Source organism: Rhineura floridana, chromosome 3 (assembly GCF_030035675.1).
Source record: "Rhineura floridana isolate rRhiFlo1 chromosome 3, rRhiFlo1.hap2, whole genome shotgun sequence".
Classification (NCBI taxonomy): domain Eukaryota; kingdom Metazoa; phylum Chordata; class Lepidosauria; order Squamata; family Rhineuridae; genus Rhineura; species Rhineura floridana.
Genome location: NC_084482.1, coordinates 50,566,249 through 50,638,337, shown reverse-complemented (window position 1 = coordinate 50,638,337; position 72,089 = coordinate 50,566,249). Strand labels below are relative to the sequence as shown.

General features: G+C 42.8%; 1 pseudogene; it reads left to right on the top strand.

The window, feature by feature from the left end:
* Window positions 1–42,442: 42,442 nt before the first annotated feature.
* Window positions 42,443–44,043, top strand: LOC133378735 (neuromodulin-like; annotated as a pseudogene).
* Window positions 44,044–72,089: the final 28,046 nt, after the last annotated feature.

The window sequence follows — 72,089 nt, the reverse complement described above, 5'->3', positions numbered from 1 at the left end:
AGCCTACAATTTACCAACCATCAGATCACAAAATCAGTGTCTCCCACATCACTTGGCCACAGTGTTCTCCCTCCCTCTCCACCTATCCCCAGCCCAGGAACACACACAAACACAAGGTCACCCAGCAGATAGTGTCAGAACACCTCTGGCTAATGAATCCATTATGCCTGCAATTGGAACCAGAAGGCTTAACTTGACGTTAGGGGAGATACATAGCTGCCACTACTCTGTGTCCCTTTGCCCTCTCTTTAGAAAACAAAATTAATTATCATATCATGCTGGGTGTTGCTCCGCCCCTGTGGCTGGCAGCCAATGAGATGAAATGGGAATGTGGGCAATGCTCAGCATGGTCATGTATCACTTCTGTTTACCAAAAGTTGTGATGAAGGAAAGAGGCATGGAATATGGGGAACTCCATATTTCTTGTAACATTCAGTCAATCCCCCTAATGAGTGAACCCACGAACAAACTTCAAGCAACATATGCAGCCATGAGCATGGACAAAGACTCTGAGCTGGGATAGTAAATTCATGGACAACATGTATGTAAGGATTTTTTTTTTTGGTGTGTGGACTTTGCATGGTGAAACTGCAGAACACACACATGCCTAAGGCTACAAACCTAACTCCACTTACCTGTGAGCAGAGCTTGGAAAAGTTACTTTGTTGAACTACAACTCCCATCAGCCCATTCCAGTGGCCATGCTGGCTGGGGCTGATGGGAGTTGTAGTTCAAAAAAAGTAGAAGGTGGAAAAGTTACTTTTTTGAACTACAACTCCCATCAGCCCAATCCAGTGGCCATGCCAGGCCTCGCAACCAAGAGGTCTTCTGTATCTTTAAAAGTTGTGCAGGGAGAAGGGAGAATTCCACCTTGAGGTTTTTCTCATTACAGGGTTGCAAGAACACCTGCACTTGGCTGACTTTATCTTCTCCTAAAGATACAGGATCAGTCTCAGGCCAAGAACCTGGCAACCCTACTATCAGGCCAAGTTCAAGCTGTGCTTTCCATGTTATGGGTGTCACATAGTACTTGTTCTGCTCTTGCAAGAAATCAGTTCTTTAGTGTGGCAGCACCTATGCTTTGGAACTCCCTGCCTATTGACATTAGGCAGATGCCTTCATTGTACTCTTTTCAGCACCTGCTAAAAACATGTTTGGTTAGCCTAGCCTACCCAGTCATGCAGAAGCTATTATGTTTTTTATCTGTTTTTAACTCATTGTTGGTTTTATTATTTTGAATGTTTTTAAATACCTGTCTTTAACTGTTTTTGCCAGTAGTTTTATTGTTTTAATTCCTTCTGTAAACTACTTTGAGATTTTTTACAATAAAGCGGTATATAAATGTTGTAAATAAAATACATAAATAAATTTTGGAGTCACTGTGGCCCTTGAGTCTCTTCCCACTTTTAGGAACAAAGGAATCTACCTTATACTGACTCAGGCCATTTGGTACCACATAGCTCAGTACTGATGACATGGACTAGCATTGGCTCTCCAGGATTCCAGGCAATAGTCTTTTCCAGAAGTTGAATTTTGGACCTTTGCATGCAAAGCATATGCCCTACCGCTGAGCTACAACCCTTTCCCTGTTTAAAAAAGTATCTTTTAAAATTGTTCTTTTCAATTCACTCTTGAATGCACAGCATACCTAGGGCAGAGCCACACCATTCATTTAAAGCACATTCAACATACATTTGAAGGACATGAATCCCACCACAGAATCATGGGAACTGTAGTTAAGGGTGGTGATAGCTATAACTGTGAGGGGAAAACTACACTTCCCAGGGTTCTTTAGGGGAAGTCATGTGCTTTAAATGTGAGTTGGATGTGCTTTAAATGTATTGTATGGATCTACTTAATAAACTTTGCCTGCATGAAATTGTTTTAATTATTTTTTCAAAATGGAAATGAGCAGGAAGCTACAGGACATGCACCGTTTGGAAATGAAGCAGCTTTTGCAGCTGTAAACAGTATTGAGAGCGGGATCATGTATAACTGCTCCTATAATGTCAGGAGCACAATAAAAAGGTCATATGGGGGGGGGCTCATAGTCAGCAAGAAGTTATAAAGGCAAGAGTGTAGTGCATAGTTAAACTATGGAATTCACTCCCACAGGAGGCAATGATGGCCACCAACTTGGATGGCTTTGAAAGAGGATTAGATAAATTCACGGATAAGGCTATCATGGCTACTAGCCATGATGGCTATGCTCTGCCTCCATAGTCAGAGGTGGTATGCTTCTGAATGCCAGGTGCTGGAAACCACAGGAGGGGAGAGCACTCTTCCACTCTGGTCCTGCTTGCGGGCTTCCCACAGGCATCTGGTTGGCTACTGTGTGAACAGGACGTTGGAGAGGATGGGCCACTGGCCTTGATCCAGCAGCCTGTTCTTAGGTTCTTAACAGAGTTGGGAGGAAAGTTATTTGAAGTGATGGACTATCTAACTGACAGAAACAGTGTGGTGAACATGGATGCTGAAAGAAGGGGAAAAGAGGAACGAATACAACGATTGTGAAGATGTTTCGCATGTTCTTCAGAAAACACAGGAGCCACATTTTATAGAAACGCAACATGCCTTTCCCTCAGCGAACCACATGTGGGGAACACAGGAACATAGGAAGCTGCTTTATATAGAGTCAGACCATTGCTTCATTTGGCTTGGTATTTACACTGATTGGCTGTGACCCTCCAGGGTTTCAGGCGTTCTTAGCCCTGGAGATGCCAGATGCCAAATGAATCGGGAAGTCTGTTGTCTCCCTGGGGCATGCATCCGGGATGTCGCTGACAACCTGCTGAGGCTCATTGGGAACCAAGATAGGTACCCTTTTCTCCTCATCCATGTGGGCACAAACGACACGGCCAGAAACACCTTGGAACAGATCACCTCAGACTATGAGGCTCTGGGTAGGAAGGTCAAGGATTTTGGGGCACAGGTGGTCTTCTCATCAATTCTTCCCATGAAGCATAGAGGACTACAAAGGGAAAGGAAGATACTGCAGGTCAACGACTGGTTACGCAGATGGTGTTGACGGGAGAGGTTTGGATTCTGGGACCATGGTCTAAGCTTCTTGGAGGGGGGACTGTTGGCAAGAGATGGGCTGCACCTCACGAGGACTGGGAAGAATCTCTTTGGCAGAAGTATGGCAAAACTCATCAAGAGGGCTTTAAACTAAAGCCTCTGGGGGAAGGAGATGATAGCTTAAATACCGATGCAAAGATAGCGGGTTGTAAACGCAAGGATTTGAAGGGTACAGGAGACACTGGGAGAGAGAAAGGGATGCACAGCAAAGCTCACGGTATATTAATGGAGGAATCCAATCAGGACAAAAGAGACTTCTGGTGTCTATATACCAACACGCGGAGCTTGGGAAACAAGCAAGAGGAGCTTGAAGTCTTAGTGCATCAAGGCAAATATGACTTCATAGGGATAACAGAGACTTGGTGGGATGACTCCCATGATTGGAATATAGCCATTCAAGGATATAAACTCTACAGAAAGAATAGAAGCAACAGAAAAGGAGGGGGAGTAGCATTATACGTCAAAGACAAATACACCTCTATGGAAATCCAAGAGAACGAACAAAGTGGTCCGATAGAGACCATTTGGGTAAAAATAAATGGAGAAACAAATAAAACCGACATGGTAGTAGGTGTCTACTACAGACCCCCTGGCCAAGAAGAGGTGGTAGACGAGGCCTTTCTCAAACAAATCTCTGAAATCTCAAGGAGGCAAGAAGTAGTAGTGATGGGGGACTTCAACTACCCGGATATCTGCTGGGAGACAAACTCTGTGAAGCACAAAGCCTCCAACAAATTCCTGATGGGCCTTGCTGATAATTTCCTCTTTCAAAAAGTAGAAGAAGGAACAAGGGGATTGGCAATCCTGGACCTGATCTTAACTAACAGGGACGAATTGGTCACGGGAATTAAAGCGGTCGGTACCTTGGGGGAAAGTGACCACGTAATGCTGGAATTCGTGATTCTGGGGAAAGCCAAAGAAGAATATAGTCAAATATGGACCTTGGATTTCAGGAAAGCAGATTTTAGCAAGCTCAGGGAAATGATGGGTAGGATCCCGTGGCTAGATAGACTAAAAAAAAAAGGAGCCCAAGAAGCATGGGAGTTCATGAAGAACGTATTACAAAAAGCTCAATCGCAAACAATTCCAAAGAGGAAGAAAAACAGAAGACATCGGAAAAAGCCAATGTGGCTACACGGAAGACTGGTGGAGGAGGTAAAAATAAAAAAGAGCATGTATAAAGAATGGAAGGAAGGATGCATCACCAAGGAAGAGTACCGATGAGCGGCTCGGGCTTGCAGGAATAGCATAAGAAAGCTAAAACCCAGAATGAGCTGAGGCTGGCGAGGGACGCGAGGAACAACAAAAAGGGGTTTTTCAGATATGTTCAAAGCAAGAGAAAGACCAAGGAAACGGTGGGACTGCTGCTCAATGAGGATGGCAAAATGTTGACAGATAACAAGGAAAAAGCAGAACTGTTCAGCGCCTATTTTGCCTCCATTTTCTCCCAAAAAGGGAACAGTGTGCAACCTTGCATCGGTAGCAATCTCAGTAAGGGGTCGGGATTGCAGTTCAAGATTGATAAGGAGATAGTCAGGAAATACCTAGTTAACCTAAATGAGTTCAAATCTCCAGGGCCTGATGAACTGCATCCCAGAGTATTGAAGGAACTTGCTGATGTACTCTCAGAACCTCTTGCCATCATCTTTGAGAAATCATGGAGAATGAGAGAGGTGCCGGAGGATTGGAGACGGGCAAACGTCATCCTGCTCTTTAAAAAGGGTAAAAAAGAAGATCCGGGGAATTACAGGCCGGTCAGTCTGACTTCAATACCGGGAAAGATATTAGAACAGATAATAAAAGAGTCCATTGGCAACTATCTAGTTGACAATGCTGTGATTAGTAGGAGCCAGCATGGGTTTGTCAAGAAAAAATCCTGTCACACTAATCTCATCTCTTTTTTTGATCGGGTCACTAGCTTAGTAGATGGTGGAAATGCTGTAGATGTCATCTATCTAGATTTCAGCAAAGCGTTTGACAAAGTCCCCCACAACCTTTTGATTAGCAAACTGGTCAAATGCGGACTAGATGGAAATACTGTCAGGTGGATTCACAACTGGTTGGAAAACCGTACTCAAAAAGTGGTCGTCGGTGGCTCTGCTTCGGACTGGAAGGAGGTTTCGAGTGGAGTGCCGCAGGGTTCTGTCCTTGGGCTGATACTCTTCAACATTTTTATCAATGACTTAGATGATGGGGTGGAGGGAAACCTTATGAAGTTTGCAGATGATACGAAACTGGGAGGGATAGCTAACACAATGGAAGACAGGAATAAAATCCAAAGGGAACTGGATAGACTAGAAAATTGGGCTGAAATTAATAAAATGAAATTCAGTAAAGACAAATGCAAGATTCTGCATTTAGGCCACAAAAACAAAATGCACGGGTACAGGATGGGAAATACCCAGCTTAGCAGTAGTGCGTGTGAGAAGGACCTTGGAATTGTAGTGGATCGCAAGATGAACATGACCCAGCAGTGTGATGCTGTGGCAAAAAAGGCAAACGCGGTTTTGGGCTGCATAAACAGAGCTATAGTTTCCAGGTCGAGGGAAGTAATAGTCCCACTATATTCTGCATTAGTCAGGCCTCATCTGGAATACTGCGTTCAGTTCTGGGCACCTCATTTTAAGAAAGATATAGACAAGTTAGAGCGGGTTCAGAAGAGGGCAACGAGGATGATAGCCGGTATGGAGAACAAGTCTTATGAGGAAGGGTTGAAGGAACTTGGCATGTTCAGTCTGGTGAAGAGAAGGCTGAGGGGTGACATGATTGCACTCTTTAAGTACCTGAAGGGCTGTCACATAGAGGAGGGTACAGATTTGTTCTCTGCTGCCCCAGAGGGTAGGACTAGGTCTAATGGTTTTAAGTTGCAGGAGCGTAGATTCAGATTGGACATTAGAAGGAACTTCTTGACAGTAAGGGCAGTTCGGCAATGGAACCGACTGCCTAGGGAGGTGGTGGGATCCCCTTCGCTGGATGTCTTCAAGCAGAGGCTGGACAGCTATCTGCGGGAGATGCTCTAGCTGTGGATTTCCTGCTGTGAGCAGGGGGTTGGACTCGATGGCCTACAAGGCCCCTTCCAACTCTATGATTCTATGGGATTGAACCCAGGACCTTCTCCATGCAAAGTAGATGCTCTATCACTAAGCTACAACCATTCCTCACATGGAAGACACATTTGTGTTAGGATTTTCAAAATAACAAAAATAATATAGACATTTGCAGTTCTTGTTCAAATCTAAGTGGCTGCAATGTTCCGGAATGCTGGATACCTAGAACCTTTGCATAAGGGATATTCCTGAAAGTACAAGATACTGGCAATCTCAAGAGACACGGACACTCTTTCGGTGGACTCTTCCTACTCCAGCCGTGCTCACTTAGTGCTCCTGTATAGTTCCCTTGTTGTGTCACCAGCCTAGCCTGCAGTCTGTCTCTCTGGGTTTCTTTGCCACCTGTCAGCAGAATAATTGAGCTGCTTCTTCTATGTTAGTAGGCTGACAGTAGTCGAGTCCTTCAGGAATGGACTCTCTCTTTAGTTTGTTCAGAGCTCTGCCTTTGACATCAGGCCTTATAGGAATAAGTTAATGAAAGCCTTGTTAGAAGAGTGACTCCAAAAAAAAAAAAGAGGGGGGGAAACACAGAGAGGCTTGAGCAGTCATTCCCCAGACCTTCGTGCCTCTCAGAAGCATCACTCTTGATCCATCCTGAAGCACAATTTCTGCACTGATTTCATTTGGAGCAAAGAAGGCAGTGGCAGTCAGTCTCTGGTGCCTGTCTACCCATCTTCCCACACGCCTCTTGAGCCCCAGCCCTCTCTTGCTTATGAAATATTGGACTAGTTCTGATTTGAAACATATCCTTTTGAGTATCTAGACTGGCACATTTCAGTACAGCACTGGACTGCTGTGCCTGCCTGTAATAACTGGGTAGAAGAAGGAGGTACAACTTTCCTACCAACATGTTTTGTGGTCAACAAAAAATGCCAGCTATATACCAGAGAGCAGTAAGCTGACCTCCAGTAGAGAGATGGTATGATTCCACAGGAACTTGATTTTAAAGTGGTGGCTGAAAGTATATTGCAGTGTATTTCAGACATTCTCTCTCTGTGTCATGGAAGTCTTCTAAATACATGTACCTGTCTATACAGAATCAGATTATTGGTCTATTTCGTCCAGTGTTGTGTACTTGGAATGACAGCAGCTCTCCCGGATCTCAGGCAGAGGTTTTATGAAGTCCAACTAGCTTCCCTTGCCTGTCAAAGCTGGGAGGGACCACTGTACAGAGAAAGAGGGTGTGCTTTTTGCATGCAGAAGGTCTTACGTTTAGTCCCCGGCATCTCCAGTTAAAAGGATCGGATAGCGGATGCTTTTAATCAGAGATGCCAAGGAACAAATCCAGGATCTTCTGAATGCAAAGCATGTGCTACTGTTTGCCACTGAGCCATGGGTTTAGAGCTTCTCCAACATTTCCAGACTTACCTTGTTCTGCAGAGACAGCACAGTTGTCACCATTACCAAACCACCCAGATAATAGCTGTAAATACACTAGTTGCCAGATCAAAGCTTTTCCATTAGCCACACCTGAAGGGGGAATGGGTTGATCTGCTGATCAGTTGTGAAATCTCTTTGAAGCTGAATTTAAGAAAAACAAACACTGGAGCTGCTCCCACCAGGTTTTACAGGAAAAAGGGGCAGGGTTTGACTAGTGTTGTGGGCCCCCACTTTCAGGAGAGAGAGGTGGGGATGCACTGGAACCGGCAGAACAGTCAGTGTGTGTCTACCCCTATATTGCCTCAACTAGAGCTTCCAATGTGGGAGAGATTGCAATTCTCCAATAATCCAGACACTAAATCTGGTTGCCATACTTATGTTTTCATGCTGTGTGGACTGTGTTTTGTTCATCTGGCATAAGCTCCTACTGGATGTTGCTGATGACACCTCTATAAGGCATACCAGATGTTGCTGTGCCTGCTCCCTACCTACACCAATTTGAATGCCTCCTCATCTCATAACACTTCTTTTTCCTTCAGAAGATGAGCCCATCCCCTCTCTCTGATGCTGGCATGCACATCTCCAGGTGGGGGTGGTAAGGAGGAAAACCGGCAATATTCACCGGAGGCAGCAAAGCAGGTCTTGCTCTCTAGTGGTACATGGGAATGGGAATATAGCGCTACTGGTGTTGATTTGAGGTGTTACCTAGCAGGACCACCCACCCCACCCTGGATCCATCCCTGAAGCCATTCGGGGGTGGGGTTATGGATTTTGAAAGTTAAAAATAGGGTTTAAAATATGGTTGGGAGGAGAGCAGGGAAAGAAGCAAGTCTGTGCCTCCCCCCCCCTTGAAAGTAGGTGGGTGACACGGGGCTGGTTGCTGCTGCTTTGTGAGGGGCTTCTCTGCATGCAGGGAAGCTGACCGTGAAGGTACAGCGCCTGGCACTGCCAAGATGAATCCTCCTGCTTACCAGCTGAAAAGTGGGAGGATTCCATCTTGCTGGGTCCTGCTCCTTTTAGAGCAGCTTCTCTGCATACAGGGAAGCCACTTGCAAAGGGAACTTGAACATCATGTACAGGTTGGTCAGAAAAGGCACCTACTTTCTCCCACAAAGAGGTGCCTTTCCCGCTTGACCTCCGTCTTCCTGTGCATGCCTGCTTTTCCCTTCTGCCTGATGCCCCCTCATAGCCCCAGAGCACTCTGGGCCGCCAAACCTGACCCTTAGAGGTCTGGGGCTATCTTAATCTTACTCAGCCGAGGCCCAAATGCTTCCAAATAGGCCTGATTTGGCTCAGGTCTTGGCCGAATCTGGTGCACAGCCTTAGGAACAGATAATGCTTTGCAAAGTGATCTGGGAAGGCCCAGAGAGACACACTGCTGGATTCTCAACAAGTGTCATTGGCTCAGTTCTAGACATACCATTAGCCTCCTGCAAAGTTCTTGCTCAGCTGGAGATAGATGGGTTTGCACTTGGAAATGTGGGAACTAAAGCAGAAACGAGAGGAAGCCATTTGTAAACTAAAGATTTCCAGCTGCTCTTTCTAGCATTCTGCCAAGATGAGAACCAAAGAAACTATCTGGTTCATTCCTTTCTTTCCATTGTCTTACTCAATAGCTCTCTCAGCCATTTCAAGTGTGCTGTGGTCGTACCATTGCTCAATGTGGGGGTCATCTTTTATAAATATAAAATACAGTCTTTCAGTTAAAATCAGGCCAAGGTTAGCAAATACAGGCACAGACATTTTCTCTCCTGAGGTTTTTTTTTTATGATAGTCAACAATGGAGATGGACTGGCTTAATCTTATTTAGCATGCCCGTAAATATCTCTATGCATTACTCAAGAGCTCCAGCAATTCCAGTCTAACCTGAAGCCCAATTCTAACCTTGGCTTCTCACACAAACACCTACGTTATTTCCAGCTTGCAGCATCATGTTATTCTTGTCTTATAGTTTTCTTATATTGCTGTCTATGGTTGCTTTCAAACTAGCCAGTTACACTGTAATTGCCATCTCTTTATTTTTTATGGAGAATGTTCACTTTTTTTGTCAACCTGTTGCATTCTTCTGCTTTCTTTGTCATCCTTCTGTCTTTTTTCAGACCTGTTTGTGAAGAATTCACCTCCCTACTTAAAATGCAATGCCAGCTGGTCTAGTGGTTACTGGCAAAGTACTATTGAGGATTTGTCAGGGCTCTTACGCCTTTAATTCGAAGCTTCCTATTTGCAGCTTGTGCCTCTGATTGCTTCCTGATCAGTGTAGCATGGCATTAGTGTGAATTGCTTTCTGCTCCTTATTTTTCTTTTGCATTGTTTATTGTGAAACAGCACTATATTTTACAATTAAAAAGAACATAAAAAGTGAGAGGAAGTTAGTAAGAGGAAGAGGGATTTTTTAATGGTTTCCTGTAATTTCTTTTCTTTTTCTTGTGAAACAGTGCTATTTTACAAAAAATAGTACAAAAGAAAAATAAAGAGCAGAAACTTACACACACACACACACACACACAGTGAGCGAGTGAGCGAGCAGGAACTGACTAATTAAGGGGCAATTTGTTCCTAAGGGCATGCTGCCCTGGATAGGATGCAATTAGAGGCAAAAGCTGCAAGGAAGAAGCTTGCAGAGGATCTTTGTTGAATGAGACTTATTTCTAAGCAAACATTATAGAGAGTTCTTAGCCATGGGGATGATAGTATAATGTTGTGTGGAACCAGAGCTTGGAAAAGTTACTTTTTTGAACTTTCCAAGCTCTGTGTGGAACCACAGTTTTAATACTATGTCCAGCTGACTGAGAAAAAGCAATGCCTCAGCCCTGCTAAACACCTCTAATATAGTAGCAAACTACCTGTACAACAGGGGTAGCCAATGTGGTGCCTCCAGATGTTGACAGGTTACAATTCCCATCATCCCTGACCATTGTCAGTGCTGGCTTGGGCTGATGGAAGTTGTAGGAAAAAGGCCATCTAGTCTAGGACTCTCCCTTCAGCAGCAACTACTGGTCAATGCCACTGTAAATCACACATCTGACAAGTAGGTCATGGATTGAGATAGCCCTTCATTGTGTCCTGGCCAAAGCATCTAGTACTCAGGGTTATACTGTCCCTGAAAATGGAGGTTCTATTTTTTTCTTTTTAGCTGTAAAGATTAATAAAAATTGATAGACCTCTCTCCCATTAATTTGTCTAAAACCTCTTTTACATGATAATGTTGGATCATGTTTTGCTTGTACTGTATTTTGTAGCTGTGATTAATATCGTACCCCAGTCTGGAATCTATCTGGATGAAGGGCAATCCAGATTCTTTATAAACAAACAAACAAACAAATATTTGATAAATAATATTCAATTATGGGTTGAACCCAAGGAGCTTCACCTTTTAGGGCCAAACTAGACATGCACATAAAGATGTAGTGGGCAGGCAGGCAGCTGGCTGCATATGCTGTTTTTTCTTACTGAATCAGAGGCTTTTCTCTTCATTCTCCCACCACCACACCTAGAAGCTTTAGTAAAAAAAAAAAATCCCCATTGGTACCAATAGGATTGTCCTCCCATGGCTCTTAGGCCATGGGGAGAGCAGGGAGTGCTGATATCCATTCCTGAATGGGATTCTCTAGTTTGCCCCTTAGACACTAAAGATGCTTAGTGATCCACCATTTGACTATCAAACATCAACCCACCACCATTGCACAGATTCAGCACATTTTCATGTAAAATGTTGAAAGGCTTGTTTGAGCCTCTTTTCTGGCATTAGTATCATGTGTGGTTGTTGTTCATCTGGAAGAGAATGCAAAGACTGAGAATGCAAAGGAAATGCAATTGTCCATTCCAGTCAATTTAGGTGTGGCAACCATACTCCAGGAAGCACTGGAAAGTCTTGTTAAGAAAAAAAAACAAAACACTTTTTGCCAAGTAAAATCATATGGCCCAATCCAGACCTCTCTCTTGGGCCCTCTTTTGATCAAAAGGGACTCTTATGCCACCAGGGTTCCCTACTGACTTTAAAAGGAAGGGTCAACTCCATATGCAAAAAGAGATTTAGGTCACATCCACTCCATACATTTAAAGCACACGACTTCCCCTAAAAAATCCTGGGAACAGCAGTTTGTTAAGGATGCTGGGAACTGTAGCTCTGTGATGGGTAAACTTCCCAGGATTCTTTGGGGTGAAGCCATGTGCTTCAAATGTATGGTTTGGATGTGAAATTAGAAGACCACCACCAAATGCTGCCCCTAACCGGGGACCATTGTTTTTTATTGTCTATACCTTTTTACCAGTACAAACGTTTGGCATATCTGAATCTGTCAATCAAAATATTTTGATAGGTCTCTCCTGGTCCCTAGTGTGTCAGTCCCATGAAAAGTGGCATGGGGCTGCATGACTCTTTACACGCAGGTTTGATAGCTATGACAGCTGTATTGATCAATCAGAAAGTGTGCCAGGTTTTTCTAGTCCTTCGACATGTCATTCATATGAAAAATGTGACATAGCAATTCCAGGAGTGTGGGCAGCAGTCACCGATCACAGAAATACCTGCCACACAGAGTGTGATCTCTGTTCCTCTGTATTCACATTCACAAGCGTTCTTCTTCCACAAAATTTGCAAGATCCTCTGGCTTGAGTTTTTTTTGAACCATTTATGTTTTTTTAGTGCAATTATGCTTTTCCAGAGAAGTTGTTAGGTTAAAAAGATGGCTTTTAGCTAACCTAACACACACACTTTTATATAAAGAAAATAGCAATCAATTAACAATACTGTTTAACCAAAGAGGTCATAACAATAACATTACCATAAAGTACAAAATAATATTACCAAAAATACAAAAATTGACTGCATAAAATATTTTGTTAAAAGCAGCATCAAAACATAATAAAAATAACTTTCTAAAAGGGAGATGTAGTACCCAAAAGCTGAAGAGTAAGATAATTTATAGTCTATGGCATATGTTTCTATAAATTGTCTCTTTCTTTCTGTAGATGCTGCGACTAAAAATCTAGCTACCCTGAAGCTAACATATTCGTCTAAATCACATAGAAGGAATTTCAACGTTATTGATTATCTTCATTTTGAATATGTTTCAACAATCCAAACAAATATTTTTTTCTTAGAGCTTCTCCAGACTTATATTGCAGATGTATTCTACAACTACAAGCAATGGTAGTTCATTCGTGGCAGGTTTATATTGGACTGCCCACACATTCTCCTTAATTAGTTGTTCTGCTATGCTTCCCCAATGTTACCGCTAGGGGTGGGGTTCGCTATTTGATTCTGTTCTGTTTTTCAATTAGTGAAATGGGAGGTATGTTCCTATTCACTACAAATTGTGTTCTCCCAGTTATCATGATTCCCGGTTCTGCCTTTTTTTTTGTTATTTCCCCCCAAATTACGTAATTTTCTTAATTATTCCTTACGCTGCTCTATATTTATATAATGTATACAGCAGCAGCAGATTACAAAAATAATTATGTAAATAATTATGTAATCCTCACAGCAGATTTGTTTTTAAAAAAGGTGTTGCTAAGAGCTGCAAATGCACGCACAGAGTGGGAGCCTGTTCAGTGATGAGACAAACTTGTGGATTATCCCAAAATGCAATACCAAATCTGATTTTGTGAATATTCTGTACCATCCCTAGTTACCACATTATTGCCATCTGGAGGGACACTCTTGCGCTATTGTGCAACAAAAGCGGGAGAAAAAATAAACAGGAACAGCTGAGGTATAAAAAGCTATAGGATTTCAGCAGGAAGTTACAGGATGCACACTGATTGGAAATGAAGCAATATATCTGCCCCAAAACTTTTGCAGGCGCAAACAGTATTTAAAGCCCTTACTTTTTGGGGAGCAGGGTCCCAGCCAGGTCCTATGTTTGAGCCAATCGTCATGAAAGAGAAGCGTGTTAGGTCACTGAAAAGAGTCCTTGTCCTTTTATGTTGATTGGAACCAGTCACAGTGAAAGGAGGTGAGTCAAGCACAGCGAAGACTCTTCTCAGTAGCTAACCCACAGTCTCCCCTTTCATGCTGATTGGCTCTTAGGGATGTCTGTTGTAGTGGAGTGTGGACTTGGAGACAACATGGAGAGCAAGGGAGACAAGGGAAAGTGGAAAGGGTGTGTGGCTGTGAGGGGGGGCAGCTGTGGGTATCATGAAGGACCCTGCACTTCTGAATTTGCCACTACACTACTGCTCACACACATGTACCACATACATCTCTCCCTCTCTCACAGACCACATATCCACCCCTCCCCATCACACACCCATATCACATCCACATTTCTCCCTCCCCTTCTGTTTAAGTGCATCTCTCTCAGTCACAAATACCCCTGTAGACAGCATACTTGAGCACCCCCCAACATCCAGAAAAGTTCCTCTATGGGTGAAAGAAATGCTGCCATTTCCAGATCCCCACCCCCAATGTATATAGATGTTAAAATTCCCTTAAAACAAAAAAATACACAAGAGCCACCACCTCACATCCATGTGTGCTGGGTGTAATCATATGCATCAGCACCCCCAAATCTGGTACCCTCCGGATGTTGCTGGATGATGGGAGTTCTAGTCCAAAACGTCTGGAGGGACCCAGGTTGAAGAAAGGCTGCTGTACATGTATATTTTGAAATAAGCCCCATTAAGTTCAAAGGCTATAACTCCTAGGTAGGTATGCATAGGATTGCCGCCTTAGTAACTCTCCAGAACATGCGTTTTTATAAAAAGGATAAAATGTGGGGAACGCTAAGGAGTGGATTGCATAATGTTTTCACAAAGCTTTTTTTTTAATATAACTCTGAATATGGGCAGAACAGTCACCAATCCTAAAATCTGAGGATCTATGGCATGATCACGCATCTTACATGGACAAAAAAACAACCATGAGCTTCAGTTCCCAGCTCTTACCTGCTCTGGAAGACATTTTGGGTAATCTACTTTTCTCAAAAAAGGCCCTCCGTGGCACAGAATGGTAAGCGGCGGTAATGCAGCCAAAGCTCTGCTCATGGCCAGAGTTCGATTCCGACGGAAGGAGGAAGTCGAATCTCCGGTAAAAGGGGTCGAGGTCCACTCAGCCTTCCATCCACCCGTGGTCGGTAAAATGAGTACCCGGCATATGCTGGGGGGTAAAGAAAGGCCGGGGAAGGAACTGGCAATCCCACCCCATATATACGGTCTGCCTAGTAAACATCGCAAGACGTCACCCTAAGAGTCGGAAACGACTCATATTTTAAGTGCGGGGACACCTTTACCTTAACTGTACTTTTCTCAAAACATCCAAGCTCAAACAGTATGTCATTGAAGCTGTAACAATCCTCAGTTTAACAGGCATGTCTTACTTCTGTTCTGCCCCAGCTCCTGGGAATACTCTATCCCAACCAAGGCTGAAACAATTTGTTTGGGAGAATTTAATACTTCAGTCCCTGCCATTCCCAGTACTTCAGCACCATATGTGGCTTATGGAAGGGCTTTTTAAAAAGGAAAACCTTAAGTGATGGTGGAATTAGGCTTAGTACAAGAAAAAAAATTCAGCCCTGCCTGCGCTGATGTAACAGCTTTCAGTTTGGTTACAACAAGCAGATGGTACTTGCATAAGCATTTCTCCCTGCACCACCCCTGAAAATCAAACCCTAGATAATTACAATTTTTGACTTGTTCTAATTCGTATTCTTTATGAATTCATATTCATATTATTTAAAGAACCATTTGTAGTGAAAAGGGCAGGTTTCAACTAATAACATTTTAGTATTTTTTAATAAAAAAATAACTCCCTTGTAAATCTTTTTGCCAATACGTTCCATATGGCTTGCATCAATGCCTCAGTGCAATTTGCGAAGTAGAAAATGCAGGTTGATATCATCAGCAACAAATAACAAGACAGACAATTTGTGTGATCATTAAAATGGAGAAAAATGCTTGTGGCTGGAGATTGGAAACCAAATTGTTAACATAAAAGTTGAAGCTAAACCTGTTTATTTCGATTTCGTAAGGCTTATGAAACCCAGAGTCAACAGGTTTGGCTTCAGCTTATGACATAAGCCCTCAGAGGTAGTAAAACTGCCTGGATAATGGACACAAAGTCAATTTGAGCAAATTAATTTACTCCCCATTTCTAATTCAGAATTTGTGGTTACACATGCATATGGTTTCTGCATAATTACTGGCCAACCTTCCAGTTTGTTTATGCATAATACCTTGCTGCAGCTTTAGATCTCAATTATGTGTCTAAGTGTTATGTTCGGGGGGAGGAAATAGAAGAAGCAGATGCAAAAATCTGTAGCTGCCACTACATTGGAGAACAGGAGCTACTGTATACTTCTTCACACACACACCCCAAATTGGAAGATGGCAGAATGGTTGCAGCATAAACCCTGTTCGTAATCCTGCCCGACCGAAATTGTAGGTGTTTGAGCTCTTAACATTGCTTTTAGCTTATTGGTCAGCACGACTTGCTTAACTTATCAGAGAATGGAAGAAAGAGGCTGCTCCCTTGCCTTGTAGCTGTAATGAAACCTTCTTGACTTGTCACTCATATCATTAATCATGGAAACCATGATTAGGAATTGAGGGTTTGGGTCTGGTGGCCTGTGAGGGTATCTGTTCTTTGCTGCAGTTGTTAAAGGCAACTTTTAACTGAAAATGTTTCCCCACTCTCCCGGTTAAAAAATGTGGTGTTCTAATCACTCAAGAACAAGACACTCTTGAATCAGGCTCTGTAAATACTATGATTATTTTTCAGTGGCTCAGAGCAGGGATGCTGCATGGTCTGACTTTCTTCCGCTGTAAAATGGTTATCTAGCTTGTCAGTTACAGCCATGGGCATTGTGTTCATGTCTCTGGAGGAGGGGCTCCAGCACATCGGGTGGTTGACAAGCTGCCATTGGCCATTAATTAACTAATGTTATTCTGTTCTGGAAGTTACAAACTATTGACTGAGCTTCAAATTTATGACCTGAAAATCCTCTCTCTGTGTGTGCATTTGTGTGTGAATATAAAAGAATTATTATCCAGCCATAATGAAGATAAACTTTTTTTTAGCAGAGAATACTGACCCTGTGCCATAGTCAATCTGCTAATTACATTCTGATCAATGAATTTACTTTTGATATTGGTGAGTTCCGGGAATTTTTACCCCCTTCATATTTGTCACTTGCTCCTGCTTGCCCATGGGATTTTACACTGTGCTATAAATTAAACTTGATATTCTCCTCATTTGTTTGTCCCCTCTCAACATTCCTAGCTATGGATGTTACTGAATTTAGGACACATTGCCTTCAAATACATCAACAAGATTTAGGTTCTTTATTTTTTTAAAAAAATATTCTTTACAGTCAAATTTCAAATACAAAATTTTAATATTTTTGAAATTCAAAATTTTGCATTGGTATTTTTCTACATCTTTAATTTTTGGTAACCCCCTAAATACCTAAACATTTCGGCTATATTACAGACTCACAGTGTACCAGTTTGGTGTAGTAGTTAGAGTGTTGGATTAGGACTGGGGAGTCCTGGGTTCAGGTTCCCACTCAGGCATGAAGCTCACTAGGGGACCTATGGTCAGTCACTCTCTTTCTCCGGGTTTATCCACATGGGAGCATAACTTTGTGCTAAAGAATCTGTTTTTACCTCCGTTTTCTGTCTGCACCATCTACAGCAAGAGATCAATGCCAGCTGCAAACATGGTGCTTTCTAGTCACACTTGAGGGGAAGCATCAATCACATGGTTTCCTAAAGACCACACCCTCTAATTTAACATTTCCACTCTTTCTGTTTACCTGGCAAATGAGCATGCTCAGTTTGTTCTACCAGTAAGTTTCATTTTAAAAAACAACGCAGATGTGTGATTATTTGTATTTTCACTGGTACAATACAGATGAAATACAAATCTTTGTTTAAGTAGTGTTATGATTTTGTACACAAGTGGGGGGGGGAGAAATAAAGGCACTGTTTGCCGCAACATAAAAAAGCTTGCAGAACAGGAGAGATAAGCAGAAGTTTCTCTTCAGTCCACAGGAAATGAAATGAATGAAGGGCAGAGGTGGGAGTGGGCATGGAGAGGGGAATGATTGACACACCCACTGAAAAGCATCAGAGCAAAGCGTCTGCAAGCCCTAGAGATATGGAGTGAAGACATTTTTTCCTTCCCTTTTCAGATTATCAGAGGATTGGATTAGTATGGATGTACCAGGGGTAAACTGTGTGATAGCTTCTGTTTGCCAGTAACGTCATGTGAACCATGCAAATTAAAAGGGGATGCAAGTAGCACCAGACACACAGTAAAACACTGTGTAGATGAGCCTCCAGCCTCATATTTAACATACCTTGTATGGTTGATGTGAAGATAAAATGGTGAAACTATATATGCTACCTTGAGTTCCATGAAGAAGGGTGGCGCCAGCACACTACAAACCTTTGGAATGCCTTTGAAATGGGTTCAGCCATGACTTCTCCCAAAGAAACGTGGGAACTGTAATTAGGTAACAGAGTAAGTTAGAGATCTCTGTCTCTCTCACACAGAACTACAGTCTAGGCTGGGTTTCCTGGGATGGAATGAGATTATATGCAGCTTTTATATTACTATTCCAGCATAAAAACACCTCACAAAAATCCAGAAGACACCAATCTAATCATAACTCAGGAGTTTTATGAGGTGCAGTTTGCCACACACAAAGCAAAAGGAGTCTTCACCCAAACTGAAATTAGCGATGAAGAAGCCTTTACAAACTTCCTCTCTCTCTTTGTCTCCTATGCACAACAATCTTGCCAAAGTTAAGCTCTTGTAAACCCATTTGCTTTCAATGCAAGTTATATAAGTATATGCTTAATCCTCCCATGGACTTAATGACTCCCTACTTTTTATTTTACACATTCTTTTGAAAAACTATTATTAATCAGGATAGTCAGAGGAAGGTAGTCAGAGAAGGGTACATTTCTGTTAGGGCAAGGAAAAGCCAATAATCCAAGATCATTTTCACATGAAACGTTACAACCCCTTATGCATTTCTTGTTTCTCTGAACTTTCAAGGAACTGTCCAAGCTTCAGCACCTTGGAAGCTCCTTGAAAGTTCGGATTAACACCTAGAGTGGATTCCACTGCCCCACTGACATGGAGACACCAGCTGCCACTGCTGTTTGGTTTTTAGCATTAGTTGGCAATATTAGTTGATGATAATAACCTGAGTTGTGGTCTTCCTTTTATGCTGCTGTTTCCAGCAACATTTGCCTGATATTTATAACATATACATTTGGACTCAGTAGTCTTAGGGTGCTTTGAGATTGGGGCTTAATTTGCACATGGTTTGTTGAGATAGTGTAAATACGTTGTTAGTAAGAGCTTTGTTGTTGTTGTTGTTTATTTACCAGATTTTCTCAGGAAAGGGTAAATTTGAATTAAATGGGAAACTATGGGCTGGCATTTTGATGCCAACATTGTTGTGTGAGTGCTGCAAGCCACAGTAGCAGCAGCAGCAACAACAACAAACCCTTACATGCATGAGGAACACCAATCCCACAATTAGAGATAGGGGAGAAATTCAATTCAGTTTACATTTAAACCTGAATCTATTAAATTTGCATTTTGTTTTAACAATGCTGAACAATTTAGTATCATCAGCAAACTTGGCTACCTCACTACTCACCCTAACTCTAGATTGTTTATGAAGTTAAAAAGCACAGGTCCCAATACCGATCCTTGGGGGACTCCACTTTCTATATCCCTCCATTGGCAGAACTGTCCATTTATTCCTACTCTCTGTTTCCTGCTGCTTAACCAGTTCCTGATCCACAAGAGGACCTCTCTGCTCATTCCATGACTGCTAAGCTTACTCATCAGTCTTTGATGAGGTACCTTATTGAAAGGTTTTTGAAAGTCCAAGTACTCTGTGTCAACCAGATCAACTCTATTTATATGCAGAGCTTGGAAAAGTTACTTTTTTGAACTACAACTCCCATCAGCCCTAGGCAACATGGCCACTGGATTAGGCTGATGGGAGCTGTAGTTCAAAAAAGTAACTTTTCCAAGCTCTGTTTATATGCTTGTTGACACTCTCAGAGAACTCCAATAGGTTGGTGAGACAAGACTTATCTCTGCAGAAGCCATGCTTGGTTATATAACATAATGTAGATAACATATGAAAATGCATTATAGTAGGAGAAACTGCTTGCAAAAATGTGTATATTAGGAAAAATTCTCAATGGTGAAGAATTTTCATGAGATTTTTTAAAATAAAAAAAGCTGATTGCTGGAGAATTGTTGAGAACTGAGTTTAACATTGCAAAAATATTAGAAACTGAGAGAACTTAAATGGGCAGATTCTTCCATCCCTACTCACAATAAAGATCTGTGTGGAACCACCCTTAGGCTTGTTACTGCAGCACATCAGAGCTGCATGGATGTAGCTGACTTTGGGGCAGTCTAAAAGTATCTAGGTTGCTGCAGAGGGGAATCTAATCTTGGCTTCAAAGAATGATGCAGATCTGCTACATGGGTGTGTGTGTGAGAGAGAACATTTGGTCCTCCAGATATTTCTGGACTATGACTCCCAGAGTTGGAGACCAACAATCCAAGGAAGGCTACAGGTTCCCCACCTCTGTGCTACACAGCATTTCACAGTGGCAGATGCTTCCATCAAAGGAGCATCAATACAAGCTGTTGTGTTGACACATGTTCTTACAGCATGTTCTTGTGGCCAACAATCCTTGCTCCTCCATGGTTATTTCCCCTCAGCAGTCATGGTGTGGGAGGTGTGCACTTTTTCTCATTACATTTCATGGCCTTTTCCAAAGCAGGGCTGTTGAGACAAATCCATCAGTAGGGTGAAAGAGCGGAAAGGTAGAATGGGTAATACCACATTGGGCGGATTGTTGTCGTAAGTATTCCCCCCCCATTTTATTACCCCCAATTCAAAACAGCAACAATAAACATGAAATAGCATGTGTTTTGCATGCTGCATCCCGTCCATGTCTTTCCAACAGTAAACAGTACAGCTGGAAAAATGAACTTTTAGGCACCAAATGAAGTATCAGTGTAACTAATTTATTTTCCTGACCATAGGGGTCAGAAAATGGAGACCACCTGTAGTCAAAATCAATGTTGTTCATTGTAAGCCGCAAAAGGTTTTGTAACTGTATGATTCTGTGGGTAATAATTTGTCACTGTGATATCTGAATAATGAATGTTTTCTGCTGCAAGCACATTAGGAGTTAACCAAACATCAACACTAAGAAGGAGAAAAAAGCCACATGGTACAATTGAATTATGGAGAAGTGTATTAACAAATGTACGTAAAAGTTCTTCAAAGTTCTTAAAGGGTATGAATTGAAAGTCAGACATTTATTAAAGAAATTCATTGAAGGATTTGTTCATTATACTTTGCTGCTAGTGACACACAGGCATGCATAGCTGCGGAGCTATACTTGGGACATGTAGTTAATCTGGCTTAGAAAAAGAATCAGCTTTGTGATAGATCCACTTGGAGTTGGTCTTAAGTATTTAGGTTCCGATTGCAAAACATTAAATTTGTTTATTGGTTAGGTGGAATGCTAGTTTGGAATTCTCTGCCTATACACAACAGAATAATCTCCCTTGAATGCTGAGGTCAGAATAAAATTTGCTATATATACCCAGTCAGGACATAATTCTGTGTTCATACCTCTGCTTGAATCCTGCATTGGTCTTGTCAAAAAGGTGAAATGCACACAGTAATGAGATCTCCTTTGGGCACGGAGAAATTCCAGTGAAACTTGATATGTTATGTATGTGGGTTTATGATTAAGTTCTCCATTTCAAATTCATAACCAAGAGAACTTGGTGGCAGGGTCTACAAATGCAAGTACGAGCCTTCCCACACTTATTATTGATTTTTTAATGGCACCCTGCTTCAAACTCCATCATAGATGGGCCTTTAAAAAAAAAAATAGCCCTACTTCTATAAAATTCCCTCCCCAGAAAAATGTAATAAACCATCAAGCTATGTATAAAAGTCCATATTGTATCAATAGGGGAAAAAACCATATAAGAACTTCCTTAATTATCTTTGTGGCCATGTAGTACATGGATTTCCAGAGAAGACTGATGTCACAAAAGGAAATAGAGTAATGTGTAATTTGTTAGCTGTCCAACCTAGGCACTCCTGTTAGCCTTTATAGCAGGCATCAAAAGTTCTTGTAGTAGAGTTTGAGGATGAGCACGAACGATTCTGTATTGAAGAAAACTACATTTTTGCACTACGAACAGGCAGGTGTATAAGCAGCTAGTGTTGCCTCTTGTAGAACTCAGGATGGAGAGAAAGCTAGAAAGAGCAAAGAGACCCAACTATTTTTAGCTTTGTCTCCATCCTTCTCCCTGCTGGGTCTGGCTCTGCTTGAGCCACTATGTACCATGTTGTAAAGGCCCTCTGTCAGGAGATCAGAAGCAGTCTGGTCAATTACTTCGCAGATGTCCAGTCATGGGATTTTTGCATGATTTCCCCATGATCCCTGCTGCATTGCCTTTTAAATACTGTCTTGATAGACAGAATATGCCATTATCTATTGCCTTCCAGGCCTTAAAGAGCCTCACGGTGATCAGAGAGATAGGATTGAGTCACCATTGCCATTAGTGGCTAGCCCCCCCCCTTCAGAGAAGGGTGAAATTTTGCATTTTGGTCTTAGGCCCAGTTTTTAAAATAGTAGGTAATTCACTTTGAATTCTGCATACACTCTGAGACACTCAGCTTGTAGCGCTCAAATTTTTGAACACAAAAGTTGGCAATGTTTATTGCTTGGATAGGATTGAAAAATCCCGTCACTTCCCTTCTCAGTTAAAACCACAAAGCCAGAAGGGCCTTGAGCTCAGCACTTTCCTCTTGTCGTAGACTTCACTAGTCTGAAACCATCCCAGCCAGAAATTTTTATCTGAGCTGTAGCCTTCCTCCATATTACACCAATGACACGAGAAACAAAGGGGGGGGGAGAGAATCTACAGCAAGTAAATACTCCTAGGTTCTAAATAAAACAACAGCTTCCCTCTTTATTACTAGGACATGGAAGCTCCAGCGTATATTTGAAAATTAAAAATTTCACAACGAGAGACTTTGCACTCCAGAGAGCATCTGTTGCCACCATTCCCCTGGTACTTGAAGGCTCCTTCCTTCTTGCCACGTAATCTCTCTCTCCTACACATGCTCAGTATATATAATAAAACATATACACCTCTCAGCTATGCATCTGTGCCCGGTTACAATACTTGTTTCATCAAATTTAGATTAAAAGGTGCAGTTTTCCTAAGGAAGCCTACTGCTCCTAGGACGAGATGCAACTTTCTGCTTTGCTCCCTCTCCCCCACCCCAGAGCTGACTTTACCCCCTGCCGTTGTGTCAGCAGAGTGATCCCCTCCCCCAATTCAGCATCATATGCCATTGAGAGGATCACTTGTGAAATTATATGCTATTGATTTTAATTCAGCCTCTGTGATCTTCCGGCTTTACATGTGAAACTAGGAAAAGGCATGGGGTTTCATTTGCAACAATAGGAAGGGTGTTTTTTCTTTTTTCAATTGCCTGAGGTTAGATGTGTTTATACCTAAATTAAATGTCACACTACTGGGAAATCAGGGATATAAAAAAAGAAGCTTGTGAAGTGCCACAGAAAAATCAGGGGGATCCCTGTCAGTGCTAGAAGAAAGGCAGTTGGAGCAATAGTCTTTCAAAGGAGCATTGTGTAGAATTGCAAGCATTTAGGACAAGGGCATTTAAAGGTCCTCTTGAAGCGTTGCCTACATGTCATGTGGTGTATGGTAGTGGTGACGTGTGTGTCTCTCTGTTCGTGTACTCTTAGGAAGATTAAATACTCCTGTATACAATCAGGATCAACTTGCAAAAACATTCAGGGCATATTAAAAGAATTACTGATACTCCTTTAACTTTTTTTTCCTGGTTCCTGTGGATATTGTTGCATTCTTGTTTGAATGCTGTTTTTATTGAATTGTTTAATATCACTGTTGTGAACTGCCTTAGAATTCTCAATGAAAGGTGGCATAAACATGCCTTAGAATAAATAAAAATGATGAATAATGCTTCACAGTAAACTGCTGAGAGACTAATAAAATATTTAGCATTGTTTCTGATATAGTTCTTTGCGGTGCTCAACATGCTTCTACGTTATGTCAAAACTCATTATTTCATGAAAAGCTGTCAATGAGAGCAAAGGGATAATGTCTTTGGCACACATGTCTAGTGCACAGGTCCATTGAACTGTTTTTTCTAATAGTAACCACTCAAGCTCAAAGTAGATCTGATGGCAGCAGACACGTGTTTCACAAGCAGTTTGTGACCACATCTGTGCATAGTGGGTGTTGGGGTTGGGGGGCGAATTAAATCAGGGCAGGGTTGGAGGGGGGTGCTGAGACCTTCGCCCACCTGTGCTTTCCCTGCCCAACTGCCTCCCACCAGCTGGTTACTGTACAAGCTGTCGGGCATGTGGGCCTTCTCCTTTCTTTGTCTGTTGGAAGGGGTGATTTATTAGGGCTGTACACTTGATTGGGCCAAGGCCTGAGCAAAATTGGGTCCATTGGGATCTTTTTGGACCTCGGCAGAGTCAGGTTCTGGCAACCACAGATTACTATGGGTATTAAGACCCAGAGCAACCCACAACTGTCGGGGAGCGGGGCATCAGACGGGAAGAAGAGGTAGCCACGGCTCTCCTTCCTGCTTGATGAGCAGAGGCAGGGATCCTCTGGGGTGCGGGTGCTGTTTTGCCAGGGGATTTCCTGCACGAAAATTCTTTGCAAAACATTGTTGCAAAGGGTTGCTCCCTCTGCTGAAGAGTCAGGGAATGACCCTGGGGGATACTGTTTTGCAAATCAGCATTGCGAAGGATAAATTGACTCCACTTTCAGTCGAGGGGGGGGGGAAAGGAGATGCAACTTCCCTCATTCTTCCTTTCCATTTATTTAATTAGGGTTTAGGGGCCCCACTGAGAAGAGCCTCCCTGGACCTCCTCCTCCTCTTCACTATTGCAATGTCCCTGTTTACCTGCCTCTCACCCTGGTCCAGACAATGGTGCTGGTGAGAAACAAGGAGCAGCAGATGATGCCACCTGCTTGATCATTGACAATGAGGCTGGAAAGCAAGCAGGAGGTAAGAACAATGAGGGAGATGAACAGCAGCAACCACTTGTGATAGTGGTGCTGAGAAGGTAGAGTCACGGATCCATCATCCGGCCTCTGTAATACTTTTACCAGATTCTCCAATGAGTAGGGTTGCCATATTGCCCGGATAGCCGGGTTTTACCTGGATTCTATGCATGCCACCCAGCGCCCGGCTAGTCCCTTACGTGGCCCGGATTCTCAGCTTTAATTTTTTAAAAAATTAAGTTTCTAGGTGGTCTGGTTCTCGAGATATACATAAAAACGTCAGCCACCCCCCTCGACTGTTAAATCTTTCTTTAAACAGTACTGTACTATAGCACTTTGTAGCTTTAACCCCGCCCGTTCAGCATTGCAACCAATCAGGGATTGTGTTTCAGTTTCATTGACCTCAGGCAGTTTCTAGAAAACAAAATGGTGGTTTCACCCCCCCCCCTCCGTTTATCTGAAAATCTCATAAATTGGGTAAGTATATACATTTCAGTTTTTTTTCCTCTTGTGTGCAGGAGTCAGAGCTTGGGCAGTGTTTTGAAAACCTTCCCAATACTTGCTTTTTGTAAAAGCAATGCTAATCCCATATGCCCAAAGTAAATCCCATTTAATTCAATAGGACTTACTTTGAGTAGACATGTTATGAATGTGCTGAAAATCAATGGGACTTTGGAGTGAATGTAAAAAAGAATTATGTTTCTGTTCTAACTCTTTCTGTCTCCAGTCCAATTTTAAAGCAAGTAGGCAGGGCTTACTTAGGTATTACAGTTTTTATTCTGTAGGAAAGTAATACTGATTTTTTTAAAAACTAATACTGATTTTTCTGCAATGACCAACTGGTTTGACAATAAACTATTATATGGGCTGTATGTATTTATACATCTGCTGTGTGTGCGTGTGCATGTATGGAGTCTTTCCAACACCCCTGTGAGGTAGGGTTGGAAACCAATGCAGCTCACAACAAGAAATAAAGCCATTTAAAATCCAATGACCATAAAACAAGTATAAACAGTTGCAAAACAGCGTAAAGTGGCATGATTCGGAATTTTGGGTTGTGTGAATGAAGTTGCTTATCACTTGAGGTTGCAGTTCTGTCCCTGTTTGAGTAAGCCCCACTGAATACGCTGGGACTTGCTTCTGAATAAATAAACTTAGGATTGCACTATAAATATCTTTACAGTTTGTGTAAATAATAAATATATTTGATAGTCATGCTTATATACATATTTCTTCATTTATCATATTTTTGGTTTTTGGTTAGGAATCCTGACTGGTTGTGAGATGCTTAGTTTTTTGCCTTACTCATAGGAATCTTGTTGTGGTTGGTATGGTATTACATTTAGGAAAGTGTTACTGCCTTCTGTGTTTTTTTCCCCTATTTGCATTTCACTTATCTTTAACCTCACTCGGTTACAGCCATAGAAGCAACAGCAGCATATGCAAGATAATTAACTCCCATTAGTGATAAGAACAAGAATTTATAATTATTATTTCAATTAAAACAAGAGGCTTATCAATACTTTGAAGAGGACCAGATATTTATTTTCTTTCTGAGCCCAGGACTGGGTCTTTCATGATGCCCGGTGGGGGGGGGAGCAGGAGAGTAGTCAATAAGACAGACATCCTGGCATTGGTAATCTAATTAGCAAGGTATGTGTGGGGTTGTTGCACACTTCCAGGCCCAGTTTCATTTTGAGTATGGAGGTGGAACCTATGTAGATGTGGTTGAGAAATTTTGAGTTAAGCAAAGCTCTGCTTTTATAAAACCTAAGAAACATACAGATACTTTGAATGTCTGAGTGCCTGCACCAGTGGAATACTGGAGGAACTTGTAAAACTTGCTGCAACAGTATTTAGAACTGAGCCTGTGGTGTGAAAGACTCGTTTTCCTAACATTTTGTCTTGTTTTTCTCCACTCACCACATCTCTGAAATATATTGTATATGTTATGGTTAACCATGCTGCTGCCCTGACTTACTTTATGTTTGTTGCTATTTTGTGTTTTTATTATGTTTTTATATTGATTGTGTATTTTTATTGTTTTTATTATATTTGTAAGCTGTGCTGAGCTCTGTTTTTAACAGCAAAAGGGCAGGATATAAATTCTCTTAATCAATCAATAAATACTCCATAGTGTTGGAAACTAGGCATTTAAGGCTGAAAATGTTGCTTAAAAAAAAAAGATATCTCACATCTTTCCCCAGTTTTTGGTGGTAATTCCTAGGCACAAAAACAAAACAACTGGACAATCGAAATATTAATATGCAAATATTTGCATAATATGCAAATAATTTGCAAATAATTTGCATATGCAAATTAACCTACCCAGATTTGTGGGACTGGAATATGGCAACCCTACCAATGAGGCTGAGGAGACAGTTTCTAATCTTCCAAGAGATTATTAGAGCTGTGGATAGAGGGAGAGCTAACGGCCTTAGGGAAAGGTAATCAGTGTCTGTTTTGTGTCTCAGTGACTGATTACAACAATGTTTTTCTGAGCCATGATTTCTAGGATTTGCATTCACACACAAACCTAATTCAATTTGAAATGAATTGAAAATGTTTACGATCTCCAATGTAATTAGATTTGATCAGTTTGATTCATAATGAAGTCAAGCCTTATGGGTGATTTATTCAACTTGTTTGAAGAGCCTGGTCTTTAGAAATTTACATGTTGCTCACCAAGCTGACATAATTGTTTGTCATGTGACCCCTGCCAACCAATCATAAGCTTCCACAACAGCATTTATGGGACAAATAAGTGCTGATATATAAAAAATTATGTTTAATAAAATGAATGCTTTTTTGCAATTACTTTGCACACTTCATTTGCAACATTTATAAATGAGGTGCAAAGTTTGAATTCCCTATGATTTGGTGTTGCAGGGCTACTGTATGGGTGTTGATGTGTGCGGTATTTGCGTTGTAAGCGCTGTTACATTAGAGTATAAGTGGTCAATAAATCCAAGAACACGACATAGAGTTAAGAGTCCATTTACTCAGGACATTAAGGCATTAAGCAGTTTAGTTTTCCCACATAGCAAGAGCACATACAGAAAGCTGCTTCTCCTTCAAGAACAAAACCCCCCACAGAGAAATACAGAGAAGCTGGGCTGAGCTCTGGCTCCAGCCCTTATCTCACGTTGCCTAGGAACCAGCAACCTTGAGGCCTGCAAGTTTCTACAAAGACATAACAAAACTCTTCCTTGCTCCAGGCTTTCAGACTTGATGAAAAACAACCAGAGGTAGTATTGCGTAAGGGTCAACAGTTCCCACCTTTTTCATCAAGACTGCATCTATAACATTTGCAATTATAACATTTCAATTTCAGCAGTACAGTTCTACAATACATGGTTATACATTTGCATCCAGTAACACATTTCAGTACATTGCATCATACATTACAGTTTCCAAGCTCAAACTTTATTAATCAAACTTTGGTTGTACACAAGTCAGATATAACGTTTCTGCATCCATCTCCACGACTTGGTGCATACCTGGGCTGCTGACTACACCCACAGTAAATCTGTCAGGAGGTTTTCCAATGTTAGCTCTCTCAGAGTGCCTTAAAAGAACTGGAGCTTCGGCTCCCACTGCACCCCCTGAACTTGTTCCTGGCATAGCTTGCTCAGGATATGTCATCTCGTCAGCCTTACGTTTCTTTGTTTTACGTTTGCCCCATATCAGTTCATTTAATGCATCCTTCAGTGGAATATCTGTTCCTTCCACTTTCACCCCTTGTGTAGGTGTAGGTCCTGGTGTAGGTGTTGTGTCATCTGATACACTGAGAATAACTGTTTGCTTTTGATCCCAAGGCTTGTCTGAGACTTTAATACTTCTGCTCAGAACAACTTGCTGTGTTTTTGGAACCCACACTCTGTAATATGCATTCTGAAAACCCAGCAGAAATGCTTCCTGTGCTCTAGGTGCCAATTTGCCACGTCTTTTTCCCTGTGGAATGTGGACCCAGCAACGGACTCCAAATCTCTCAATGTGCTGCACCCTCGGCTTTCTCCCAGTGAGTTTCTCGTATGATGACATCCCAAGTGCACTATGTAACACCCTGTTGTGTATATAATTCGCATACAAAATACATTCTCCCCAAAAAGAGTGTGCTAAACTGGAGTCCCCCAACATGGCTCTCAAAGCTTCCTGAAGCACCCTGTTTTTTCTCTCCGCTATCCCTTGGTCTGCTCGTATCGCCTTCATAGTGACATTATGTTGTGTTTGGATTCTCTTGAGGAACAGACGCAACTTCTGCTCTGCCTCATCTTCCCTTTTGAGCAAATAAACATGAGTGTATCTCGAAAAGTCATCTACCACCACCATAAAGTATCTTGCACCTCCTCGTGAACTGTTTATTGCCCCTGATAAATCAACATGGATTAGCTGGTAAGGAGCGGTTGTCGAGCTTTCCGCCTCCCGGTTTATGGGTGCAATTGTCATTTTAGCTTTATGGCAGGCATCACAATCAATTAACTGACCACAATCTGTCAATTTCATGTTTTCACTCAGACTCGGGGTTCTCTTAATTGTTTCATAATTTGCATGCCCCAGCCTCCTGTGCCAATCATGCACACAGCCTTTATGTGTCTGCGCCTCAGCACCAAACGCAACACACCCTGCCTGATTGCTTTTTATTACAAACTGTGAATACTTCAGGCTCCCTTGCATGCAAATTTCACCCCCTCTTTTCACAAAACATTTGTCTCTGTCAAACACCACTGAAAACCCAATGCTGGTCAGTTTTCGGACTGACAAAATATTATTAGACAATTCAGGGACATACAATACATCAGAAATTATGCCAATCTTACTTAGTTTCAACGTCCCTCGCGCCTTGACAGTTCGTCTCGATCCATCAGCTAAAAGAACAGAGTCCTGCACCTCCTTTGAAGTGTGCAATAAATGTAAGTCTTTTACGAGACTATGGGACGCTCCACTGTCCAAAGTCCAGTCTGTATCCATAAACTGAGGCTTTTCTGCGCTGACAAAGTTCACACTGCTCTGTTTCCAGCCTCCGTCTCTGTTTCTCCTTTGCTTGACTGCACAGTCTCTTTGAATGTGTCCACGTGCTCTGCAAAAATAACAAGTTTTCAGCCGTTGCTGCTCCTGGTAGTTTGCCTGCTGGCTTCTGACAGCTTCCTTCGGCTCGGCCTTTTTCGCCTCCTGTCTCCGCTGCCAGTCCTGGGTCAACTTTTCCTCAATAAAACCCACGTTCAGGCCCCCATCTGGCATTGCTTCCATTGCCATCACAAAATTATTCCAGCTTCCATCGAGTGAAGCCAGGATAATATACGTTTTCTGAAGGATACTGTGTTCCACGCCTCGGTCTTCTAATTCAGCAAATAGGCGCCTAAATTCAGTAATTCACTCATGGTGCACTCATCCGTGAAATGCATCTGGTACAGCTTCCTTGCCAGACACAGCTTGGATCCCGCTGTCTGTTGCACATGAAGAGCCTGCAACACGTCCCACATACGTCTGGCTGTGGGTTCATCTCTTACGTGCAGCAGTTGAGAGTCGGATAGAGCCAAGGTAATAAAAGCCTGCGCCTTCTCATCTCTGCGCGTCCAGGCCGCTGTTGGTGGTACCGGTGGGGTCCCTTCAATCACAGCAAATAACTCCTCTTTTATCAGAAAAGCCCGCATTCTCATCTTCCAGCTGGCATAATTATTTTCATTAAGTCTCTCCATGGGCATTCCTCCAGACATGTTTACAGCCATCTTCGCTCACGTCTGTCTGGCACAATCAATCACGCTGCTCTCTGGAACTCAGTCTGCAGCTCAGACCACTTACTCACTCTGTAACGTGCGCTGGATCTGGGCCCATAACCCTGTTGATGTGTGCGGTATTTGCGTTGTAAGCGCTGTTACATTAGAGTATAAGTGGTCAATAAATCCAAGAACACGACATAGAGTTAAGAGTCCATTTACTCAGGACATTAAGGCATTAAGCAGTTTCGTTTTCCCACATAGCAAGAGCACATACAGAAAGCTGCTTCTCCTTCAAGAACAAAACCCCCCACAAAGAAATACAGAGAAGCTGGCTGAGCTCTGGCTCCAGCCCTTATCTCACGTTGCCTAGGAACCAGCAACCTTGAGGCCTGCAAGTTCCTACAAAGACATAACAAAACTCTTCCTTGCTCCAGGCTTTCAGACTTGATGAAAAACAACCAGAGGTAGTATTGCCTAAGGGTCAACAATGGGAAGCCTGTAAGGCTGCGAGGTAGTAGGCAGTGGTAGATTTTCCGTAGTGGGGTGGAAAGCCTAAATGCATTGACTCTAACAGCCTTTGGCTACTTGTAAAGGACCACAAGCAGAGACTAGGCAAGCTGTAGCAACAATACAGGCAGGAGCACTGTGTTCAATAAGCTTATGAACAGCTTCTTGGCTCCTATCCTGGAGCTGAAGTCTCTTTTCCCTTTTAATCCATTGCTCCTTGGGTATGTGACCTACTCAGCAGTATTACACTTGGGTTATTATTATCATAAATCCTTCTGGTTTTGCTCATTCCATTTACATTAAATATAGTCCCTGTTACAATTGCCTAAATGAGCTTTCGGGAGAGGAGAGCTCTCTGCATTATTTAAAGCAGGCTTAAAACAAGGCTAAAAGGCCAGATTACCCTCTCTGCTGGCCTATTTATTCCCTGGGATGGGGAAACAAAGCTGTGTGACACCTTCTTCTCTCTTTGAGCTGCCCAGGGAGCCCTCTAAGCCTCTAGCACTGTGGTTCACTCACCGTGACAGCCATTCACTGCTGATGTCATGGGCAACGCTGTGAGAGAAGGGTCAGGCCATTGCCCCAGTCAGAGGCAGCCCCCCTTGCCCACCCTATGGGAAATGGGGCACTTGTCTTGACACTTGCCCCTGTGGGCTAGGCCAAGCAGCCACCTGCGCCCATTCTCAAAGACGTGTTAACCTGAATAAGGATGTAAGAAGGCGTCAACTTCTGATTCAACCTATGTTCGTCGCACGTAATGTTTGTTCTGTTCCACTGCAGTTCGGCTTCTGACAAAAAACATGAGGTGGAATTTTACATAATTAACTATGTAATTAATTATGTTATCATTACATTATTCCAAAGCATTAATTTCAATGCGAAGGAGAACCAGTGTGGTGTAGTAGATAGAGTGATGGACTGGGACTGGGAGGCCACAGGGTTCAAATCTCCATTTGACTATGAAGCTCCCTGGGTGATCTTGGGCCAGTCACTGTCTCTCAGACTCACCTACCTCACAGAGTTGTTATGAGGATAAAATCGGGGGGTGGAGAACCATGTTTGTACACCGCCTTGAGCTCCTTGGAGGAAACATGGGATATAAATGCAACAATAAAAATAAAAGGTCATTCATCTCAGTGCCAAGCAAATACAATGCAAAAGGGGGGGGGAGGTCATGGATAACATTGTTTGTGGACTGAAATCAACAACAGTGAACACTGATCATATTTGCTGGATTGATTTCTGTCCCGGATATGAGACAAATAAGTGAACATTGGCAATTTTGCCTCCTGTTTCCTTTCTGTTGGGATTCTCTTACATCCTGAGAACGTTGAATGCAATTGGGAGACAAAGTGGCCCCCAAATTGGCCCCCAAATTATGGAATGATCTCCCTGACAAGGTATGCCTGGCGTCAACACTGTTATCTTTTCGGCACCTGGTCAATTCTTTCCTCTTCTCCCAGGCATTTTAGCATGTGTTTTTAAATTGCTTTTCAAAAAATGTGTTTTTAAATGTGTATATTTGTTTTTAATTGTTGTAAACCACCCAGAGAGCTTCGGCTATGGGGCGGTATACAAATGCAATGCAATAAAATAAATAAATAAATAAATAGCCATCTCCTGCCATTGCTCCCTAGCAACTGGCATTCAGTGGCATACTGCAGGGCACGTGTTGGACTCCAGCTCCCATCAGCCCCAGCCAGCATAGCCAATGGTGTTCAGGGTTGATGGACACTGTAGTCCAGCAACATCTGGGGGGGGCACAGATTCCCTGTTCCAGGCACGCTGCCTCGGAACTGGGAGATTTGATTTCATTGTTGTGGCTAACAGCTGTTGAAGGAGCTATCCTCCTCCATGGATTTGCCAAATCTTCCTTGAAAACCATCTGTGTTAGTAGCCACCCCCACATAAGTGAATCATGCTTGGTAGGAAGAAGTACTTTTATTTGCATGTCCTCATACAATTTGACTATATCTAGATTCATGCAGTTTGAATGTGGAAAATTTGCTGAATTTACTGTTTTTACAAGTTTTAATACTATTAATAACAGGAACCTTCCAGCGTGGCACTCTGTGTTTCTTTGCTGGTGTCCACTTAGAATGTTTTGCTTTCTGGCACCCTCTATCTTGACTCTGCTCGCATCCACACCATACATTGAAGGGACATTTAAACCACAGGGCTTCCCCACAATAATCCTAGAAACCAGTTTGTTAAGGTGGCCTGGGAACTTTAGTTCTCAAAGGGGTAAAGTAAATGTATGATGTGGATGTGATCATGGTAAGGTTTTGAGAATAAAATTAGTTCTTTATAGCACCTTTCAATATTTTCCTACTTTTTGTGTGTGTCATGGACAGGTGTAGCTCTTTTGTTTCTAGATGGTTTTTTTGTGCACCTGCCATCCACATTCCTTACTTGTATCAGCTACTACCCCTCTAAACATCTTTTCCTTACTCCTACCCAGTTGGTTGCAGCTCATCTCCTGTCTGTAGATGAAGGCTTCCATCAAGCTAGTAAACTTTATGGTGTGGAGGACTCTCCAGTAGTCCAGCACGAGGATAGCATGCTTCAGTATTTCTTCTCAATAGTAGTACTTCCTCTTCCTGATAAAAATAAGACATATTATGATAGCACACTGGGAACAATTGGCCATCAGGAAGTGCATATATATATATACATACATCAGATAGCTAGGCTTTGAAGATGAATTAATTTAAGGATGTTCATGGAAGGAAAGCTTCCTATCCCCTCTTCCCCCAGCAGACTGCTCACTGTTCACATTGTTCAGGCAAATACTGCCCCCCCCTCCAGAGAAGCTTTGGCTGAGGGGGAAGAAGGGAATGGAAAAAAATCCTTTTTTACTTCACTAAGTTAACTTATCTGAAGATCGAAGCCTACGTAAAGATGTTGGTTAATGTACTAGGTGAATCTGTGTGGATGTGCATGACCATGAACATGCATGTTTGGGGGGGTGCTAGTTTGTGAGTGTATGCCATGCTTTTTGTGAATGTTCTTAGGTATGGATAGACTAGGCAAAAATGTAATCATGTTTTACAGTTTAATACTGAGTATCCAAACTGATCGCTTGAAAAGGTCACCAAACAAAAGGTATTTGCTGTTTGTGAGCACTTTTCTACTTTTTAAAAAACACACACACACCAAGGAGACAATTTTTATATAATGCTATTTTTTTTACCAAAGAGTTTTTTAATTGCTTGATTTACTTATCTCGTCTGAGATCGCCTGATATACTCTGCTGCTTTTTAATTGCTTGAAAAGTTGAGCAGTTTTTCATGTTTTAAGGAGTGCTGAATTGTATAATTAAAACACTAACAGTGTAAATCAACAGTGCAGAAGAAAGACAGCAGAGAATTAAGCAAGCTTCTTGGCATAACAATAAAATCAAACTGGCATGAAAAGGGCCCAATAGAGAAGAGATACTGAATACTAATGCTCCTAAGTTTGGCAGACAGGAGATAAAGGTACAGAGAGTTGAGAGAGAGCATTATGAAGACCCCACGAGGAGCATGGCGATGGAGCATGTGCCTGGTGGCGCACGTACTGGAGCTGAGCAGCAGAAGCTTATCCATTGTGAAAGGTAGCAAATGGAGACAGCATATGGTGGTGAGCAGGATATGACATAGAAATTGCTTTTAATTAGGACTTGTGTTGGGTTGTGGAATCACTTCTCTGGCATGCTGGGGTCCAGATGCTGCTGAAAATTGGATCAGGGGAGGTGGCTGCAAAAGTCCCATTTCCTGCTGTTCAGCTGCTGTGTACTTTGGAGGATAAAGCAGCCTTGGCAAGAAAGGATGGGCTGAAGAGGCAATTTATTAGATTTGGATTCAGTATCAGTGAGGTCTCCCTGACTGTCTGCAGAATTGCTCGGAAGAAGGAAAAAGAACCTGAGAGTTGCCAGAGCGGGCCATTGTTCAGTCTAGCCAAATTTCCTTCCAAATGGCCACTGCATCTCAGCATATGAATGGAAAACTGCACGGTGGCCAGAGAACAACCCATCCACCCCAACTTAAAAAATGTAATGTAAATGTACAGCCTTCAAGTCGATTCCGACTTATGGCGATAGGGTTTTCACGAGGCTGGGAGGCAGTGACTGGCCCAAGGTCACCTAGTGAGCTTCATGGCTATGTGGGGATTCAAACCTGGTCTCCCAGGTCGTAGTCCAACACCTTAACCACTACGCCACAAATCTACCAGCAAATCCCAGCAGCCGGAGATTCAGTTACATGTCAGGAATAAAAGATTTATCAAACTGATCACACAGCCTGATGGTCAGGGGCAAGCCAGGGCTGTAAGCAGCGGCATTCAACCTTAGACCTGGAGGATGTATCCTCTGCCTTAATCTCCGAGGTCTGATGCTGAAGTTGGGAGGCTTGAGTTGTGAAACCTAGCGCTTGAAGGGCAGCAATATCAGAGACATTGATATTGCAGCAGTGGTGGCTGGTGGCTCCATGTCAGTGGGGCAGTGGAATCTGCTCCAGGTTTTAGTCTGAACTTTCAAGAAGCTGTCTAAGGTGCTTCACTTGGAGTGGATTCCGCTGCCTCACTGACATGGAGCCACCAGCTGCCACTGATTGGATTCTGACCCTCTTCTGTGCCTAAGGGGCCCCTGAGGCCTGATCACAAACTGTCGGTGGTAGCTTCTTAGACTAGGCCTCAGGCTGTGGCATTTCAGTCATCATCTGGCACTTATGTCCTGACAGCTTTTTATGGGCCTGCCCAATTCTACTACTGCTTTTCCAAGCTTTTTAAAAAAAAAATCTAGCCAGGCTGTTGGCAGTCATAACTTCTCATGGCACTTAGTTCTGTAGATTAGTGGTGCAACGGGTGAAACCATTCATATCAAAGCCTTCATTTGCAAAACTTCACTACACTTAAAAGAATTAATTTTATTTTGCTGGCCTGTTAATTTAACCAGATAACTCCCAATTCTTATATGATACAACCCTGCAAAATAAAAATTCAGTCTGTTTTCCCCCCATTCTCAAATATATTTATGGAGTCAATTATATTTGAAAGTGTAAAGTGTCTCTGAAGGATGCCTATGAATCCTTCAGGGTAGTCTTCCCCAACCTGGCACCCTCCAGGAGTTTTGGACTACAACTCCCATCAGTCCACGGGCCCTCAGCCCACATGTCCAATGGTCAGGGATAGTAAGAGTTGTAGCTGAAAACGTCTGAAGAGCACTAGGCTGGGGAAGGCTACTTCAGAGTTTCACCTGAAGGAGAGATACTCAGATTTAGTTTCCTGCTCTGGTATGCCAGTACTATGTGACCTTCAGCAACTTGCTTGGATTCTGACCCTCAGTATATGTTAGTGGGAACCTGTTGACCTCAGTGGTACTTCTAGGCACACAAGTGATCTGGGCAGCATAATTTACCAATCTATAAAATGCAGCTTGTTGGCATGGATGCAAATTTGGATGTTAGACTTGCGTAAGATCTGTTCCAATGAATGAATGAATTTTCAAATGAATTATACTTGCATGGAGAACTTTAAAGAAGTCCTATATTTTGATATAAACCAACATCTACCATCTAAAGCATCTGGGGACCTGGAGCCCGGCTGAGAAGCAGTATCCTTCTCCAATCCACTTTCTCAATTTATCCCCACACCCAGCCCCCTTTTACAATAGCTGCTCTGAACTGGCTAGAACTTTTGTAATGCAAATTCAAAACCATCAGAGAGGTGGGGACTGTCTTCTAAATAAATTTCTGATTGGCAGCCTGGATGTCTTACATCAGAGACAGAGCTTATTTCACCATTAGTCCAAACTACACTTTATCTGAGATAGAGTTCCATTTGTCTCAAATTCCCTCAAATATATGGGTTATAGCCCAAGTATTTAATTTTCCTTTGGGACCAACAAACACTCTTTCTGCAAGGAATTCTGCCCATGCTGTGAAGCCCAAGAGTACTGACACTTGCTGGATTGTGTTGCAACACTCAGCTTTTTGAAGGTATTACTAGCATCTATTGGCTTGATGTATTTTGTATTTGCAACAGACTTAATTTTTGTATTTGGCAGTGCAAATAAGGGATACCCACAGGGTTGGGTAACCCTGGTCGCCCTCCATAACTTGCTGGACTCCCATCATATCTGGACCATTGGCTACACTGGCTGGGGCTGATGGGAGCTGGAGTCCAATGGCATCTGAAGGCCACAGGTTCCCCACCCCTGTACTAACAGTGTGTATTGGTGGGTCAATTGTGAGTACAGCCAAAGGACTTTCTGTCCTTCCTTGGGCAGAAGTGGGAAGTTTTTTTTTCTTGGGGATATCGTTGAGATTTTCTCTATGCTAGTACTTTTTTTGTTATTGTTGGTTTTGCGCTTTATTAATTTGAATAAATGGTGTTACTTGATTATATCTCAGGTGTGTATGTATTTGGAGGCAGCTACCTGGACATCCAAACTGGGGTCCTAGGTTTACCTCGGTGAGGGCTCAAGCCAGAATTGTACATCAAGGAAGGAATCTAACCCCTTAGACATTAAACCCAAACTTGTGTCAAGATCAAAGTATTACATATATCTTGCATTTCTTTTTAAAAGTATAGAGCATCTCAGGGCTCTCAGTGATCTTTCAGCTGGGGACTAATGAGGTCCACATAGTCACCAATGTATATCCATTCCTGACATTTTGCATTGTGCCTTGTGCAAAGCACATTTCTGTCTACACTGCACACAAATTCATGTGTGAGCAATCGGGAGCGGTTGCCAGCTATGCACTCCTAGGAATTCTATTGGTGTGGGGTTCCTTCATAAGGTACGGTTTCTTGCACTCCAGATTTTCTAGCCAATAGTAGCCACATTGTGGAGCTTTATGGGAAGGTAGGCAAGTCCTTAGGGAAAAAACCAGAGAATTGTGGGGTGCCAGGATTATTTGCTTCCATGACTGCTGATTACTTGTAGCGGCCTACTCTGGACATCTTATAATTATAGAATCGTAGAGTTGGAAGGGACATCAAAACCACCCACTTCAATCCTCTGCTGATGCAGGAACATACTACAACACATAGGTGGCCATCTCATACCATCAGGACAGAAGGCCCCTCACCATCTTTGCTGCCCTCCTCTGGACACTAGGGCCATGTACCAGATTTGCCCAAGGCCTAAGCCGAATTGGGTCCATTCAGACATTTTTTGGGCCTCAGCAGAGTGGGGTTCTGACAACAGCAGATTGCTACAGGCTGGATTCAATGACCCTGAGCGACCCGCAGATGTCAGGGGATAGGGAATCAGGCAGGAAAATGAGACATCCATGGCTCTCCTTCATGCCTGATGAGCAGAGGCAGCTATCCTCTGGGAGTGCGAGTGCTGTTTTGCAAAACAGCATTCCCCGGTATCGCTCCCTCCTTCATGATAGTGTTTTGCAAAGGGGGGGGCAACCCTGGTGGATGTTGTTTTGCAAAGAGTACAGGAAAGCCCTTTGCAAAACAGCATTGTGAAGGATAAAGTGACCCTGCTTTTGGTCGGGGGGGGGAGGACACACAGCGTCTACTTCCCCTGCTCCCTCCCTGCCATATGTTTAATTAGATTTTTTTAGACCCTAATTAAACATGAGCCTTGTCTCCTAAATGTATTTGGAAGTGGCTCTGAGCCAGGGTGGGTGGTCTCCAAGTCAACCCAGGGTGAGCTGGCCTGATGCCCCCCCTTCAGATTGGAGCCATGGGGTGGACAGGGGGTCTGTGCACAGCCCTACTGGACACATTCCAGTTTGTCAATATCCTTCTTAAATTCCATGCCTAGAACTAGACACAGTGCTCCAAGTGAGGTCTGACCAAATCAGAATAGAGTGGTGCCACTATTTCTCACAATCCGGACACTATGATGTTGTTGATGTAACCCAAAATTACATTAGCCTTTTTAGCTGCTGCATTGCACTGCTGGTTTAATACATCAGTAGCCGCACATGGGTATGTACACTGTACACATGTTTCCTTTATAGCCTATGACTATTTAACCCTTGTTATGTGGGAAGCAGCATGGGATGAACATAATGTTTAGCAATGAAGCACCCAGGGGTGTAGTCATCCAGGGTCTTTGGAGATCTTAGATCCCTAACATTTTTGGGAGCAGAGTCCCAGCCAGGTCCCTATGTCTCCAGTATCCTACAAGCCAATCAGCATGAAAGGGGAGTGTGTTAGCCAGTGAGAATAATCTTCTCATGTGCTTCCTTGTCGTTTCCTGCTGATTGGAGCTAATCAGAGTAAAAGAAGGTGAGTCAGCCACTGAGAAGACTCTTTTCAGTAGCTAACACACTCCCCTTTCATGCTGGTTGGCTCCCAGGAATGTCTGTTGTGATGGGAGAAGGTGCACACAGGAAATAAGATGGTGAGCAAGCATGTGAGGGGGTGTAGTGTGACTATCATGCAGGGACCCTGTACTTCTTATTTTTCACTACATTACTGGAAGCACCTGACAGTTCCTGAGCCAAAGGCCTCATTCTTGTACCAGGGCCCCTGAAATTTAAAAAAAATCATTCTTAAGAACAGTCATCAAGTACATCCCCACTGCCTGAACAGATTCCATAGACAGAGATTATACCTGTGATATATTGTCAAGGCAGTTACAATAATAAAAATTCTGGTACTTATAGAGCACTTTCATCTGCAGAGTGCTTTAAAATATTAAACTGATTAATGTGAAAGTCAGGTACTAGGAGGTGGAAAGAGAAGCTTATGCTGAAAATTAGAAACAGATGAACTACCAGAGATTTTTGTGCCTAAGGACATCAGAAAATCAGTGGTAGAATATTTACAGTGATATGAACCATTTGTTTGGGAGGCATATAGCAATAATATGGGTCCAGGGGAGGCTCACCTAGGGCTGAATTAGCAAAGTCAGCAAAATTAACCCAACCTGACCCTCCCCACAATATAGCGAGAACTCTTTGGCCCTATAGACCACTGTTTATGGCACAGAGTGGTAAGCGGCGGTAACGCAGCCGAAGCTCTGCTCACGGCCGGAGTTTGATTCCAACGGAAGGAGGAAGTCGAATCTCTGGTAAAAGGGGTTGAGGTCCACTCAGCCTTCCATCCATCCGTGGTCGGTAAAATGAGTACCCGGCATACGCTGGGGGGTAAAGAAAGGCTGGGGAAGGAACTGGCAATCCCACCCTATATATACGGTCTGCCTAGTAAACGTCGCAAGACGTCACCCTAAGAGTCGGAAACAACTCGCACCACAAGTGCGGGGACACCGTTACCTTTTTTATCTTATGGAGTGCTGTAAGAACATGATAGAGCATGTAGGCACTCCATGTGCTAGCTGTCCTTGTCCTACTCTGTCCTTGGACCATTTCAACATGGCTGAATGGTACCTCCAGTTGCAGCATTCTCTGCGATACCATGAAATAAGCTTCCCATAAAACTAAATTTTAAATCCCTTATGAAGTAGGCCAGTATGCCTGCCAAATCTCTCCCTGTGCCTCAGACATCTCTGCTTGTTAATGTCCTACATCTTTAAACGGTCTTTTAAATCTGTGAGCAGACAGTACCTTTTCACAGTGGCAGCTGCTGGTGCCCATTAGGACAGGTAGGGCAGAAGACAGTCGGTGGAGCCAGAGCGAATGACAGGCACAGCAAACTAATTCTACTTTTGCCCCCATCCCTACAAGGGCAACACTGAGACTAAGGAGGAAGTTGACAGGCAATGCCACCCCTGGACTGGTGGTAAGTAAGAAGGCAGGCAGGGGTTAGCTGATGAGCAGGGCCCCATTTGACCTCATGGAAGAGCTTCCACTGGCTCTTCATAGACTTGGAAGTGATATTATAGAACCGCCTTTCCCAGTCTGGTGCCCTCCATATGCTGTTGGATGACAACTCTCATCACCTGCGATAATTGGCTATGCTGTCTGGAGCTGATGGGAGTTAGAGCCCAAAACATTTGAGGAGCACCGAGTTGAGGAAGGCTGTTAATAGAACACTGTTGCCTGGAGCACGAGACATTGTCATTTGCTGTGCTCCGCTCAGTGTCAGCTAAACTGGTTTTGCAGGGTTTCAAGATATCCTTTGGAAAAGCTTCAACAAGTTCTCCAGACCCATGACGAGAGCTGCTGCAGCAGTTGTGTGTACATTTTGGGTGCCTATTGGACAGTACCCATCATGAGCAACGTTTTGAACCCCAGTTCATAGAGTACTGTTGGAGCGTGGTTTTAAAAATCACTTTGGGGCAGTGTTTGTCAGGATGAGTACATATACACAGATACTTTTATCTAGCCATACAGGAGTAAAATGTGCAGAAGGTCCAGTGTTTGTTCCTCTCTGTGTGAAATTGACTAGACCTGAAGCTAGTTTCAATATGGTCTAATTGATCTCACCATTCCATCCACTTGTAAAAGATAGGGGGAAACAGCTGGCTGAAGCAGCTGCAATTACAAAACAGGGAAAGTGAATGAACAGGCTTTCTTCTTGCAGAAAGGCTTGCTCCTTTCGTACATTAAACTGATACAGTTATTAAACTACTGATCTTCCATCAGGCTTATTGCTTCTATTGTGGCTGGCAGGTATGAAATGGCTGCTGTTGCTCCAGGGAAATAATAATATGTACACAACCTTAACACATACAAATGTTGATGTCTCACTGATAGTAATACAGGGTTAGCAGCTCTCTGAAGAGTACCAGGTAGATCTCTAGTTGCATTGCAGATGAGAAATATGTGCATTTATTCAAAAGCATTGTATGGAGGGAACAATAACCATGGCAATGAACTGTGCTGAACCCACCTTAGAATTAGTGGCTGGGGGATCTGGCTGGGGATCACCCTCTATCCCCTCGTCAAAGCAGCCCTTTCATAAGTCTAGTTGCTGACCTACTAAGGGCTTTCCCACAGTGACTATTCTAAACCAAGGTGAAACAGAAACAGGGATTCTTAACATGTCTGTTCCACTAACTACAGTAATCTCCTCTGTGATTTCTTCACTGCAGGAAGTTCTTAGACTAGCCTGTAATCCAGGATCCCAAGAGTTTTTGGAGGCTATGTTCACTGCCTCTTCTTTACCTGAGCACACAGCTAAACAGTTCCCTATGCAGAGAGCAAGCAGGTATCTCCCACCCCCCATCTCAAAGCTGTTCTTCCAACCTTCCCTTTTTAAGGACGCAGGTCTGAGGGGCTTTGCAAAGACATGCTGCTGGCGGCCTTGGAAGATCTCATGCAAGACCCAATCTGCAGAATTTGGGGAAGTGTGTTGTGGAGGAGGGTAAAGTGGGTAGAAACCTTAATGGAGATTTTGGCTGCATTCACTGCCCAAAATCTCAAGTTAGTTGTCCCATTTTCTTCTGTCTTCCCAGATTCCTGGATTGGATCATTGGATTAGATTGGGAGAGGTAGCTAATGCCTTAGAATGGGGGTGGGAAGACTTCAGGTTTGTTGGATATACTTTCTTTTTTTTCTACTAGAGTCCCAAGATCCCATCAAACAGAGCCAGGTGCAAAAGGCAGAATGCCTCTGAGTACATTCTGAGCCTTGAACTATGTTTTCAGTAGCAAAACTAGGGGTAAGAAAAAGGAAGGAATAACAAGGAAGAGAGGGGACATTACAATCATGCTGAGCTGTATGAGAAAAACAGAAAGAGGCTGGGGGGAAAACAATCACATTGACCAAAAGATCAAACAAGATGGCATCAACCAGTAAGATAAAGCTCCTAAGGCAGCCACCAGAATTCAAGCTAGCTTCTATGGGCATAAAACAAGGAAAACATCTCAAGGAGGAAGAGGAGGAAAGTGTGGGGAGATGCTCAAACTACTGATGTCAAAGCTGGTGAGAAGAAGTTCTTGCCAATGGCCTGGCAGGTGGCAAAGCGGCTATTACAGAAGGTTCTCCGTCTGAGAATGCCCTGCCTGCAAGTGGCAGCAAAGAGGGAAGCACCCCAGCAGATGAGAAGTGGGGGATGGTGCCGCTGGTTCAGAGCAGCCTGCCCCAAAGGCTGCTACTCCCATTGCCCCACTGGAGGAAACGCCTGCTCCTGCTGCTGCTGAAATGGAAGATGTCACTAAGCTTCCGCTGATCATCTGCCATCCTTGAAGGGTGATGAAATCCAAATCAAGGAAGAACCTAAACAAGCTAATGTGCATCTGCCACTGCCACTACTTCCTTTACCTCCATTGCTGCAGAGGATGCTACTGCCGACGCAACAGTAGCTCACAGTCCTTTCACAGAAAAGCCCACTTCCGGTAAGGTTTCTTCATTTCAGAAGGCCTATTTTAGGTGAACAAGGTAATTTGGTGGTTGCTGTTGTTAAATCTTTGGGAATCAGAAACCCTTGGTTATCTACAGCAAATCACCCAGAGATCTACTAGCAGATCCCCATCACTTTCTGCCCATCCCAATTTAGAAGAAAATCAAATCAGAAACAGGATTCAAGATTATCTTGAAAGGGCTAACAAAATTAATTTCAGCAGAGATACATGTGAAGTTCCACATTTAGGAAAAACACGCATAGGCTGGGTGCCACCTGGCTTGGCAGTAATATATGTGAAAAGGATCTAGGGGTTTTAGTTACAAATCTAGGCGACAGTCTAGACTGCATCAAGGAAAGTGTTGAGATCACAATTAGTAATGGTACCATCCCATTCTGCCTTGGTCAGATCCCTCCTGGAGCCGCGTGTCCAGTTTTGGGCACCACTGTTTAAGAATAATATTGCCAAACTGGAATGTGTCCAGAGGAGGGGTGATAAAGATGATGAGGGGCCTTGTGTCCCAAGTCCTGTGAGGAAGGGTTGAAAAGTTAGGGTATGTTTAGCCTGGAGAAGAGACAGTTAGGAGGCAAGAGAAACAAAGCTTGTGCAGGGTATAAAAATCAGCCTGGAATTCAAGCAATATTGGCTTCCACAACAGGCACATTATGTATACATTCAATCCTGCCAGGGACTTGCTGTGCATGTTTTTTGTTTGTTTGTTAGGCTTTGCACTTTATTGATGTAATTTAGGCTAATGCACTATTATTTTGCATATTTATAACATCTTATTACCCTGTCCAGTGATGGATTGCTTAGATATGTAGGATCAATAAGGACTTTATAATGCTTGCACATTTATATAATTGAGAGGTCATAAGTCAGCCCTGCTCCATGCAGTTCATTTAGGTGCTTTTATACAGTTTCTTAACCTTTTCCATTGTCCTCTATCCAGGCTGTGATAACTAGCATCGATTGACATCATATAACTAGCCTAATGGAACTACAATAGGACAAAAGCAAGGCTGAACATTAATGTACTGAAATAAGAATCCTTTACTATGGATTATTAAGCACTTAAGATGATCCATAGAACTGGAGCTGTCCTTGGGGTTGTATATATTGCCCCTTCTTGTGCCACAATCTAAGCCAGCTATGGTTTTCAAGCCGGGTCATCTCGAAAATAAAGCATGCTGATCAAATTGCTTATTGAACTTGTCTGAACTTTCAGCCGTAAAAGAAAACATAAACAAGCACAAGCTGGCCAGCACTCAATTAAGCGAGAAGCACTTATGAAATGCTAGTTACGAGGAAAACTGAAGAGGCTTGAACTTCAGTCCAAACAGAGTTCCAGACTTTGGTAGATGAGTCACACAGCTGATTCCTGTCTCACTCTTGCAGAATGTTGCTGACACAAGCCACTTTTCAGTCTGGATGCCTTGCAGCTGCTCCTAGACCCTTGGCCCATTGCTTTCACCACTGACAGTAGTTGACACATGACCACAGGAAGTTGGAGAATGGCTCAAGTAACACATTGTGTCTCATAAATAAAATAAGAGGAGCCCTGCTAGATCAGACCAAAGGCCCATCCAGCATCTTGTTCTCGCAGTGGCCTACCCCAAAATGCCTTTGGGAAGCCCACAAGCAGAACAGGAACATGCAACAGCACTCTCCCACTCATGATCCCCAGCAACTGGTATCCAAAGGCGTGCTGCCTCTGATACTGGAATAGTGTGGTGTGTGATGAGTGATGACTTTATGCCAATATCACTCCTGTCATCATCATGCAATGCCCACACAAGCATGGCATCCCTGGGTTGTGCGGCAGAGTAAGAGAGTCAGCCCTGCCTCTTTTGGGGAATAGAACTGTTCATGCTAGTGGTCTGATGGGGTGATCAATGTGACATAGGAGCCACGAGCTCACCTGAGATTGCAGCCCCTCCTCTATGAACCTGAACAGTAGCAGGTTGTGATTTTTCAATTCTCTAAAGGAGAAGGATGATATGAACATAAGAGAACTGGCTGCTTCCATGATACATTAGTCACATGAGTAGACCATTCACTCGAGCAGTTATTAGCTTTGATGACTTTTATGTCAGAGAGGAGGGGGTAAAAATAATGCAATAAATTGTTTGCAGAAGTAATTGCTAATTTGATGATTGGAACGGATTCAGACTCAATTGTGATTAGTGCAACTGACATGTGGTATGGTGCAAACCACATGGCTTAGCTGTGCAGAGCTGATTTTTTTTCTTTTTTAAAAATGAATTTCTGAGGCAAGATGAAAAAGGAAAAAAATCAGTGAGTGGTAAAAATCCGATCTACCCATTTGATATGAATTGAAGTACAGTATTGGGTCATAAGGTGGATCGTGCTGTGTAATGTCTGGCTGTCAGTGCTGAACAGTGGTCTGAAGAAGGGGAGGGGTTAGGGAGCAGTTCACATAGTAGCTACCACAGATGAATTCCACTGAAGGGTGGAGGAGGACCTGTTCTGTTGAGCGCATGGCAGCCATGTTGCCCCTGTGCAGAGGCCTGCACTGGTCTTGGCATGGTGCTGACATAATGGGCTCAGATTGGCATGAGCCTTCTCCCATAACCCCCCACTCCATCACCATTAACCCACAAATCTCTTTGCTCCTTTCTTACCTTTCCTCACTTTGTAGCAATTGCTATCCATTCCTGTCATCCTGCATGCCTGTAGGAATCCCCAAGTGTGGCTCACTCTGCCTACCCCATATCCATCACTCTGTATCCTGATTTCCTTGTTTTGAGACTGCTGAAGCAGAAACTCTGCTGGTTTCTATGTGAATGTGAATGTTTTTTTCTTCACCAAAGTATAACAATTTTGTATAATAGGCTTGCTACAGACGAAGGTTAAGCTTTTAGACTTGAGACAATTGTTGCTCTGGAATGTGTGAGAAAGGCCATCCACTGATCTACTCAGCTTGGCATTTCCTGCCAGAGAGGACTGCAGAAGACCTGTAGATACTTCCTGTCCATTTCTTCTCTGCTGGATTCGAGAGGGAATAAAATCTACATTCTGAATTAAAGTTTCTGTCCAATTCCAAATGTAAGTGAAGCATGTTTAGCTTGGTCCAAAGCCTGCTGAGTCTGCTACCAGTTTCAGAAAGTAAAGGAGTGTGCATTTTCTGTCCTTTGTAAGCAGTAACATTGGAGGAAACCAATTGGTTTCCAGCTTGTCCAGGTGTTGTGATTTGTGAGAGAGGCTGTTCTGCAATCTCTAAATGTCAATTTGGCCTGGCATCTGCACCGAGCATGACTAGGCAATTGCCAGGATGTCAGCACCCTAGCAGGGCCTGCAGGTGCTGGTGCCTGCCCTGGGCTCCCCAAGCCTAGTGCTGGCTGTAGGAAACCACTATTTAAAATGTCCTGCAATGCCCCAGAGGGCCTGACATAGCACTGATCACAATGTGGTCAATGTGTTCAATGTGGGAAATTCAAAATGGCAGCTTCTCAGCCATACAATGATGCTACCAGTAAGCCCACAGTTGGGGAATTTGAGGCCAGATGGACTTTTGATGATGGCATTTTGGCAAGGGCTCCCTCAGCTTTTTAGCCGACTCTGATATCAGTGCTTACCTCAATGAAGAAGCAACTTTAAGACCTATTTTAATTGATGGTCAGTTTGGCCATTACTTATTGCCTGCAGTTAAAACATTTTCCCACGCAAGCAATCTGCATGGCTGGGAGCAATATTTAAATGTCTCCTCTGTGTATTTACATAGAGGAATGTTCACAGGCTAGCTTTATATAAAGTGGGGGCAGCTGAATGGGGCCTGCAAAAGACAAGAGCGTTTAGACTGGCAGATGTTATACCAGCAATGTCAATAATCCATACAGGAAATGGCTTCTGGCTGGTAATCTACATAATCTGTAAGTATCTTTTTCTGATGTGGTGTTTTCTGTTTCTAGCTAAGTCACAAAAGACAGTCTTGTATTTATTTCCTTACATGCCTGATTTTATGTCCTATTCTCCCCCCCCCATCTTTTTCTTCATTGTTTAAGATTACGTCTTTGCCTTTGGTATTCTATAGTTCTTGCCTGCCAGGGAGTCTAATTACAATTTATTACTATCTGGATTTAACATTCTTGTGGAAGGCAGAAGTGACATTGGACAAGTGCATGTATAAAATAAGAAAGAGGTACAGAGTGGAGAAGGGTCGTAAGTTGGTGGTGGAGAACATGCTTTGCATGCAGCAGGTCCCATGATCGATCCTCATCATCTTCAGGTAGGGCTAGGAATGCGCTCTGCCTAAAACCTCCGGAGAACCATTGCCAGTCAGTGTCAATGACAGAAAGCTAGATGGACCAATGGTCTGACTCAGCCACAAGATGGCTTCCTTTGTTCATAGTCCTGTAAACTAGGGATGGATGGATCTGTCAATTTTGGTTCTCTCAATTTCTCATTTTTTCCAATCAGAAATTTGGTACTCCACATTTCTGCAGCAATTTGTGAATGTCTTAAAAAAGAGATCCTCATGAAATTCTTCTGCATTTTAGTGTGAATTTCTCCAAATACACACATTTTTGTATGCAGATTTGACTAAGGTACACATTTTTGCAAACAGTTTCTTCCAATACAATGCATTTTGTATGTTATTTTCACTCATATATTCATTTTCATGTACACTTTCCCTAATACATGGATTTTGGGAAACATGGTTTGGTTAGAGAATCACACTGAAAATTCCGGAAAGTGCAAATTTCGAAGGATAGCTGTATTTCATGTTGTTTTGGAAAGTACAAATTTGATAGATTCAGCTTTAAATGTGAACTGAATCAAATTTCTCCTCCATCTCTACCTAGGTGGATATATATATGTGGCTGAGTGCTAACAGCTGAGCAGGCATTAGGATGAATGTTTATGAAGAGGGAATATGGGATTGCTCCTGCTCACCATGTGCATCTAACAGAACTTGTAGAAGACCTTTTGGGTGTACAAATCGAATGCACATGTCCATATAGTCAAAAAACCTGTGGGGAAAAGGCAAAGCTGTGCCAAAACTTTTAAAAGTCTTTTTAAACTAGCGTTTACCAACCTGGTGCTTTCTATAGATTTTGGACTCTCCAACTCTCACTAGTGTCAGTCAGTGCTGGCTGGGACTTATGGGAGTTGTAGTTCAAAATGTACAGAGAGGGTGCCTGCTTGGTGAAGGCTGTTTCAGATCATTCATCAGGTGGGTGGAGATGAAACAAAACCCTCCTGAAAAATCATGGAGAAATTTCTCTGAAATGTTTGGGAAGTTGTTGCCATGCAGCTTACTGAACCCTCATGTAGGGTTACTAGGTGTCCGGTTTTCAGCCAGATACTCTGGGTTTTGGGGGTCCCCTCCATGTCTCCAGGTGACAACCTTAATCTCCGGACTCTTAGCTTCAATTAAGAAAAAAATTAAGTTTCTAGGTGGTCAGGTTCCCGAGATATACACCAAAACATCACCCAGCCCCACAACTGTTAAATCTGTTTAACAGATCTGTTATAGCAGCTCGTAACTCTAACCCCACCTTTTCAGGATTGTAGCCAATAAGTGAAGCCAGGGTTGTGATTTGTTGACCCAGGCAGTGCCTAGACTTCATTGCAACATCAGAAAATGGTGGTTATGAGATTTTCAGTTTGAGTAAGTAAGTATATGGCTTTCAGTTTTCTTTTCTCTTGTGTGCAAGAGTCAGACCCTGGGCTGTTGAAGAGGGCAGTGCTTTGTAAACCTTCACAATATGAAAGTATTTAATCTAATACTTACTTTTCTGGGAGTAAAGCAATGCTAACCCCATGTACCTGGAGTATCCCCCATTGAATTAAATAAGACTTAATTTTGAGTAGACATGGTCACGATTGTGCTGTAAACTGATGGGACTTTTGAGTGAACAAAGCAAAGAATTGTGTTTGTGTTGTAAATCTTTCTCTCTACCTCCAGTCCTATTTTTAAAGCAATTAGGCAGGGCATACTTAGTTATCGCAGTTTTTATTATATATGAAACTAATACTGATTAAAAAAATGTTCTCCAATGACCAACTGGTTTGACAATAAACTATTATATGGGGTGTATTTTTACACCTGCAACTGTGTGTGTGTATGTGTATGGAGTCTTTCCAACAACCCTGTGATTGGAAACCAAGGCAGCTCACAATAAGAAATAAATCCCTTTAAAATCCAATAACCATAAAACAAGTATAAACAGTTGCAAAACAGCTTAAAGTGGCATGATTCTGAATTTTGCATTAGGTGAATGAAGTTTATTTATTTATTATTTGATTTATATTCCACCCTTCCTCCCAGTAGGAGCCCAGGGCGGCAAAGAAAAGCACTAAAAACACTTCAAAAATAATAAAAACAGACTTTAAAATATATCAAAACATCTTTACACACATTTTTAAAAAGCTTTAAAAACATCTTTTTTTTTAAAAAAAGAAAGTGTTTAGAAACATATTAAAAAGCAATTCCAACACAGACACAGACTGGGATAAGATCTCAACTTAAAAGACTTGCTAAAAGAACAAGTTCCTTATCATTTGAGGCTGCAATTCTTTGGACATTTCCCTGTTTGCGTAAGCCCCACTGAATACATTGGGACTTGCTTCTGAGTAAACAAACATAAGATTGCACTATAAATATCTTCACAGGTTGTGTAATGTTTGATAGTCATGCTTATATAAATATTTCTTCATATTATATCCCAATAAATATTTGATTTCACACTATGGTTGTATAATACTTCCTCTACATTTTAAGTGTGCCCTTCTTCCTTGGGGTGGTCATGGTTCTCCATTGTTTCCATCCTGAGAGGCAGATGGTGAGTAGCCCATGGTCACCCAGTACACTTTATAGCTCATTTCCATTTTGAAAAATTAATTAAAACGATTTACATGCATGCAAAGTTTAAGAAGTAGATCCACACAATACATTTAAAGCACATCCATTTCACATTTAAAGTGCATGACGTCCCCTGAAGAATCCCGGAAAGTGTAGTTTCCTCCTCACAGTTATAGTTCTCACCACCTTTAACAAACTGCAGTTCCCATGATTCTGTGGTGGGATTCATGTGCTTCAAATGGGTGTTGAATGTGCTTTAAATGAATGGTGTGGATCTTCCTTAGGTATGATGTGCATTCAAGAGTGAATTGAAAAGAACAAAGAAAAGAACAACTTTAAAATATATTTTTTTAAACGGGAAGGGTTGTAGGTCATTGGTAGGGCATATGCTTTGCATGCAAAGATCCAGAATTCAATTTCTGGAAAAGACTATTGCCTGGAATCCTGGAGAGCCAATGCTAGGCCATGTCATCAGTACTGAGCTATGTGGTACCAAATGGCCTGAGTCAGTATAAGGCAGATTCCTTTGTTCCTAAAAGTGGGAAGAGACTCAAGGGCCACAGTGACTCCAAAATTTGTTTATGTATTTTATTTACAACATTTATATACCGCTTTATTGTAAAAAATCTCAAAGTAGTTTACAGAAAGAATTAAAACAATAAAATTATTGGAAAAACAGTTAAAGACAGGTATTTAAAAACATTCAAAATAATAAAAACGAGTTAAAAACAGATTTAAAAACACAATAGCTTCTACATGCCTGGATAGCCTTGCCTAAACAAAAATGATTTTAGCAGATGCTGAAAAAAGGAGTCTGCCTAATGTCAGGAGGCAAGGAGTTCCAAAGAGTAGGTGCTGTCACGTTACAGGACTGATTTCTTACAAGAGCAGAACAAGTACTATGTGGCACCCGTAACATGGAAAGCACAGCTCGAACTTGGCCTGGTAGCAAATCAGCAACCAATGCAGATTTCAGAGCAGAGGTATTATGTGCTGATAGGATCTCACTCATGTCAAAAATCGTACCACAGCATTCTGCATTAACTGACTGGCTGCCAAGATTTTTTTAGTTTTGGTTTTCGGTTATGAATCCTGACAGGTTGTGGGATGCTGAGTTGTCTGCCTTACTCATAGGAATCTTGTTGTGGTTGGTATGGTATTGCATTTAGGAAATCATCACTGTCTTTTGTTTTTCTTTTTCTGTTTGCACTTCATTCACCTTTAACCTCACTCCCTTACATCCATAGAAGCAACAGCAGTGGTTGCATGTCAGCTCAACCCCCTAAAACCCATTGATGATGCACCTTGTTGGTTGCATGGCAGTTTGTTTCTTGCCCAATAGTGGTAAAAGAGAATTCACATATTTGGAAGTGTGGCTGCAAATGTTGTTTCCAAGCTTCTGCCTGTGAAGGTAGATCAAACCATGTGTGTTTTCTCTCTGTCAATTATTACTCACTGGAATTGGGTTGGCTGTCAAAGTGAGTTTATAGCAGCCTCCAGGGTAGACAGAAAGGATAGAGAATCTTCTTACTCTTACCCATTTCTCAGACCTCTTTCTGAAGTGAAGGGTCAAATCTGTAAAGAAGTTTGGAGCAGCCACGTTAAAAGATAAGGGCAGGGCTTTCCAGGCAGGGGGTTGCCAACCCTGCTTGGAAATGGATGTCTTTGCAGAGAAGCCCTAGTCAGCTTTACCAACAGCACAATCCAAACTATATCTACTCAGAAGTAAATCCTGTTGAGTTCTATGGGGCTTAGTCCCTTAGTACATGTGTTTAGAATTGCAGCGTTCAGGGGCATCCATGTTTACTCCCCAATGCTCCCATCTAACATCTCCACAACACTAGGCTCCTTTCTTCCTACAGTGGCCTTCTGGTGACTGGCCTGGCCTGAAGGCACTTAAGGTTGATATAGTTATGAGAATACTCAGTGTAAATTTAATAAAACATATAAAAAATACAATAAAAAGGAATATAAAAGGTGTAACATACAAAAGTCAAACAATGACAGACATGATACTATGATTTTCAAAAGTATGTAACTAAAACAGTATACATCATGAAGAATGTATCTGACGTGTACAAATTTTGTACAAATGGTCCGTTTCTTTTATAGAGAAAAGAGAAATATATTTTTTGTTAAAAAAGTCCAGCCAGACGCATTTCGACAGTTGTCTTTTTCAATGGCCTGAAATTAAACAAATACGTAATACAATATATTTTTATGTCTTTTTATAAAAATATGAAATGTTTTTTTGAAAGATGAAAATATAATATAAAATATACATACTACTGATATGACTTTGAACAGAAATTGAATATAATGCCATAACCAAAGAAACTGCTAATATGACTTCAACAAAAATTGAATATAACGATATCCAAAGAAATCTGTAAAATATATACACATATCAAGAATAAACAGATGCAAGAATACAGAATTATCAAACAATAAAGATACATAAGAAGAAAAATATTTTTTAACAAAAAACTCACATGACATTCACTTCTTTAAACACTGTAGCTTGATACTAGTCTTCATAAAAAAGTTAACTGAGCCAATGCTCTTTTAGTACAAAATTAGGGCCCAAAAGCTGTGAGGCTTTTGTAAATTAGTGAACTTCAAAACATCTGTGTTATGTATTCTTAAAGGCATATAACACTGAGTGATACTGCAAACTAAACTAATTGAAAAGAACCAAGGAAAGTGCTGGATATGTTGCACTCAACAAATATATTGCTACTTAGCAACTAAGTCAGAGGAATATATTGCTTTTTAACATAAAAAAAAATATAATTTTTTTATAAAATGGGTAGCCAACTAATTTCTTCATTAAGACCATGGGGACTTAAGGTTTTTAAGGTGTGGATCCAAAATAAGTCCCTCTTTAACAAAAAATTATTCAGAATTTTGCCTCTTCCTTTACCTTTTTCTATTATCCAAAATTTTAATTCTGATTCAGTATGGCCCTGGTCAATGAAATGATTGACTAAAGGGGCACTGCGTCTCATATTTCTGATACAGCTTTTATGTTCACATATCCTAATCCTGATTTTCCTAGTGGTCATACCAACATAGAAAAGGTTACATGGACATGTGATACCATAAATGACTCCTTGAGTATTGCAGTTAAAGAATTCTTTAACATAGAATGTTCTATTTTTAAGCATATTAGAAAAATGTGTATTCTTGTTGTTATTATTACATACACTACAGTGGCCACAAGGAAAATTGCCTACTGGTGGATTGGATACAAGAGAGGAGGTAGTGATCTTAGGTATCATCTGAGTATTGGAATGAACCAGAATATCCTTTAAATTTGGTGCACGTTTGAAAACAAATCTGGGTTTTTTCTTACATTTAGGTATGTTATCCAAGAGGTACCAATGTTTTAAGATGATGTTCTGTATCTTCCCATTAAAGCCATCATAGGTTAATGGTATAAGTAATCTGTTATCCTTTTTCTCTATATTTTCTTTATTATGTCTATAGTTGATTTTGGTTGGTAATAACTCTTTTCTGTCCCGGATTTTTGCTCTATATTTGGCCTTTTTCAGTAGCTTTTTAGGATAACCCCTCTTTTAAGAATACATAACACAGACGTTTTGAAGTTCACTAATTTACAAAAGCCTCACAGCTTTTGGGCCCTAATTTTGTATTAAAAGAGCATTGGCTCAGTTAACTTTTTCATGAAGACTAGTATCAAGCTACAGTGTTTAAAGAAGTGAATGTCATGTGAGTTTTTTGTTAAAAAATATTTTTCTTCTTATGTATCTTTATTGTTTGATAATTCTGTATTCTTGCATCTGTTTATTCTTGATATGTGTATATATTTTACAGATTTCTTTGGATATCGTTATATTCAATTTTTGTTGAAGTCATATTAGCAATTTCTTTGGTTATGGCATTATATTCAATTTCTGTTCAAAGTCATATCAGTAGTATGTATATTTTATATTATATTTTCATCTTTCAAAAAAACATTTCATATTTTTATAAAAAAGACATAAAAATATATTGTATTACGTATTTGTTTAATTTCAGGCCATTGAAAAAGACAACTGTCGAAATGCGTCTGGCTGGACTTTTTTAACAAAAAATATATTTCTCTTTTCTCTATAAAAGAAACGGACCATTTGTACAAAATTTGTACACGTCAGATACATTCTTCATGATGTATACTGTTTTAGTTACATACTTTTGAAAATCATAGTATCATGTCTGTCATTGTTTGACTTTTGTATGTTACACCTTTTATATTCCTTTTTATTGTATTTTTTATATGTTTTATTAAATTTACACTGAGTATTCTCATAACTATATCAACCTTAATTTCTTAGTCCTACCTCCAGTATCTGTTAAGGTTCCATTAGACTTGTCTTGATCCCAGTTACTGAAGGCACTTAAACCCTTCTTGTCGAAAGCAAGTAGGCTAGATTAAATGTTCCCTACCCAGGCTCCATCTTTTAGCTAAGATTTCTATCTTTATTTCCAATCAGAGATTTTTTTTTAATTGTATGCTCCAAGTCCCACACTGCTTACAGTGGTGAAAGGATCACAGTTTCCCACACATTCCCACACACCTTGTGAGCAACGCCATGCCGTGTCACATAGTGTCACTTCCAAGGTATTCTGGGAACTGTGGGCAGAGGGAAGCACTGAGAGGCTCTCTCTACAGTACTGTATTTCCCAGCAGGTCTCAGAAAGGTATGCAGCATCCCCCTTCTGAAACTTTAAGAGAAAATCTTCCCACATGTTGCCAAAAAAGAAAAAAAAAGCAGTAGAAAGATTTGAAGAGGCCTGGGCAAGGTGTTCTCTGGTGGGACCTCCCCTCTGTTTATGGGCCTTGATATGTTTACTTGGGTGTGGTGGCAGCGCCCAGAGCAGCACTGGGCAGCTGGGCCCAGCCACCCTTTACATTTTCCACCATGCTGCAGAGTTATGCTGTGTCAGGGACATGGAAACTTAAATGGTGGCTAGACCCAGCACCTGGTGCTGCTTGAAAAAATGTAAGGGTAGAAAAAAATTAAGGAGAAGGAGGGCAGGGGAATTAAGTGGGAAGACAGGGTAGGCAGAAACAGCAGACACTGCTAGTGGACTGGGCCCTTGCAAGTGTCCAAGGTTGGCAGGCGTTGACATTGGCCCCAGATAAGGGGGTGACTTACATATTCATTATGTTTACTGTGCATAACTACATTGATACCTTATAGCTTTTAATACCCATAGGCTAGCAGGTCTAGGACCCTCTATAAGTGATGCCAGACATGCAGTGATGGCTGGTGATCTGGGAAGGGTAGGATAGAAGACAGGGAGGCCAACAAAAGGTGAAGCCAGAGCCGATAATAGTCATAGACAGGGCAATGATCAGTGGAGTCAATGATCAGTGGACCAGTAGAATTAGCCAAAACTAATTCTAGTTTTGGCCCTCTTCTCTTGCTGAGTTCTACAAGCACAAAACGGAAACTAAAGAGGAGGCAGCAGACAGCTAAGGCCACCCTCTGGACTAGTTGTAAGAAAGAAGGCAGGCAGGCAGGAGCTGGCTGAGGGCAGACGAAGGACATAAGAAGAGCCTGCTAGATCAGGCCAATGGCCCATCTAGTCCAGCATCCTGTTCTCACAGTGGCCAACCAGGTGCCCACAGGAAGCGCACAAGCAGGACCCGAGTGCAAGAACACTCTTCTCTCCTGCGGCTTCCGGCAACTGGCTTTCAGAAGCATGCTGCCTCTGACTATGAAGGGGAAGCATAGCCATCATGGCTACTGTCCACTGATAGCTTTATCTTCCATGTATTTCTCTATTCCTCTTTTAAAGCCATCCAAGTTGGTGGCCATCGCTGCTTCCTGTGGGAGCAAATACCATAGTTTAACTATTCACTGTGTGAAGAAGCACTTTATTTCTTAGGGTAGAAACACACTCACTGTTCTGCTGGTTCCAGCGCATCTCTACCTCTCTCCCCTGAAAACAGGAGCACACGACGCTAGTCAAACCCCACCTCTGTTTACTTTAAAACCTGGTGGGAGCAGCTTGAGTGCATTTTTTTTAAAAAAAATTCTGCTTCAAAGAGATTTTGCAACTGCATTGGCAGATCAACCCGTTCCCCCTCCATGTGTGGCCAATGGAAACACTTTGCTGTAGGCAACTAGTGTGTTCACAGCCTTTGGCTGAGGTTGGTGGGCAGTCGCCTGTTGGCTTGAATGGACCACCTTCCACTGCATACATCAAAGGGACAGGGAAGGGTAAAAAGTTGCAATGAAGGGGGAATTCTGTATTGGTTAACATTGGCTAAGGGGTGATGAAGGTTTTAAAAGGGCTTTAAATTATAATGTATGGTGTACTATATGGGAAAGCTAGCAAGCTAAGAGCTCATCAATATACTTTATAGTGGGAACAACTTCTACATTCTCTTGCATCAGCTCCTGGCTGGGTCAGGAGGTAAAAAAGCCCAGCTGTCCTTTGGGTCCTTGGGAACAGCTGCAGCACTAGAGGGACTAAAGAAGACCTGCCCTGGGAGTGAGTATCTGAGCATCTGGGTGCTTGCTGCTTGCTCCTTTGCAGTGGCGTCACTAGGGTTGGTGTCACCTGGTGCGGTAACTCATGGTGTCACCCCCATGGACCTCCTCCCGTACCAGACCATACAGAATCCTTAGTAATGTTTTTTGTACTAATGTTACTCGTAAATCGTAATTCCCGTATATCACTGAATGTAATGGCAATAGCAATACCTTCTGCATGCAAAAGAAATACTACCACTGAACTACAGCTCTTCCCCTATCATGCTTTTGTACTGTTTGTGATTATTCCATGTGGATTAAAGGTATCTGTAAAAACAAGATTGTAAATTTACTGCCATCCTTGGTAAGTATGACGACATGTGTTATCATGTCTATCAATTTCATGGGCATGTATCCATCTGTTTTTTTCTGTATGTATATTTCTCTTATACGTATTCCATCACATACTCAGGAAGCCTCTGGTTTGAATCTTACCTTTGACATACATCTGGATGAAATAGAAATGGACTGCCTTTAAGTCGATCCCGACTTATGGTGACCCTATGAATAGGGTGTTCATGGTAAGCGGTATTCAGAGGGGTTTACTATTGCCTCCCTCTGAGGCTAGTCCTCTCCAGCTAGCTAGGGCCTGCTCAGCTTGCCACAGCTGCACAAGCCAACCCCTTCCTTGTCCACAACTGCCAGCTGGGGGGCAACTGGGCTCCTTGGGACTATACAGCTTGCCCATGGCTGCACAGGTGGCAGGACACGTAACCCCTGAGCCACTCACTGTGGGGGTGATCTTTAGCTGGCCCTTGATACCCAGGAGACACGAGAGGGGATTTGAAGTCACAGACTCTGGATTCCCAGCCAGGCTCTCCTCCCCACTGTGCTGTACCAGCACTACATCTGGATAATGTGTGTTAAATTTGAAAGTGCTATAAAAATGTTAACTACTACTACTCTTTGGTGCTGGTTTTCACTCTCAGTTCTTTCACATGCATGCACATCATCAGCTTGCAACATGCATAAATTATGCATTTACAAGACCACTAAACATAGATTAATCACCTGTCAGATATAATGTATGGGTGCAAAGATAGCTATTTTCTCCTCTTGGACCACATAGTTCTGGATGAAGTCGGGATTGTAACACACACAACAAATTGGAGAGCAAACACATACTATACAGATTGTGACACAAGTTTCCATAAACTAGAGCCCACTCATCTTACCCACAAAAGCTCATGCCACAACCAGTTCTATAAACAATTATTGTATAACATTATTATTATTGCATTGAAAGTTTGTATAGGACAAGAGAAGTTTCTAAATAAAAATAGGATTGTACACACATCTGCTTTTTAAAGGACCACAAGCCTCTTGTACATTTGTTGAGCCAGAACAGGGGTTATGACAGCAGAAACAGGGTCAGGTAATTCCTCACATTACTTAATATGATGTAGGAGTTCAGGATTTTATACACCACAGCAGTTACACGTTCTCCCAGTCCCAGATCAGTCACACCCATACACTATTATTTTTAGCATTAACAGCATGTACGCCTTTTTTAAAAAAGCTGTGTGTGTGTGTGAGTGTGTGTGAGAGTGAGAGAGTGAGAGAGTGAGAGTGTGAGAGAGATTCGCTTCCTTTTCCAAATACACACACTCATTTACATGCTCCCAGGGCCCGCGGCTCCACCTGAGCGAGGGAGGGTCCCCTCCTGGGCAAGCCTCACCCAGCGGGAGTCTCTCAGGAGTCAGGACAAGCCAGCCCGGCCTGGGCCGAGGGGGAAAGTGGCACGTCGGAAGGAGGCAAAAGGCTCCCCAGGCAAAGCGCCTTTCTCTGGCAGAGGAGGAGAAGGTTGGCCTCGGAAGGGTTAAGGAAAGTGAACTGGGCTCCTAGAGGGGAAGGGGATTTGGGGTGGAGGGCGGGGGGAAGCTGCGTCCTCCAGTCCAGAACGACTAGAGAGCCGCTTCCCTGCCCGCCCTCTCCGTGGAGTCTTTGGCGACGGGCTGCTTCGGTGCTTCCCTTCGGGGATCCGGTGAGCTCCTCGTAGCTCAGTGAGAGACGCAGGCGGCGGCAGAGCGAGGAGTGGCCCGCTTGCTCGCTTACTCTGCTTACCAGGACGGAGGAGGAGGGAAGATCTTGCCGGCTGGGGGGGGCAGCTCGGGGTGTCACCCCCATCTCGGGGTGTCACCCGGTGCGGCCCGCACCTGCCGCACTGCCCTAGTGACGCCCCTGCTCCTTTGGGTTGCTGTCTTTTGAGACAGCTGAAGACCCTGGTAAGTGCTGCAAGGACTGGGACCCCCTGCCTGACCCTGGCTCCAGAGTGAGGCTGCAGTTAATCATGCAGCCTCTTGCATCAGCTCCTGGCTGGGTCAGGAGACATAAAAGCCCAGTTGCCCTCTACTGCCGGTGGGGTCTCCACCAAAGGGGCGACACCAAAGGGGAGTCCTAAAGGTGAGGGTGCTACCCTCTTCTATTTCTCTTTCTTTTGTTTTTCTAACCAATCTGGAGGAGATTGGTTATGGGACTGAATCAGCCTTGGTCGCCCTGATGGATGACCTTTATTGAAGAAGGACAGGGGGAGTGCGACCCTGTTACTTTTACTTGATCTCTCAAAGGCTTTTGATACAATTGACCATAGTGTACTTCTGGGCCGGCTTGGTGGGATGGGTATCGGAGGCACTGTTTTAGAGTGGATCTGATCCTATCTCCCGGGTTGTTTTCAGAGAATAGCATTGGGTGACTGTCTTTTGGGTCACTGGCAGTTGTGCTGTGGGGTGCCGCAGGGTACCATCTTGTCCCTCATGCTGTTTAACATTTATATGAAGCCCTTGGGCGCAGTCATCAGGAGATTTGGGATGAGGTGTCAGCTGCACGCTGATGATACCCAGCTCTATTTCTCTGTAACATCTGAATCGGGAGAGGCCATGCAAGCCCTGGACTGGTGCCTGGACTCGGTGGTGGGCTGGATGAGGGCCAATAAACTGAGTCTGAATCCTAGCAAGACGGAGGCGCTGTGGGTTGGTGGTTCCCAAGTTCAGATAATTGGTCAGTTGCCTGCTTTGGATGGGGTTGTACTCCCTCTGAAAGAGCAGGTTTGTGGTCTGGGGGTGCTCCTGGATCCATCTTTGTTGCTAGAGGCCCAGGTGACCTCCGTGGCTAGGAGTGCCTTTTACCAGCTTTGGCTGGTATGAAAGCTATGGCCATTTCTGGACCAGGATAGCCTGACCACTGTTGTCCATGCACTGGTAACCTCTAGGCTCGATTATTGTAATGTGTTCTATGTGGGGCTCCCCTTGAGGTTGGTCCTGAAACTACAGCTGGTGCAAAATGAGGTGGTGAGACTGCTCACTGGGGCAGGGTATCGCCAACATGTCACCCCGCTGCTGAAAGAATTGCATTGGCTGCCCATTTGCTACCGGGCCAAGTTCAGGGTTCTAGTTTTGGTATACAAAGCCCTATACAGCTTGGGACCAGGATACCTGATATACCCAGTCAATCACTGCACTCTGCAGGTGAGGGCCTCCTGGAGATACCATCTTATAAGGAGGTCCGTTCCGCACAACATAGGAAACGGACCTTTAGTGTGGTGGCACCTACCCTGTGGAATTCCCTCCCTTTGAATGTTAGGCAGGCGCCATCTCTGCTATCTTTTCGGCGTCTTTTGAAGACTTTCCTCTTTCAACAAGCCTTTTAAGTTGAGATCTTATCCCAGTCTGCATCTGTGTTGGAATTGCTTTTTAATATATTTTTAAACCTTTTTTTTTGAACAATATGTTTTTAACCTTTTTTAAACCTGTTTTTAACCTTTTTAAAAAATGTGTCTTGAAAGCTTTTTAAAAATGTTTTTAAAGGTGTTTTGTTTTAATGTATATTAAAGTCTGTTTTTATGATGTTTTAAAGAGTTTTTAGTGCTTTTGTTTGCTGCCCTGGGCTCCTGCTGGGAGGAAGGGCGGGATATAAATAAGATAATAAATAAATAAATAAATACATTCCTGCTTCTCGATGCCTAATCTGTAACATGCACAGCTGCTGATCCTCCCAATCATGTTCCACTTTTCCCATTCTCATTTATCAATGGCACTGAGGTGGAAACCTGTCATGAGGCTGGGGCAACCAGTGGATCAGCACATCACAGAGTAGCCTTTTTGAGTGCATATTTTAATGCACGTTCACAAAAGGAGAATTACCTTCACCTGTGGTGATCATGTTCTAGGCTGAGTGCCTGGTGGGAAACAATGAAGGGGGGAATACTGGAGAATATTTGGGTGGGGACTACAGCTTCCATCATCCCAGATCATTGGCCATGCTGGCTGGAGCTGATTTTGGAGTTGCAGTCCAAAAACAGCTGGAGGGCCACAGGCTCCACATCCCTGCTATCGATGGCAAAATAAGACCTGCATACCTCACTACTGTTTGTACTGTTTGAGATGAAGGGCAATCAACCCTCCCTTCCTATCACCCATGATCAAGCAGAGGGGGATATTCTCTGCTGATGAGGAGCCACAAGGCTATTTGAATACCTCATAACATAAATCATGCAATTTAGGGCTTGGCATTTGATGGGAAAGTAATGGGTTTTCTGATGGAGTCCCTGAGCTCCCCCTCCCCTTTTAGCACTTAAAAATCAGCTCAATGTCTTTGTGGATGGTTGCATAGATACTTGGCAAATGATGGCTCTATTCAAATGCACTCGAAGATGTTAACTTCAGCCTATGTTCTCCTTTGGCACACTTCACAAGCAGCAGTAGACTCAGTAATGGGGGAGGCATTAGTCTGATTTTCACAAAGGTGAGAAATGAGGCAGAGGAAGATTAAGGCTGTATTCCTACATTACCTGGGAGTGTGCTGCTCAGTGGGACTTACTTCTGAGTAAACATGTATAAGATTGCCCTGTTATTGAGTTTTCCAACCTAGCAGAAGTATTCCAAGATATTCAACTCTTTTGACTTTTTTTTTTATAAAGCAAGCATTTAGGTAAAAGAGGAGATTAGGAGAACTCTACTCCTTGTACAGAAAAATAACTGATCTGGGGACTGCAATTTAGCTTCCGATACAGACAGGAAAGAGAGAACACTCTAGGATGGGACAAATTTCAAATGTATATGTTCTCCTAGGGATGGGAAAGAAATACAGTTATGTTCAGATTTTAATGCAAATACATCTAATTCTCACTTTCTGAACACCATGCAAACCAAACACAGCTATCCTTTGATATTTGCATGTCTCCAAATTTTGTGATGCAGACCTCCAACTATAGAATGTGCACAAAAATGTGTATATTAGGGGAAAATGTGCAAAAAATGCATATGCATATATTACTGAAAATGACATATGAAATGTATTATAGTAGAGAACTTTGCTTTCAAAAATGTTTGTATCAGGCAAATGTGCATATAAAATGTGTATATTAGCAGAAATTTTCACTACAGTGCTGATGGATTTAATTAAAAAATCACAAACTGATTGAAGAATCACAAAATTTGAAGAACTGAACAAGTTAGGGAAAAAAATGAGAAACAGAGAGAAACTGAAATTAACAGACTTGGCCATCTCTATATACCACCCGATGTGGCCACAAAGAGCGCTCTAGACAGCTTATGTTATTCATATAAATAAATAACACATTTTTAAAAAAATCCAGCAGCAGTAAAAAAAAATCAAAATCAAAGAGCAGAATAAAATTTATAGATGTACACCATTTCAGCCATAGTTCCAAATGCCCTCTGAAATCCTTGTTGTAGTAGTTGTTATGTGCCTTCAAGTCGATCACGACTTATGGCGACCCTATGAATCAGCGACCTACAATAGCATCTGTCGTGAACCACCCTGTTCAGATCTTGTAAGTTCAGGTCTGTGGCTTCTTTTATGGAGTCAATCCATCTCTTACTTGGTCTTCCTCTTTTTCTACTCCCTTCTTTCCCCCCCAGCATTATTGTCTTTTCTAGTGAATCATGTCTTCTCATTACATTTCCAAAGTATGATAACCTCTGTTTCATCATTTTAGCTTCTAGTGATAGTTCTGGTTTAATTTGTTCTAACACCCACCCTGAAGACACCAAACTAGGAAGCAAAAGTTTCACAGAATGGGCACCGCAGCTGAAAAAGGCCTGCCCTTTGAACACATTGCTAACCCATCCTCTAGGGAGCTCTTAGGACAAGACTTCCCTTGATAACCTGAGCTCAGGACAGAGAGGCGGGGAAGGTTCTACCATCTATGAGAATGCTGAGGACATAATATATCTAAGTTGTGCACCGCCCTGAGAGCCTTCGGGCTGTGGGCGGTATATAAATCGAATAAAATAAATGAAATAAATAAATCTTGACTTCAGCAAAGCTTTTGACAAAGTGCCCCATGATATTCTGATTAGCAAGCTAGCTAAATGTGGGCTGGATGGAACAACAAGGGCTGGCGCTAAAGGGTAGCCAGGTCAGGTCAGGCCCTGGCTGAGGGCCCCTGGGACCAGAGGTGCCCCTGAGGGCCCCCTTGATAGGGTGGGGGAGGAGTAGCACTCCCCTTCCGTGATCCGTGGCAGGGCAGATGCTGCAGATTGCAGGGAGGGAGGTTGCAATCGTCAAACATGTTCACTGGCTCCACCTACCTGTCTCTCCTGTCTTTTATGGCTGTGTGGGTTGCATGCGCAGGGCTGCCATTAACCAAGATGGCGGCCAAGGTTTCCCTAAGGTGCTGATGCCCTGTTTCCAAATCATGTGAAGTACTAGTTCACCTCTACTTGACACCGGTTAGGACTCGCCTTGAGTACTGCATTCAATTCTGGGCACCACACAAGGCTGGATTTACATACAAGCTAAACATGCTACAGCTTAGGGCCTCACATTAAGAGGAGCCTCATGTTAGAAAGAAAGAAAGAAAAAAACGTTTAAAACATTGCCACCGGGAAACCATAAACATCATATAATAAATAATAATAATAATAAACTTTAATTTATAGGCCGCCTGTCTGGCCAATGGCCACTCTAGGCGGCTTACAGTAAAATATGATAAATACAATAAATAAGATATAGTCAATACATTACATACAAGTTCAGTATAATAAATTATCAGCATTTCAATACAAGGCTAACTTACCCTAGAAGTCTCAGAGGTTGTAAAGGCCTGGTTAAAGAGCCAAGTCTTCAGGCCCCGGCGAAATATTTCTAGGGAAGGGGCATGTCGAAGATCTATTGGGAGGGAGTTCCAGATCGAGGGGGCCGCCACAGAGAAAGCTCTCTCCCGAGTCTTCACCAACCTAGCCACTTTAGTTGGCGGGACTGAGAGCAGGTCCTGTGTGGCAGATCTCGTAGGGCGGCACAATTTATGATGGTGGAGGCGCTCCGTCAGATATACTGGGCCCAAACCGTATAGGGCTTTAAAGGTTAATACCAACACATTGAATTGAGCCCGGAAAATAACTGGAAGCCAGTGGAGATTGTAAAGCATTGGAGTAATATGATCGTATCGGCGGCTATTCGTGAGTAAACGAGCCGCCGTATTTTGTACCAGCTGTAGTTTCCGGACTGTTTTCAAGGGTAGCCCCACGTAGAGCGCATTGCAGTAGTCTAAACGAGAGGTGACCAGAGCGTGCACTACAAGTGGGAGCTGGTGAACAGGAAGATAGGGTTGCAGCCTTCGAACGAGGCGCAGTTGACCCCAAGCTGCTCGGCACACCGATGAAACTTGGGCCTCCATAGACAGCTCGGAATCAAGAATCACCCCAAGACTGCGGACCTGATTTTTCAGGGGCAATTGTACCCCATTAAATATCAGGTCGATGTCTCCCAATCTTCCCTTGTCTCCCACGAGCAGTACTTCAGTTTTATCAGGATTCAGCTTTAGCCTGTTTCTTCCCATCCATCCACTCACAGATTCCAGGCACTTGGACACGGTTTCCACAGCCGACTCTGGTGAGTACTTAAATGAGAGGTAGAGCTGAGTGTCATCCGCATATTGGTGACACTGCAGCCCAAACCACCTGATGATGGTTCCCAGCGGTTTTACATAAATGTTAAATAGCATGGGAGAACAACCCTGTGGCACACCGCAATTGAGGGGCCAAGGGTCTGAAACCTCATCTCCCAATGCTACTTGCTGTTGTCTACCGGAGAGAAAGGAACGGAACCAGTGTAATACTGTGCCTCCTATTCCTAATCCCTCCAGACGATCCAGCAAGATACCGTGGTCGACGGTATCGAAAGCCGCTGAAAGATCCAGGAGGACAAGAAATGTGAGTTCTCCCCTATCTAATGCACTCCTCATATCATCCACCAGAGCGACCAAGGCTGTTTCTGTTCCATGTCCAGTCCTGAAGCCTGATTGGTATGGATCTAAATAATCCGTTTCATCCAAATGCGCTGACAACTGATTGGCCACCACTCGCTCAATGACCATGCCCAGAAATGGTAAATTTGAAATTGGGCGAAAGTTGTTTAAATCTTGGGGATCCAAGGAGGACTTTTTCAGAATTGGTCTTATAACTGCCTCCTTGAGGGCTAATGGCAATACACCCTCATTCAAGGATGCATTTACCACCGCCTTGATCTCATCGCCCAATTTCTCTTTACAGCTCATCAAGAGCCATGACGGGCAAGGATCAAAGAGACAGGTGGTAGGTTTCACAGTTGACAGTACCTTGTCCACATCCTCAGAAGGAAGAGGCCGAAACCGATCCCATTGGATCACATTATGACTGGTCAACTCCGGTCCACTATCTGCATTCACGGTATGCGGAATCGAGCTTCTTAGATGCTCGATTTTATCAGCAAAGTGTTTTGCTAAATTGTCACAGGAGGCTTTTGAACATTCCAAGGGTTCTTGAGCAACTGGACCGACCAGGCTTCGGACCACTTGGAATAGCCTCCTGGGACAACACTCTGCTGATGCAATAGAGGCAGCAAAGTAGTCCTTCTTTGTTGCCTTTATTGCCACATGATAGGCAGTTACTGCTGCTCTAACTTGTGTCCGGGCATCTTCGGAGCGGGACTTACGCCACCGGCGCTCTAGTCGTCTCACCTCCTGTCTCAGAACACGCAACCGTGGTGTGTACCAAGGTGCCATTTGAGATCTTTCCAGGGGGAGACGTTTCAGAGCCACTAGGTCTAATGTCCTGGTGATCTTTGTATTCTATTCTGTCACCAGGGTTTCAACCGAGTGACCTTCAGCAGGATCTAATTCCCCAAGCGCATTTAGGAATCCTTCTGGATCCATCAGACGCCTGGGGCGGACCATTCTAATAGGTCCTGCGCCTTTGCAGAGGGTGTGTGGCAACGAGAAGTCTACATTTACCAGATGGTGGTCTGACCATGACACAGGGGTAGAAGTCATAGTCCCTAACTTCAGAGCACTTTCCTCCTCCCCCAGGACAAATACAAGGTCGAGAGCATGACCGGCTACATGGGTGGGCTCAGTATTACTAAGGTGCAGTTCCCAGGAAGTCATGGTTTCCAGGAAATCCCGAGGGGCTCCCTTGAGAGTGGTCTCGGCGTGCACATTGAAGTCCCCCATCACTAATAGTTCTGGGGTCATCATACGTACACCCGAGACCACCTCTAGCACCTCGGCCAGTTGGATTCCTGCACTGAGCAGGGGGTTGGACTCAATGGCTTTATAGGCCCCTTCAAGCTCTACTGTTCTATGATCTGTAATCACAGCTCCCTTGACTACTATTGTTCATCTCCACTTTAGATCTCACTGTGGTTTCTTTGTTGAATGGCTGCATATATTTGTGGCCTTTAGAGTCCTTTGACAAACCAAACCAAAGCAGAAGCATGCAGCCTTGTTTGTGGATAGCAACTGTACAAACCATCACTAAGCAAAAGGGTTGCAAGAGCAATGACCTGGCTCCCCTGTGCTGTAGCTTTAAATCAACAGCTAAATCAGGAGATGAGGAAGCTGCAGTTTCTCCTACCCATTCCTTCCCCAATCCTACTGTCTGCCTCCCTCATGCAACTGCAGTAACGATTCCAAGTGTGTTGTGCAACATGGAAGGGAAGAACCATATGAAAGTCATGCGGGAAGAAAAGCCAGAAGAAGCCCAGATGCCTTGTCTCTCAGCTCTGCTTTGAACGTGAAGCCACAAAGAGAATCTCTCGGCTGCAATCTGGCAGAAAACAAACTCTCCCATTGCTCTTCTTGCACTATATCTCTACAAATTTAAATCTCTTTGAAACCAGTTTGACTATTACAGATTCCTCCAAATAAACTTTTGTCCTTGTATTTTGTGAAGGTACTGATTATCGCGTTTCTAGCCCTATGAAGTAGCCCTACACCCTTTTTCTCCACTGCATAAAGTTGTGATGCTGTAGCTGGCTAGGTTCGAGAGAGAGAGAGAAGGCTAGTTCTGCTATTTCACAGGCTCTCAGTTTTGCTCCAGGGGTGGGGAAAATAGTGCCTTAAGCAAATAGAAAGCTCCATCTCCTGACCTGAGCTTAGCCCCAGTTGAATATGGTGACCACACCATATGGCATTGCAGCAGCACATATCCAAGCCCATCATAATGCCTGCTTAGGACTGAAGATTAACTTCAGAGGCCTTACTCAAGGTGCTATCTTGGGGCACTCATCAAGTGAGCGGAAGAGACGGGGCCTTTTCTGTGGCAGGGCGCAACTCGGGAATGCTCTCCCTATCAAAATCTTCCAGGCTCCCTCTTTGTGTCTCTTTGGCTAGGAACTGAAGAGCCTTTTATTTCAACAGACTTTTAAAGTGTAACATCTAGTTTTATTACTGCCAGTTTTAAGACGCAACACTCTCAGTCTTGCTATTGCTAGTTCTTTTTAGTTTAGGCTGTATTTGCTTTCAAAATTGTTAGTTGTATTTTTTATGACTTTACTGTATGGTTTTATGGTTACACTGTATGCCACTCTGAGTACATTTAGTAGAAGAGTGGGATGTAAATAATAAACTATAAACTGTTTGTTACTAGAATCCCCAGGGCCCTTGCCTGAAACCCTGGAGAGCGGGGGCCTGTCACTGTAGACAATACTGAGCTAGATGGATGGACCAAAGGTCTGAGCTGGGGTAAGGCAGCTGCCAATGTTCCTATTTGAATTGCCTCCCTGGGCTGCTACTGGGAGAAAGGGTGGGATATAAATCTAATAAATAATGATAATTACTGAATTATTTACTTAAAACATTTGTAGCCCATCTTTCAAAAAAATGTCCAAGGCAGTTAAAATATCTAAAACCAATAAACCAACATTGGTGATATCATAAAGGAATACAGCTAATATTTCTAGAATCAAGCAAATAGCCACTTAAAAATAACCTTTCTAGAAGAAAACAAAATAAACATGCTACCCAATTTGTTTTCTTAGGTCCTTAAATTCCCTTTTCTTCCCCCTCCTGTTCTCAAATGTTGGGGAAATTTGGTTCTCTAGAGCCACACCTCCCCTCACCTGCCCAGCACAATTACGTGGATCCTGTCTCCTAAGAAACGTTACGTGCAGACACAATTACAAGTGAAACAAACTGAGCCTTCCAGTGCTATTTGTCTTCATTCAGCCGGGGTGGCAGAGGACATGACAGAAGTAATTGCTGCCTCTCTGTCCCCTCCCTTTTCCTCTCTGAAAATGAGAGGACAAAGCCCTTAAGCTTTGCTTCCAGATGCTTGCAACATTCTAGTGCTAAAGTTAAGGAGGTAACTTCAGCCAAAGGCAGTTTCTTGTTGCTGGTGTTTGGCTTGGACTGGTAGTTGCCTACATTGGAAAATAGCCTCTTTATATGGCAACAGAATGGAGAAGGGCTTTATATGGCATCAGTATGAGGGAAGGCATATTCTGGACACAACTGGCTTATTTTATTTTTGAGGGAAGAAGATACCCAGTCATAGAGAGGAGAATGACCTTTTGTTCCCAGACTTGGAAGCATTTCAAGCTCACAGCAAAAAGGAGGGGGAGAAAGAAATGTGAGATTTTGTATCTTGATCGCTACAATACACAAAGGCTAACAATACCTAGAATTGGGCATTTGGGGAGACTAAGTGATGGGCCCAGAGTACAGTTGTGTACACATGGAGAGATGGTCACTGCCATTTGTGGCAGAGAGTAATCTCCCAGACACTGTGCTTCAGCCCCAAAAGCTCACAGACTTGTATCAATGTGAAAGGAAAAATCTTCTGTGCCCACCCTAACATCTGGACGGCAGAAACTAGGCATCATCCACTTGGCGGCTATATACAACCCCTACTTCCTAAGCTCGGAGGTTAATTCACAAGCAAGTTCAGGGGTTCAATCTGGAATAGAAAGGTACATTCGTGCCCTGGCTTATGAATTTGTGGCTAACAAATAGAAAAGGCACCATACAAACAGATCATAATGTGCACCGCCCAGAGAGCCTCTGGCTTCGGGCGGTATAAAAATCGAACAAAGTAAATAATAAATAAATAAATAAATGCAAAAACAAATAACCAAAACTCATCTGCCTATTCAAATTTAGCTAGTTACATTTGCTTGGTCATTCCTCCAATGTTGTCTGTACTGTGCTTTGATTAAAGGCTCTATACATTTTTGCGCATGCATATTTTTTCTTATGGATCCAGTGCATAATGAGGTTCATAGTCCCAAGATTGGGTAAATATGGGCAGTCCAATTCGGAACATGTCTACTCAGAAGTAAGACCTGCTGAATTTAATTGGACTTACTCCTAGGTATAAGTAGACACAGGATTGCAACAGTGCAGCATGAGCCTATATAGGTTTGCTCGGACACAAGCCCTGTTGAGTAATAAATGTGCATAGGATTATGGCTTTACAATCTTTGTAGACTAAATGCTGGCATCTGTAGACCTAATGCTGTAAACACTTTGCTCTTCTTGTGACTGTGTCTTTCAGGGTGGGCTACACCTCATATGGTGGTAGCTGATGTTATTGCAGGAAACAGTTTGCCACGAAAATAATGAAGTACCATACGCATCCAGCTAGTTTGATGCAATTGCACTAGTTATGAAGTATCATGGGAATGTAAATATCACATTATTAATCTGTGTATTTGGAGACAGCGATAGCTCAGTGGTACAGCAGTTACTTTGCATGCAGAACGTTTAACCCCTAGCAATTGCAGGTAGGGCTTGGAACGACCCTTGTCTGAAACTTGGGGCGCTACTGTCAGTCAATGTAGATCAGGGGGTGGGGAGCCTTTCTCAGTCCAAGGGCCACATGCTGTGATGGACAATTTTATAGGGGGCAAGCGTTGGTAAAAATGGCCTGAGCCAAAGTCATCCTAGGCTCCTTTTTGGGAGGAACAGTGGGATATAAATTTAATAATAATAAATAAAAGTGGGAGGAGCAATTGTTTTGCATAGCAGGCTATACTCCAGCCATGCTGAGGTGACAGGTTTCTATACACAAGCACACCCACCCCTCTATCCAGGAAAGCAAGAGGTGTTATCAGAAGTCAAGGACACATTCCAGCCAATCAAAAGGAGGGTGTGGATTGTGGAGCAAGGCCAGTGAGGAATATGTCCTTCTGGGAAGGGGGTGTGGTCTAGGGAGAGTCCCAAGGCCTGGAGGGCCACATTTGGCTTCTGGGCCTCAGATTCCCCACCCGTGGTGTAGACAGCACCAAGCTAGGTGGAACAATGGTTTCATGTAGTATAAAGCAGATTACTATAGGTAAGCACATCAACATTTAAACTTGCTGATATGATATAAGCTGTGCTGTGGTTCCATCAAAAGCATGGCAAGTTTCAGAATGCTTACAGATATTTTTAGAGCAGATTTTGGAAGTGTTAAAAATGGCTTCATCCAGTCTAAACTTCTGTGAACGTTGCTGTTATAGCTAGTTATGTGGTAGAATAGCTACCCATTGCAATAAGACAGTTTACCACGTAATAAGCGATTAACACAGTGAGTGAATATCAGACCTTGTTAATGAGTTAGCCGTCTTTTCACTTGGGAAATGAATTTGCTTTTTCTTTATTAACGTTGCTTAAAGTCAGAGTGAGTGTATAAATCAACAAAAATAATTCATGGAAGTCATTAGCTCCTCAAAGTCAGTATCTTTTACAGCCAGAGCTGTTTTTATCTCTAGAAAATTGTGACAAATAAGATATACGCAAGTGCAGCTTTTAAAATACATCAAATGCATTTCCTGCCAACCACAACTCCAGGCTCTGTGGATCTAATGAAATTAAATTAGCATCTTTAATTTACCCTACGGCTACTGGTTTCATATTTAAACAGCCTTTCTCGGTTCCACTTCGTGCTGGAATCACAAGGCGTTTAACCTTATGGTGCACTGGGACCTCGTCTCCCCCCCCCCCCCAAATGTGCTTTCAAGTTGCAAAGTGCTCATGGAAGGGGTTGGATGGTTTGCTGTCTGTGTCCCACTCTCCACCCATTTGTGGTTTGTTTTATTGAACATTTCTTCAAGCAAGGCAGAAACACTGGAGAATTATTTTCTTGGAAGGAAAAGCTTTTGTTTTCTGCTTGTTTCTTTGTTTCCCAGCGTCCTGGGACTGTTGAGCTAGGAGTGGCAACCCCTGACCTGGAGAGAGGCTTTTCAAAATTTCTAAAAAATATTAGTCGGGAGACAGTGGCTTTCCCTCACTTCCCCCAATGCTGCAGCAGTCTATGATCCCACCCTCCTTCTCACGGCATAGGCCTGAATAACGTTTTGCTACCCTGGAGTAGGGATGGGGAAGAAATTCAATTCAGTTTGCATTTAAAGGCAAATTTACCTAATTCACAATTACCAAAACAATGTGAGAACCAAAACACACCGCAGACAAAGAGAGGGGAACCCTCGAAGTGCCACGCTAGCAACTAGCCAAAAATAAAAGTGGTAATTGTTTATCGCAGCCTGACATGTTTCGAGTATCAAAAAACCCTTTTCCAAGGGCAATCTTGTGCAAGTATCACGCTGATGTCTCATCGGTGTAAAAAACTGGAACCGAAATACAGCCATCCTTAGAAATTCACACTTATCTGAATTTTGCAATGCAGTTCTCCAGCCGAGTAATGTGTACAAAAAGGCCTATACTGGGATACAGCGTGCGTAAAGTGAAAATTACATACCAACATGCATTATATTACAGAAAACTGCTTTGCAAAAATGTGCATATTTGGGAAAACTGAATTTTAAAATATACACAGTAGGAGAAATTTGCTCAAAAATGCTGATAAATTTTCATGAGAACTTTAAAAAAAAAAATCACAAACTGATGTGGAAATGTGGAGAACTCAACTTCAGACTGGAGAAATGAGAAACGGAGAGAATCCGAAACTGACATAATCACACATCCCTACCCAGGAGTTGTTAAGTAACAGAGTAATGGGAAACCTCTGGCCTTCCAGATGTTGCTGGACTCCAACTCCCATCAGCCTTAGCCAGCTTGGCAAATCATCAGGGATGATGGGAATTATAGTTCCCCATCCCTGAAATAACAGCTGTGGTCACTGGGTCATGTACTGTCAACCTTATATGACCTCTAGCTCCCTTCAAAGAATCACGAGCACATTGGATTGGATTAGCATTCATTGGGGCCCTGGCTGTATCTGCACATCAGGTCAACTAATTTATATTTGGTGCAATTTGATTCACCCACCATGTAATTATTTTGCATGCTGAGTGTAACTATCTGTTTGCTCCTTTACAGTACTGGAGAGGTGTTGCTAGTATTCAATAAACACATTAGAGAAGAAGCTGGGATTTTAACAGTGGTATACTCCTGGACCTGTCATCTGCGCTGTAGC